This window comes from Adiantum capillus-veneris, chromosome 26 (assembly GCF_014529385.1).
Source record: "Adiantum capillus-veneris isolate H3 chromosome 26, ASM1452938v2, whole genome shotgun sequence".
Lineage (NCBI taxonomy): Eukaryota > Viridiplantae > Streptophyta > Polypodiopsida > Polypodiales > Pteridaceae > Adiantum > Adiantum capillus-veneris.
The window spans coordinates 136,251,727-136,323,815 of NC_140956.1; the positions used below are offsets into that span (position 1 = coordinate 136,251,727).

General features: G+C 43.0%; 1 long non-coding RNA gene across 1 annotated transcript; it reads right to left on the bottom strand.

Annotated features, from left to right (window-relative positions):
* Positions 1-27,165: 27,165 nt before the first annotated feature.
* On the bottom strand, positions 27,166-59,510 carry LOC147424251 (uncharacterized). The gene is made up of 3 exons (XR_015186568.1): positions 59,372-59,510; positions 27,531-27,596; positions 27,166-27,453 (listed from the first exon to the last, which is right to left on the bottom strand). It is a non-coding gene; the product is annotated as an uncharacterized LOC147424251 (long non-coding RNA).
* Between the last annotated feature and the right edge of the window lie 12,579 nt (positions 59,511-72,089).

A 72,089-nucleotide genomic window follows, 5' to 3' on the forward strand; every position in this document is an offset into this window, starting at 1 on the left:
TCAAGGGGATAAAACCAGAAGATATGGACGAAGATGAATGGAGCGAAATGGATGAATTGGCACTTTCTACCATTATGCTGACTTTGGCAGAAAGCGTTTACTTCAATGTAGCAGACGAGATGTCGGCTTATCAACCATGGTTAAAGCTGAGTGATCTTTATGAGAAGCAGAGTGCAACTTCACAGGTATACTGGCTTAAGAAGCTTGTTGACTTGAAGATGAAAGAAGGGACACCTATGTCCAATCATCTGAATGAATTCAACACAATCTATAGTCAGTTGTCAGCTCAAGGTGTCAAGTTTGATGAACTTGTTAGAGCTATGTTCCTGTTGATCACATTGCCGGAAAGTTGGGACACTTTTCGCACAGCTTTGAGTAATTCTGCACCTCCAGATGGTTTGAACAAAGCAGGTGTAGAAGGAAGTCTGCTTACTGAAGAAACCAATAGAAAGACAATGGACAAAGGCAAAGGAACAGCCTTAGTTGTCAGCGGAAGGACCAAAGAAAAGTACAAAGGTGGAAAGAGGAATCAGTCTCGTAGCAAGTCCCGCAGTGCTAAAGGCAAGAGTGACATAGAATGCTACCATTGTGGAAAGAAGGGTCACATGAAAAGAGACTGCAGAGAATGGAAAGCAGAAAAAGGCAAAGAGAAAGCTGAAGACCATGGTGAGAAGAACAAGTCCTCAGTGAAGATTCAAGAAATAAATGTGACAAACACTGTTGCAGAGGTGACAGTCTAGTGTCAGGAGACATCTACTTCTTGAAGAATACAATGGACTCAGCTCTTCTTACAGCATCTGATGGAAATGCACTGAGTACTGGATTATAGACTCAGGGGCATCACTTCATGTGTCTCCAAACAAGGAGTGGTTTACCTCTTATGTGACCACTAAAGATCATGTTCGGCTAGGCAATGGGCGGACATGTGAGATCTTAGGTGTTGGAGATGTTCAATTGAAGTTTCAGAATGGCTCTTCTTTCACGTTGAAGAATGTGAGACATGTTCCCGCAATTACAAAGAGCTTGATCAGCACAGGTTTACTTGATGATGCTGGCTACGTCACCACTTTTGGACAGAACATGTGGAAGATATCCAAGGGTTCTATGACAGTAGCACATGGAGTAAAGTCTGGAGGACTTTACATGATTTATGTATCAAATGTCTCTAAAAATGTAATCAATGTAACCGAGCAGCCGAACGTTTCTTTGTGGCATAGCCGGTTAGGACATATGTCCAAGAAGGGAATGGAAATCTTTTCTCGTTCTGGTTATTTGCCTGGCTTTTCATTTAATGATTTTGAATTCTGTGAACATTGTCTGTATGGTAAGCAAACACAGCAGCCACATAAGCATAGAAGCAGTAGAAGAGATACACAGTTGGCACTTGTTCATAGTGATTTGTGTGGACCTATGCCTAACCTATCTCTAGGGGGAGCTTCTTACTTTATGACATTTATAGATGATTACTCGAGAAAAGTATGGGTTTACTTTCTCAAGCACAAGGATGAAGCGTTTAGTGTTTTCAAAACGTTTGTGACACTTGTGGAGAATCAGAGTGGCAAGAAGCTTAAATGCTTACGCACTGACAATGGTGGAGAGTATGTTTCAAAGGCCTTTCAGGACTTTTGTGAGTCAAAAGGTATAAAACGTGAACTTACTGCTCCTTACAATCCTCCTCAAAATGGTGTTGCTGAGAGGATGAATAAGACCATACAAGAGAAGGTCAGAAGTATGTTGTCTAATGCACAGCTGCCAAATGGGTTTTGGGCTGAAGCTGTATCAACAGCTGTTCATCTTATAAATAGATCTCCTAGTAAGGTTTTGCAGAAGGATTTAGTGGCAGAGATGGTATGGTCAGGCAAGGTGCCCTCATACAAGCATCTCAGAGTCTTTGGTTGTGAGGCATATACTCACGTTGCAAAGGAATTTAGGAACAAACTTGAGCCAAAGAGTAGAAAGTGCATCTTTCTAGGCTATGGTAATTCTGGTGAGATGGGGTACAGACTTTGGGATCCCGAATCCAGAAAGGTTGTCCGCAGCAATGATGTTCACTTTAATGAATCCAAATATCATTCTAAACCAGAGAGGGTTGAGGAGATTATAAGAGTTTTCTTCCAAGAAGATGGACCTGCACGTGCAAGACAAAATGTCAGGGCTCAAGAGGAGCAAGGACAGGATAGATTGGAACCACAGGTTGTAGCTGAGCCTGAGCCACCTATTGTGTGTAGATCTGGACGTGTCACGCGACCTCCTGATAGGTTTGTTCCATCTATGAACTATTTCATGTTGACTGATTGCAATGAGCCTTCATGTTACAAGGAAGCAATGCAAATGAAGGACTCCGAGAATTGGCAATTGGCCATGCAGTTAGAGATGACAGCTCTACATAAAAACCAAACATGGAAGCTAGTTAAATTACCACGGGGCAAAAAGGCTCTACCTTGTAAATGGGTTTACAGGTATAAGATCACCGCTCATGATAGTCAGCCAAAGTACAAAGCAAGGCTTGTTGCCAAGGGCTTTAAGCAAGAACAAGGCATTGACTTTGATGAAGTCTTCTCTCCGGTGGTCAAAATGACTACATTGAGATGCTTTCTTGCATTGGTTGCCATATTAGATTTGGTGTTGCACCAAATGGATGTCAAGACAGCGTTCTTGCATGGTGATTTAGATGTGGAAATTTACATGCAGCAGCCAGAAGGGTTTGTTGAGAAAGGTAAGGAAGATTGGGTATGCCAGTTGTTAAAGAGTCTTTATGGCTTAAAACAATCACCGAGGGCATGGTACCATAAATTCCACAAGTTTATGCTTTCTCAAGGCTACAAACGTAGTGAGTTCGATCATTGTCTATATACAAAGAAGGCTAAGGATGGTAGTTGGCTGATCCTTATTTTGTATGTGGATGACATGTTGATTGCTGGCAAGCACTTGGAAGAAATTTCAGCTTTGAAGTCAAAGATGGCAAAATCGTTTGACATGAAAGACATGGGTGAGGCAAGTCATATACTTGGTATGCGCATTGAGAGAGACAGATCAAAGAAGTTGATTTGGTTATCTCAAACAGAGTATATTGACAAGGTTTTGCAATGTTTCAATATGGAGAAGGGAAAGGCATTGAGTGTTCCATTGCCACCATATGTGAAACTTAGCAAACAAGATTGTCCTGTGTCTGAGGAAGAACAGGCTGAAATGGATAAGATTCCATATGCGTCTGCAGTGGGTAGTTAAATGTATGCAATGATTGCTACTCGCCTAGACATTGCATTTGCAGTGGGAGTAATAAGTCGATACATGTCAAACCCAGGCAAGAAACATTGGGAGGCAGTGAAAGGAATATTGAGATACCTGAAAGCTACAAAGAGTATGCGTATATGCTATGGGAGTCAAGAGCTAAGTGTAAAGGGTTTTACAAACTCAGATTATGCATGTGACTTAGACAACCGAAGGTCTACATCAGGGTATGTCTTTACATTGGCTGGTGGAGCAGTATCATGGCGTTCTAGATTACAAGATTGTGTTACTCAGTCTACTACAGAGGCTGAATATGTTGCAGCATCAGAGGCATGCAAAGAATCAATTTGGCTTAATCGACTAGTAACAGATTTGGGAATCAAAGAAGAGATGCTTGTGTTATATTGTGATAGTCAAAGTGCTATACAATTGGCTCGCAATCCAGTTTATCACTCAAAGACAAAGCATGTGGATGTGAAGTATCATTTCATCAGGAAAATGCTCGAGGATAAGCAACTTCAGCTTGTCAAAGTTCACACCACAGAAAATCCTGCTGATCTACTTACAAAAGGACTTCCCTCAGAGAGCTTTGTGCATTTTCGCAAGCAGTTAGGTGTAGGGTAGTACATCACTTCTCTACATCTCTTGTATATTAGCTTGTATAGTAGCTTCTCTCACACTTAAAGTACCACATTGGACTTTAAGTGGGAGGTTGTTGGGGTATAAAGCCCAATGTGGTCGCCCAGGTAAGTGGGCGGGCCGCCAGGTATGTACACATATTCTTTTGTAAAAACCTAATAAGAACTCACTATGCTCTACACATTACAGTAGAGCGAGTTCACCATATCGTCGTGCTCTTCTTCTCGCACTCTCTCTCGCGTCGCACTTCCGCTCGTACTCCTTCATTGATTCCCTTAATTGCAAGGATATGGTGTTCCCTAACTCATTAGCATCTATGTACATGCTCTCTTCTCTGTAGGTGAAGTAGATTCTCCTTCTAAGGGAACTTAATGTTGGAAGCCATGCGGTTAAACCATGGTGCCCCAACGATAATATTCTCATGTTTGAGAGGGGAGATGAACAAATCCTTTTTGTCCTCATAGCTTTGGACATGAAGCCTCAATTTTCCAATTAAGGGAGTAACTAAGATGTCTTGTCTCTTGATACATCCATCGGCATCTCCCATCTCGTGGGCTTGTATGCCTAGCTTGGTGGTCAACTCCGTGGATATAAAGTTGTGAGTTGAACCAGGGTCAAAACAAAATAAATTCATCATGCTCTTGCATCTTTCCCCAAGCATAGGAAAGGAGAAATCCTTGGCAATGAGCATCCTCTTTTGGAGCTTCAAACATAGAGGCTCTAGGAGTCTCATTGCTGGATATTCTCTTGGGGCAAGGACGATAACCATGGCCTTGCTTCCCACACTTAAAAATTTTGTGGTCCTTACAAAAAGCTTCTAGCTCTTTAGGAGAGAGTTTATATTTACCTTTGTAAACTCCCTTCTCCTTGGACCGATTGTTGTTGTTGTTGGAATAGCCTTGGTAAGAATTTTGGGCATTGGTTTTCCTCTTGGCATCACTTTTGCCTTTATTTTCCATGGGCTTGACATTCCGTCTAGCCCCTTGTTGGAAATTGATGCACGAAGCAACCATGGTTTGGTGGATTACTTCAGTGATAGAACTAGGCCGTTGAGAGTTAACATACTCGGCCATCTCTTTGGATAATCCCGCACAGAATTATCACTTTTGCTCGGCAAAGTCTATCTTTTGAAGACAATAGCCTTGAGATATAAATCCCAAAACGTGTCCACATATTTGTGGATAGACTCATGAGAGAGAAACTTCTAACTCCGCCATTCGGTAAGCACTTTGTCCATTGGAGGTCTTTAATGAAGCTAACCCTAAGGTCTTTTAAGCTACATTATATGCACGTTGCACTTTAATAGACTACCTCCTTTTGGACCCCTATTGAGATGTAACCATATCTTCTCTTGGTCCCCTGCTGGATAAGTCTAGAAGCAATTATTACACATTCGTCTTTGATAGACCATCTCCTTTTGGACCCCTATTGAGATACAACCATCTCTCCTTTTGGTCCGGTGCTGAGATAGGTCTAGAAGCACATGTCTCTATTCTAACTCTTGTTCCCGTTTATTCTCCCACATTAAATGATCAATTTAATATGATAAAATCATTTGGGTTAGCTAGATATTAGATTTTATGACATTACCTCTCTCTTGAAATCATAGTCGTCCTCGACTATTAGGTATAGAAGATAAAGCCTAGTCATTAGTCCATGTTTCTTAGCGGGTAGAGGATCCCTTTTTAAACTACGACATCATTCCAAGATGGATGACTAATGCATTTGGTGCTTGGGAGACGTAGCTACCACAAGCATGTATGCTCTTTAGTCCATATCATATTTCCAAAGTAGAGTGACAAGTTCTACTTGGTGATTGTGAGACGTCGTCACAAGAAACATGATCCTAAGCATGCATACTATTTAAATTTATGCACAATAAAAAGAGAACTAGTCTTACGAGACAAAAACATTGTTCATTTAGAATGCATTTTCATATGCTTACTTTAAGGCATCATTGTAAGCATTGACAAGGTTCATATTATCCTTAAGCTAGGTTCTTTGCATCCATCTAGCATCTTTGAAAGAATAATTCTTAAACTTAATAAGATATCGTCAGATAATCTTACCGGTTTTTAATACTTTGTCTTCATGTCATAGGATGGACTCAGATTGAAGTACTTCTTCTTGATCTTCGATTTTTGGAGGGTTTGAAATTATTGCTTCTTTTGATGGCGCTCCTTTGTAAGGCTTACGTAGGCTCTCATGGAAAACATGGTGCATGAGCCAATGGTTGGGGCAACTTTAATTAATAAGCCATCTCATTGCTTGGCTTAAGAATTTAAAAAGGAACATAGTATCTTTTTGCTAGTTTAGCATAATCCTCTTGGTGGCCCATAGGATTCTTGCCCGTAGTATGCCTTAGACGAGCCTTGAGAAACTTTAGCAAGACCCAATCATTTTACTTAAAGGCTAAGGCTCTTTTGTGCTTATTAACAGCAGCCCTTTTTGCCTTTGCTTTGAGATGGATATAACCTCTTTAATCTTTATAAAAGATTCTTGTGAGTCTCGGCTATATTCATAGCGAAGATCTTCCCATGTACTTTAGGTAGTAAGGGACTTTTGGATCTTTTCTCTTTAACTTCAAAAGGTGCTTTCCCTATAGAAGTATGTACAATGTCATTGTACGCATACTCTATAAGAGGTAGATTTTTCTCTCATTGAGAACGTTGATCTACTTCCATGACATAGGCTTTTAGTAGATCAAGAATCTTTAGATTGGTTATTTCACTTTGGCCATCCGTTTGTGGATAATAGGCCGTGTCATAAAATCTAATATCTAACCAACCCAAATGATTTTCTCATATTAAATTGATCACTTAATGTGGGAGAATAAACGGGAACAAGTGTTAAGATATAGATATGTGTTTATAGATCTATCTCAACACGGGGCCAATAGTAAAGGGGCCCAAATGGGAGATGGTCTATCAAGAGCAAGGCTAACCAATGGAGCATAAGACCTTAGGTTTAGCTTCATTGAAGACCTCCAATAATGTGTGTAAAAGTCCTTTGACCTTAGGTAAGCTAGGGCTGAGCTTGAGGTGGGAACCCGGCCCAAACTCAAGGTGCTTGTCATGCTTGAGGTGCTTGTCCTACTTCAAGTGCTTAGTCATGCTCGATGACTAAGGGGCTTTCTCATCCAAAAACAAAAAGATCCCTACAAGGAGGGGGGCGAGCCTACAAGGGGGGGGGGGGATGAGAGAGAACACACACACACACAAGGGAAGCCCCAGCTTGAAGAGGCAGCAAGGACACTTGTCAAGTTCCTCCTCATGTTGCCCTCATGGTGTGCCTGAAACCTATTGGTTGGCCACCCAAGGGGTCCAATGATAATAAAGGATATTTAATTAATTGATTTTGCATTTATCAAGTCCTCTCTCTCAAAGGGGAAAGGGGGACACTTGTCCCAAGGCTATCCTTGTTGCTTGTAATGGCTCCTGCTTGTGATTGGCTAGGCCTGGAGGGGTCCAATGAGCTTCAAGCATGAGCTACAAGGGGGGTCGACCCAAGCAATCTAGGGGGGTGCTTAGGGGGTATACTCACCCACACACACTCACAAACACTCTCATTGTGTACTATGCAAAGTGCAAGAGCTCCCTCTCTTTCTCCAAGCAAGTAGAGGTTGAGAGCCTACACCAACACTCTTGGCTATGGAGTGCAAATCCATCCAAGAGCCATGCTTCAATGCTTGAGCTTGCATTCTATTTCTTCTTCATTACTATGCTATTATGTATGCTAGCACAAGAGTTATGATAAGTGAGGAACTAGCTCTTTCTCTTATAAAATGTTTCTTCTTCCTCTTCCCTACCCTCATTCCCTGCTAGCTCTCTCCACCTTCGAAGGTGTTTGAGGTCTTGGGACTCAGGCTTGGTATAGTTAAAGCTTTCTTCAAGTTTAGGTTATGCTATGATGGTGATGCATGAAGCTTTCCATCTTCATTGCTTCACCTAGGTCACAAGGAACACAAAGAATGTATTGTAACAATTCTCTCTTTATGGGAGAAATCATAATACAAATGCCTATTGGAGGGGGGACCGGCTCCACATAAATCCGGTCCTCAACTGTTGTCATGTTCTCTAAATTCTCTCTCTTGCAAAAGTATTATCTATGCCAAGTTAACTAATTGCTATGATTATGTTGCTATCTTCAATTATGTCAACCCGCTATGCTCACAAAATCATTTCTAGAAAGTACTCTCATTAAATTCCGCTACTCTCAAATTGAATAGGAAAATTCCATTACATTGGTATCAGAGCATTTGGTTTCTCTTTTCTTGCTTAAGAAGAGAGGTCCTTAAGTAGCCTATAAATGGTTGATGTTGTTAATTATAATAGACTAAGTGGAACTGGGATCTAATATCGGTTTTGTTAAGCCCACTATGTGGGGGATGGTGCACACCTCGGGAGAGTTGGACTTAATAATGGAGTCTTTTTAGACTTTCCTACGGCTTTACCATTATTGAGCCATAAGAAGTCCGAAAGGAGCTAGCCCTTGGCAACTCTGCTATGTTAGACCTACTCCTCTACTCTCTATAATTAACCACTTTGAGCCGTGGGTGTAGATACTTAAGAGCCGATTTTCAAAGGCTAAGAGGAGTGGCAACTAAGGTTTTGTATTGCCAAAGCATACACTAAGTATAAACATAAATTTTGTTAACATGGCTGACAATAATCAAGAGAGTAGAATGAACATTGATAGCTTTGATTTTTCACATGAAGGTGCTAATGATGATGCTCCCATGTTTGTGAATTATCTCGTCACTAGGTTGCAACAAGCTATGGGCACCCCTGCTTTGCAAGGCGAAGTTACTCAACAACTTCGTGCTTATGGGATTTCCCTTCCTTTCCCAGAGGAGAGAGAGCTTAGGAGGCCTCTTGAAGAGACCCCCAAAAGAAGACTCTCTCCCATTCGAGAGGAGGAATCCAAAGAGAAAGAAAGCAATGACAGGCTAAGTTCTTCTGAAGATGTGGCTCCACGAAGACGGCAGTCTAGACGATCGCCTACTCCTCCCAAGAGGAAAAGAGCAACCCATAGTCCTTCTCCTCATCACTCTGAAAGGCAAGAGAGGAAACAAAGGAAGAAAAGGGCTAGGAAGAGGTCACCCTCTTCTCCTTCTTCTACACCTTCCTCCTCTTCCGATGAAAGTTATGGCTATTCTCCTAGATAATACAAGAGTGGAGGACATCGCAAATCATTTCCTGCATGGCGAAGGTCACAAAAGCTAAAGAAGTTCAAGGAGGGAGGAAAGAGTATCTCTTTTCTCACCTATGATGGCACCTTTGGTGCTACCGACAAAGTGTTGGCCTTCATCCAGCAATTTGATGCGGCCTTTGGGGACGAGGGCTTCACAGAGTCCTCCAAGCTACGCCATGTAGCTATGCACTTCCAAAAATCAGCTCGTCAATGGTGGGCTAGCCTTCGTGGCAATGGAGAAGCCCCAAAGACATGGAAAACTCTACGAGTTTCCATCATGAAGCAATTTCTTCCAAGTGATACTAAAGATAAAGTTCTTACCGAATGGCGCGGCTTGAAGCTTCTCTCTCATGAGTCTATCAACAAGTATGTAGACAAGTTTTGGGATTTACATCTCAAAGCTAGTGTCTTTCAAAAGATAGACTTTTCCGAGCAAAGACAGCAATTCTGTGCGGGATTACCTGAAGAGATGGCCGAATACATCAACTCTCAACGGCCCGGTACTATTACCGAAGTAATCCACCACACCATGGTTGCTTCACGCATCAATTTCCATCAAGGGGCTAGACGTAATGTCAAGCCCATGGAAAACAAAGATAAAAATGATGCAAAGGGGAAATCCAATGCTCAAAATAATTCCCAAGGCACTTCCAACAACAACAATAACAACAACAACAATCGGTCCAAGGAGAAGGGAGTTTACAAACGTAAAAACAAACTCTCTCTTGAAGAGCTTGAAGCTTTTTGCAAGGACCATACGTGTTTCAAGTGTGGGGAGCAAGGACATGGCTATCGTTCTTGCCCCAAGAAGAATACTCGCAATGAGACTCCTAGGGCTTCCACCATCGAAGCTCCAAAAGAGGATGCTCATTGCAAAGGATCATCACTTTCCTATGCGTGGGGAAAGGTAAGAGAGCATGATGCCTTCATCTTGTTTGACCCAGGCTCTACTCTCAACTTCATATCAATAGAGTTGGCCACCAAGTTGGGCATTCAAGCTTTTGAGATGGGAGATATAGTAACAGCTGATGCAGCTTTCAAGGGACAACAAGCCTCCGTTACTCCCTTGATTGGGAAGTTGAGGCTTCATATCCAAAGCTATGTCGACAAAGAAGACTTCTTCATCTCTCCTCTCCAACATCAGGATGTTATCCTAGGGGCACCATGGTTTGATCGCATGGCTGCCAACATGAAGTTCCCTGAAAGGAGAATTTACTTCACCTACAGGGGAAAGAACATGTATATAGATGCTAGTGAGCGTGGTCGCACTATTCCACTTGTAAATCCTCTTTCTTTTGATAAATCAATGAAGCGCTCAGTTTCTGCATACATGATTTATGTCAAAGAGTCTCTAAAAGCTAATAATGTTTTATCAAATGAAAATGATAGGAATCAAGAAGAGTTAGACTTGTCTACTTTTCTAAAAGGATTCCAAGATGTGTTCATCGATGATATCCCTATGGACCTATCTCCAAAACGAGGGGATGATGACCATCGTATTAAGCTCCTTCCAGGAAGCTCACCGCCTAACAAACCTCCTCATCGAGTCTCACAAGCTCAACAAGAGGAGATTAAGAGGCAAGTACAGGAATTGGTAGACAAAGGGATGGTGAGGCCTAGTTCCTCTCCCTTTTGTTCTCCAGTCCTTTTAGTACAAAAGAAAGATGGTACATACCGTATGTGTGTGGACTATCGAGCACTAAACCATATCACTATCAAAAACAGATTTCCCGTGCCTTGGGTAGAAGATCTGTTTGATAAGCTACAAGGCTCTACCTACTTCAATAGGATTGACCTTAAGAGTGGCTATCATCAAATAAGGATAGTGGATGAAGATATCCTAAAGACCGCATTTCGCACAACATTTGGTCTTTATGAATATCTAGTCATGCCTTTTGGCTTGACTAATGCACCAGCTACTTTCAATCGTCTCATGGAAAAAAAATTTAGACCATATCGTAAATTCACTGGAGTGTTCTTTGATGATATCATCATCTACTCCAAGTCTTTGGAGGAACATAAGCAACATCTCCAAGTTATTTTTCAAGCCTTGAGGGAGAACAAACTTTTTCTCAACCAAAAGAAAAGTGAATTCTTCCTTCAAGAGATTCAATATCTAGGTCATATTATCTCTCACGATGGTATTCGTATGGATCCATCAAAGCTAGAGGTAATAAAATCATGGCCTAACCCAAGGAATCTACATGAGCTAAGAATATTTATTGGTATGTGTGCATACTATAGACGCTTCATAGCAAAATTCTCTCAAGTAGCAGGACCACTACACGACTTAACAAAGAAGAACGTTAAGTTTGTATGGACTGCTAAGGAGCAAAATGCTTTTGAAAAACTCAAAGAGAAGCTTACTTCCCAACCAGTCCTCATGCTTCCGGATCTCTCAAAGCCATTTAAGATCCAATGTGATGCTTGTGGTGATTGCCTTGGAGCGGTTTTGCTTCAAGAAGGGCATGCCATAGCATATGAGAGCCGAAGGCTCAATAGTGATGAACGAGTCTTGGGCATTTATGACAAAGAGCTTTTAGCTATTCTACATGCCCTAGACACATGGAAGCACTACCTATTGGGGACTCCATTTATCCTACGAACCGACCACCAAAGTCTCAAGTATTTCATGACGCAAACCAAGCTTTCCGACAAACAAATGAGGTGGGCAAATTTTCTTTCGCAATTTAATTTCCATATTGCTCACATAGCTGGTAAGCACAATCAAGTTGCCGATGCACTTTCACGACGACCAAAAGTTAATGCGGTGTCTATAGCTACTCACAATGATCTATCCTCTATGATAGATGAGTATACTATTGACCCTGACTTTAGAGACATAATGTTAGCCCTTGCTTTGGGGAAGAAAGAGGAACCATTCACCTTGCAGGATGGTTATCTTCTCCACGGAAATAGGCTATGTGTTACCCATTCCCTTCGTGAGAAGTTTATGTATGAATCCCATGCTCCTCCATATGCAGGGCATAGAGGTATTCAACCTACTCTCTGAGGAGTAGAGACGTATTTCTATTGGCCTACCATGAAAGTGGACATACAAGAGTATGTTTCAAAATGTGTAGTATACCAAAAGACCAAGTATGATAGAGGGAAGCAACCTGGATTACTCCAGCCATTGCCTATTCCAAATTCACCATGGGAGAGTATATCCATGGATTTCATCTTTGGATTACCCAAGTCTATCCATGGGAATACAAGAATATGAACAATAGTCGACAGGTTTAGCAAGCAAGCACATTTTATTCGTGTCAAAAAGACTATTAAGGCACATCAAATGGCAACTCTCTTCATATCTCAGATTTTCAAGCACCATGGATTACCCACATCCATCGTGTCAGATAGAGATCCTAGAATGACCAGTAATTTTTGGAAAGGTCTCTTTGAAAATCTAGGAACAAGATTGAATTTCTCTTCGGCCTATCACCCACAAACGGATGGCCAAAGTGAGATAGCCAATCTTACGATACTCGATCTACTCAAGACTTATGTTACCGAAGTAGATCAACGCTCACAATGGGAAAAGTATTTACCTCTAGTAGAGTATGCCTACAATAATACTGTCCATACTTCTACGGGGAAAGCACCTTTCGAGATCATAGAGGGAAGACCTAAAAGTCCCTTGCTACTCAAAGTACATGGGAAGATCTTCGCCGCCGATGAGTATAGCCGTGACCTACAAGAATCTTTTCAAAAGATTAGGGAGGCTATAGCCATCTCTCAACAAAGGCAAAAAGCTGCTGCTAATAAGCACAGAAGAGCCTTAATGTTCAAAGAAAATGATTGGGTCTTACTCAAGTTTCCTAAGGTTCGATTAAGGCAAACGACGGGCAAAAATCCTACGGGCCATCAAAAGTATTATGCTAAACTAGCAAAAAGATACTATGGTCCTTTCCAAATCTTGAAGCCCATCAATGAGACGGCTTATCAACTCAAGTTGCCCAACCATTGGCTTATACACAATGCTTTCATGTAAGCCTACTTAAGCCCTACAAAGGAGAGCCACCAACTGAACCAATTATTGAAGACCCTCCCGAAGTTGAAGACCAAGAAGAGGTGCTACAACCCGAAGCTATCCTTCGGCATGAAGACAAGGTACTACGACATGGTAAGATAATCCGACGGTATCTTATTAAGTTCAAAAATTATCCTTTTGAAGATGCTAGAGGGATGCAAGGAGTACAACTTAAGGATAGTATGAACCTTGTCAATGCTTACAATGCTACATTAGAGTAAGAAAATGTACAAATTTCTTTTAAATGGCTCATGTTTTTGTCTTATAAGACTAGTCCTCTTTTTAATTGTGCACAAATTTAACTAGTATGCATGCTTAGAATCATGTTTGTGATGACGACGTCTCTCAAACACCAAGTAGAATTTGTCACTCTACTTTGGGAGAATGAAATGGACTAAAGAGCAGACATGCTTGCGGAAGCTATGTCTACCAAGCACCAAATGGATTAGTCATCCATCTTGGAAAGATGTCGTAAGGTAAAAAAGGGATCCTCTACCCGCTACGTACGATTGACTAATGACTAAGGCTTTATCTCTTCTACCTCATAGTCGAGGACGACTATGATTTCAAGAGAGAGGTAATGTCATAAAATCTAATATCTAACCAACCCAAATGATTTTCTCATATTAAATTGATCACTTAATGTGGGAGAATAAACGGGAACAAGTGTTAAGATATAGATATGTGCTTATAGCTCTATCTCAACACGGGGCCAATAGTAAAGGGGCCCAAATGGGAGATGGTCTATCAAGAGCAAGGCTAACCAATGGAGCATAAGACCTTAGGGTTAGCTTCATTGAAGACCTCCAATAATGTGTGTAAAAGTCCTTTGACCTTAGGTAAGCTAGGGCTAAGCTTGAGGTGGGAACCTGGCCCAAACTCAAGGTGCTTGTCGTGCTTGAGGTGCTTGTCCTACTTCAAGTGCTTAGTCATGCTCGATGACTAAGGGGCTTTCTCATCCAAAAACAAAAAGATCCCTACAAGGAGGGGGGCGAGCCTACAAGGGGGGGGGGGGGGGGGGGGGGGGATGAGAGAGAACACACACACACACAAGGGAAGCCCCAGCTTGAAGAGGCAGCAAGGACACTTGTCAAGTTCCTCCTCATGTTGCCCTCATGGTGTGCCTGAAACCTATTGGTTGGCCACCCAAGGGGTCCAATGATAATAAAGGATATTTAATTAATTGATTTTGCATTTATCAAGTCCTCTCTCTCAAAGGGGAAAGGGGGACACTTGTCCCAAGGCTATCCTTGTTGCTTGTAAGGGCTCCTGCTTGTGATTGGCTAGGCCTGGAGGGGTCCAATGAGCTTCAAGCATGAGCTACAAGGGGGGTCGACCCAAGCAATCTAGGGGGGTGCTTAGGGGGTATACTCACCCACACACACTCACAAACACTCTCATTGTGTACTATGCAAAGTGCAAGAGCTCCCTCTCTTTCTCCAAGCAAGTAGAGGTTGAGAGCCTACACCAACACTCTTGGCTATGGAGTGCAAATCCATCCAAGAGCCATGCTTCAATGCTTGAGCTTGCATTCTATTTCTTCTTCATTACTATGCTATTATGTATGCTAGCACAAGAGTTATGATAAGTGAGGAACTAGCTCTTTCTCTTATAAAATGTTTCTTCTTCCTCTTCCCTACCCTCATTCCCTGCTAGCTCTCTCCACCTTCGAAGGTGTTTGAGGTCTTGGGACTCAGGCTTGGTATAGTTAAAGCTTTCTTCAAGTTTAGGTTATGCTATGATGGTGATGCATGAAGCTTTCCATCTTCATTGCTTCACCTAGGTCACAAGGAACACAAAGAATGTATTGTAACAATTCTCTCTTTATGGGAGAAATCATAATACAAATGCCTATTGGAGGGGGGACCGGCTCCACATAAATCCGGTCCTCAACTGTTGTCATGTTCTCTAAATTCTCTCTCTTGCAAAAGTATTATCTATGCCAAGTTAACTAATTGCTATGATTATGTTGCTATCTTCAATTATGTCAACCCGCTATGCTCACAAAATCATTTCTAGAAAGTACTCTCATTAAATTCCGCTACTCTCAAATTGAATAGGCAAATTCCATTACACGCCGAACGAGAAATGTAATCTACTTCCTAAATTCTCAAAGAGGCCATTCTAGAAATTACTGGTCATTCTAGGATCTTTGTCCGACACTATGGATGTTGGGAAGGCCATGATGCTTGGAAATTTGAGATCTGAAGAGGTTGCCATTTGATGTGCCTTAATAGTCTTTTTGACAGGCATAGAGTGTGTTTTCTTGTTAAGCCTGTCGATTGAAACAATCCAAGTTGCTTCCCTCAATCAAATTTCAACTTTTGGTATACCATAAATTTTGAAACATATTCTTGTATGTTCACTTTTCATGGTAGACCAACAGATATACATTTCTACTCCTTGAAGAGTAGATTATGGATTCCCTCTTTGCCCCGCATAAGGAGAAGTTTGGGATTCATATGACTTTCTTATTGTATGGGTGAGTAACACATAACCTATTGCCGTTTGGAAGATAACCATCCTTCAAGGTGAATGGTTCTTTTTTCTTCCCTAATGGAAAGGCTGTAATTACATTCTTAAAGTCTTGGTCAGTAGCATACGCATCTATCATAAAAAATAGATCATTGTGAGTTGCTATAGACACCACATTTACCCTTGGTCATTATGAAAGTGCATCGACCACTTGATTGTGCTTGCCAACAATGTCAGCAATATGAAATTTAAATTGCAAATAAGTCATGTAATGGGCTTGCTATTAGCGAGAATTTTTTTTATGAAGCATCTATAGTATGCACACATACCTATGAAGCTTCGTACATCCTGTAGATTCCTTGGATTAGTCCATCCTTTTATTATCTTTAACTTTGTTGGATCCATACGGGTGCCATCTTAGAGATAATGTGACCTAAATATTGAGTCTCTAGTAGGAAAAATTCACTTTTCTTTTGATTAATGAAAAGCTTATTTTCTCTCACAACTTGAAAGATTACCTGGAGGTGTCGCTTGTACTCCTCAAGAGTATTTTAATGGCCTGAAGATTTTCGTCCATCATGAGTTTGAATGCGTCTGGAGAATTTGTCATGCCAAAACTTGTAAATTATCAAATAGATCTTCTACCCGCGGCACGGGAAATCTATTTTTGATAGTCATCTTATTTAGTGCTCTATAGTTGACACACATGTGGTATGTGTCGTCTTTCTTTTTCACTAAAAGCAATGGTGAACAAAATGGAGAGGAGCTAGACCTCACCGTCCCTTTTCCACCAATTCATGCACTTGCCTCATGATCTCCTCTTGTTGAACTTGTGAAACTCGATAAGGAGGCTTGTTAGGCAGTGAGCTTCCTGGTAGGAGCTCTATTGCATGGTCATCATCCCTCATTTTAGAGGTAGCTCACTAGGGATGTCATCAATGAAAACATCTTGGGATCCATTAAGGAAATTAGACAAGTATAATTCCTCTTTATTCCCTTTATTGCAAGGATATGGTGTTCCCTAACTCATTAGCATCTATGTACATGCTCTCTTCTCTGTAGGTGAAGTAGATTCTCCTTCTAAGGGAACTTCATGTTGGAAGCCATGCGGTTAAACCATGGTGCCCCAACGATAATATTCTCATGTTTGAGAGGGGAGATGAACAAATCCTTTTTGTCCTCATAGCTTTGGACATGAAGCCTCAATTTTCCAATTAAGGGAGTAACTAAGATGTCTTGTCTCTTGATACATCCATCGGCATCTCCCATCTCGTGGGCTTGTATGCCTAGCTTGGTGGTCAACTCCGTGGATATAAAGTTGTGAGTTGAACCAGGGTCAAAACAAAATAAATTCATCATGCTCTTGCATCTTTCCCCAAGCATAGGAAAGGAGAAATCCTTGGCAATGAGCATCCTCTTTTGGAGCTTCAAACATAGAGGCTCTAGGAGTCTCATTGCTGGATATTCTCTTGGGGCAAGGACGATAACCATGGCCTTGCTCCCCACACTTAAAAATTTTGTGGTCCTTACAAAAAGCTTCTAGCTCTTTAGGAGAGAGTTTATATTTACCTTTGTAAACTCCCTTCTCCTTGGACCGATTGTTGTTGTTGTTGGAATAGCCTTGGTAAGAATTTTGGGCATTGGTTTTCCTCTTGGCATCACTTTTGCCTTTATTTTCCATGGGCTTGACATTCCGTCTAGCCCCTTGTTGGAAATTGATGCACGAAGCAACCATGGTTTGGTGGATTACTTCAGTGATAGAACTAGGCCGTTGAGAGTTAACATACTCGGCCATCTCTTTGGATAATCCCAAACAGAATTGTCGCTTTTGCTTGGCAAAGTCTATCTTTTGAAGACAATAGCCTTGAGATATAAATCCCAAAACTTGTCCACATATTTGTGGATAGACTCATGAGAGAGAAACTTCTAACTCCGCCATTCGGTAAGCACTTTGTCCTTTGCATCGTTTGCAAGGAATTGCTTCATGATGGGAACTCATAAAGTTTTCCATGTCTTTGGGGCTTCGCCATTGCCACAAAGGTTAGCCCACCATTGACAAGCCGATTTTTGGAAGTGTTAGGAATTGGATCTTGCTAGCTATGGTGGATGAAAGAGAAACATGGTGCAAGTGTGTGAGTGTGTGTAAGAAAGGTTATCACTCAAGTGAATTAGGTTCCAAGATAGATTAGCTTGGACTCATAAACACAATCTTGAGTATTGACTTAGCTTAGCACAAGCTCACCATAGACAAGCATGTATTGCAAAATGAGTTGTTGTTTATTGATTCAAGAAATGAGCTTTAAGTAGCTCTACAGCCTTGCTCCACAGTATGTGAGATAAATCCACTCTCCTCTCCTTGACTCGCACCTTAGGACAAAGCTCACACTTTACAATCCTCCCCTTGAGGTTTGGACTAAGACAAGATACTGAAGATGCATGATCCACACAGGATAACAAAATCCACATAGGATGGTGATATCCACACAGGATGGTAAAAATCCACACAAGAACAATCCACAAAGGATGGTGATGTCCACACAAGATGATAAGCTAGTATCCACATTGGAAAAAATTCATCCCCGACAAGTAGAGAGTCTGCATCTTCAAAATGGGTCTTCCCAAACGCTACCTTCGTCTTCATCCTTTTTGTCATCTACTATGTGAGCTGATCCTCTGTCAGGTCTCTTGCCTTGGTTGCTTCTACTGTTGCTTCTACTGTTGCTGCTTTCTCCACTGCTATTGCCTCCACTTGAGTAGCACCGAGAAGGAGGGTGTCCTTTCCTACCACATTTGTTGCAAGGTTTTTTTGTGTAGCAATCTTTCGCTGCATGTCCCATTCTTCCACATTCATAACACTTTCTTCCGTTTGTTGATGTTGATGGTGAATATCTTCCCATTGAATATGTTGCGATTAAAACTCCTCCTGATGGGGTAAGTGAACCTCTTTGCTTTCTTTCTTCTGCTTGTACTGAGTTGATGACATCTTGGAATGGTGGTGCTGGTTCCTTTTCTTCAAGAATTGTGACCTAAGTGGTCATAAGAAGGTGGAAGTGCACTTAAAAGTATGGCCACTTTGTCATCTTCTGGTACTTCAACTTGGATGTAAGTGAGCTGCGTGGCAATGCTCTTAAGCCTATTCACTAGGCTAGCAATGTCCTCCCCTTGAAGCATAGTAACTTTGTAAAGCTATCTTTTAAGACTAACTTTGCTTCTTTTGCCTCTAGCTCCAAAATTACTTTCTAGGACATGCCAGGCTTCATGTGCATGCTTACATTCATCTATGAAATGCACATAGTTATCATGCAAAGAAGTGATGATAATTCCCAATGCTTGTTCGTCTTTGGCCAAATTTTGTGCACTTGCTATGAGTGTAGATGCCCTAGTGTGCACTCCATTGGGTTCGGCTTGTTGCTGGAGGGCAGTGCTAATGACAGACCACAAACATTTTTTCATAAGGTAGCCTCTTAACTTAGTTTGCCAAGTGTGAAACCCCCCCCCCCCCCCCCCCCCATTGAATTTCTCTATTCCCTTGTCCCCCATTTGTGCCAATACAGGGGTCTTAGCTTAGGAGACTCTCCTAGCCAGTGTCTGCCTCTTTACACGAGCACAATCGATGATAGAAAATTTATTTGCAAAAGTTTTGTGCTTGGTTGCAAGATTTGAAATTTTACTATCTTCTTAATGAAATGTGAAGTACCTCTTCACTCAAGGTGAAGTCACCCTTCACATACACCTTTGAGTTGATTTATTGGATGTCAATGCATGGATGCTAGTGCAATGGGTACAATTGGGGGTCTTTCCAGTTGAAGAGACACTCTTCAAGTAAGTGTCTACCCAATCTTTGCAAATGGATACAAGGGTTTTGTGCTTACAATGTAGGCTTCAACAATCAATTGCAATCCTTTGAGTTTGCATATAACAACTCTAACTCAGTGAGAGTCAATAGTGAATCAAGTTGGCATGCAGTGCCTTTAATGAACATAAATCTTGTGAGCCGAAATGTTGACCACGGGAAGGAGCTCTTTGGAGCCTGTGCACAGAGTGGGAGCACCCCCTTGTGGGAAGGTAGGAGCTTTTGAAGCTCGGATGTCGTAAGGCAGGGCTGCCTGCGGGAATGCGCCCCTGTGAGGGGGTGAGCTTATAAAGTTGAAGGCTTTAAGGCTCTTGAAGCCAGCGCCGTGGGAAGGGGGGCCCAACAGGGTCGGGTAAGCTTGGCAAGGCAGAGGCAGGCGGGCATGAACGTCGGGAAATGGGCAGAAGCGTGGGCAGACGGGCAGCGCGCCGGGCAGTCAACAGAAAAAAACAGGCGCATGCGCGTGGGAAAGCCCTCTTGCGGACCCGCCAGGGCTGTAAAAGTCAAATTTGAATTGAACTTTCGGATCCACCCACTCCCCCCCACAATAGGCAGCGCTTTGACCTCAAGACCTCAAGCCGAGAATAGCTTTCCTATTTTGGGCTAGCCAACAAACCCACAAGCTTGGTTGTGGAAAAGCTCTGAAAAAGGAGATGTTAAGCTCAACTCAGCAGGCAGTTTCCCACACAAACTCACACACACACACACCTATTTTTAGGCAAGATTGGGGATAGCTTTAATGGAGTTCTCGGGCTCAGTTTGCAGAGCTTGAAGGCTCTATGGAGAGCTTGCGTCGAGTACTTTGAGGTGAGGTTAATGTTGTTAGGAAATTGCGAAAATGGAGAAATTAATTGGAGGTGAAAATCACTAGAAAATTGACACAAAAGTGACTTAGAAATGCAAAAAATGGATGCTAATCTTCTCCCTAATCAAGCCTATTTAGCCATGGAGGGTAGTGGCCTCTTGGGTGTGCCAAGGACATGTCCACACACAACTAGATTAAGGCCTAATTAGTGAGATGCAACTAGTCATGAAGAATGTTAATTGGCCGTGATAATGAAATGCTAATCCATCTAATGGAGATGCTAATGATTAACACACACTAATACATTAGCTAGCACACCATGGCTCTGATACCAAATGTTAGGATTTGGATCGTGCTAGCTATGGTGGATGAAAAAGAAACATGGTGCAAGTGTGTGAGTGTGTGTAAGAAAGGTTATCACTCAAGTGAATTAGGTTCCAAGATAGATTAGCTTGGACTCATAAACACAATCTTGAGTATTGACTTAGCTTAGCACAAGCTCACCATAGACAAGCATGTAGTGCAAAATGAGTTGTTGTTTATTGATTCAAGAAATGATAAGTATCTCTACAGCCTTACTCCAGAGTATGTGGGATAAATCCACTCTCCTCTCCTTGACTCACACCTTAGGACAAAGCTCACACTTTACAGGAAATGCATAGCTACATGGCGTAGCTTGGAGGACTCCGTGAAGTCCTCGTCTCCAAAGGCCGCATCAAATTGTTGGATGAAGGACAATACTTTGTCGGTAGCACCAAAGGTGCCATCATAGGTAAGGATACTCTTTCCTCCCTCTTTGACCTTCTTGAGCTTTTGGAACCTTCGCCATGTAGGGTAAGATTTGTGATGTCCTCCCCTCTTGTATTCTCTAGGAGAATAGCTATTGCTTTTGTCGAAACAGGATGAAGGTGAAGAAGAGGGACAAGGGTAGCCTCTTTTTACCCTTTTTTTCCTTTCTTTCCTCTCTTCCCTTTCGGAGTGATGAGGAGCAGGACTGTGGGTTGACCGTTTCCTCTTGGGAGGAGTTGGCGATCGTCTAGACTGTCGTCTTTGTGGAGCCACATCTTTAGAGGAACTTAGGGATTCGTTACTTTCTCGTTCTTTGGATTCCTCCTCTTGTATGGGAGAGAGTCTTATTTTGGGGGTCTCATCAAGAGGCATCATAAGCTCTCTTTCTTTCTCTCTCTCTCTCTCTCTCTCTCTCTCTCTCTCTCTCTCTCTCTTGGAGAGGAAAGGAAATCCCATAAGCATGAAGTTGTTAACTTCGGCTTGCAAAGAGGGGTTGCCCACAGCTTGTTGCAACCTAGTCACAAGATAATTAACAAACATGGGGGCATCATTAGCACCTTCATGTGCAAAATCAAAGTTGTCCATGTTCATTCTACTCTCTTGGTTATTGTCATCCATGTTAATGAAACTTGCTCAACAAAACCGATAATAGATCCCAGTTCCACTTACCCTAATATAATTAACAAAATCAACCATTAACAGGCTACTTAAGGACCTCTCTTCTTAAGCAAGAAAAGAGAAACCAATACCAATGTAATGGACATGGCCTATGAACTTTGAGATTAGCGAGGAATTAGGAAATTAGATAAGCACTTTTGTGAGATTACTTTGCGAGCATAGCGGGTGAACTTAATTTATGGTAGCAACATAAACATGCTACTTAGTTAACTTGGCATTAACAATACTTCTGCAAGAGAGAGAGTTTAGAGAACATGACAATAGTTGAGGACCGGATTCATAGGGAGCCAGTCTCCCCTCCAAAAATAGGCATTTGTGTTATAGTTTCTCCCATTAAGAGAGACTTGGTACAATACAATCTTTGTGTTCCTTGTAACCTAAGTGATGCAATGAAGATGGAAAGCTTCATGCATCACAAGCATAACATAAACTTTGTATAAAGCATTAACTATCCCAAGTCTCAGTCCCAAGGCTTCAAACACCTTCAAAGGTGAAGAGAGCTAGCAGGGAATGAGGGTAGGGAAGAGGAAGAAGAAACATTCCATCGGAGAAAGAAATAGTTCCTCACTTATCATCACTCTTCTTACTAGCATACATAATAGCATAGTAATGAAGATGGAGAAGATGGCAAGCTTAAGCATTGAAGTATGGCTCTTGGTTGGATTTGCATTCCATAGCCAAGAGTGTTGGGGTAGGCTCTCACTTCTCACAAGCTTGGAGAAGGAGGTGGAGTTCCTTTACTTTCACCAAGTGAGAATGAATCCACAAAATGAGAGTGAGTGTGTGTGTGTGTGTGTGTGTGTGTGTGTGTGTGTGTGTGTGTGTGTGTGTGTGTGTACCCCCCCCCCCCCCCCCCCCCCCCCAGCACACCCCTTGCTTGCTTGGGGCGAGTTCTACCTTTTTCTCATTCCTCAAGCTCATTGGACCCCTTTCCCCCTAGCCAATCACATGCAACATCCATTTCAAGTACATGGATAGTCTTTGGACAAGTGTCCTCCTTAGCCCTTAGAGAGAGAGAGCTTGAAAATATCTAGATATTTGTTGGATGGAACTAGAAGCTCATTGGACCCTTCTTTAGCCCAATCAATAGCATTCAAGCACACCATGTGGCTAAGCATAGGGAGAGTCCCCGACATGTGTCCCATGTGCCCCTTTAGAAAAGGGGTGCCCTTTGGGTGAGTGGGAGGTTAAGTCAAAGATTCCGCTAACTTTGGGGCTTTCCCCCTCCTTTGTAGGGTCTCTTTTTGACTCAAGTACCTTACCTCCCATGCAAGGGAAGCTTCTCAAGCACCTTCCTCATTAAGCATGACAAGCACCTCAAGAACCTTAGTCATCAAGCACGACAAGCACCTTAGTCATCAATCACCTCAAGCTTAGGTCGGGTTCCCACCTCAAGCTCAGCCCTAGCTTGCCTAAGGTCAAAGGACTCTTAACACTAACCATTGGAGGTCTTTAATGAAGCTAACCCTAAGGTCTTGTAAGCTCCATTAGATGCACGTTGATCTTTGATAGACTACCTCCTTTTGAACCCCCTATTGAGATGTAATCATCTCTCCTCTTAGTCCCCTGCTTGCTGAGGTAAGTCTAGAAGCAATTATTGCACATTTCTCTTTGATAGACCATCTCCTTTTGGACCCCTATTGAGATGCAACCATCTCTCCTTTTGGACCCCTGCTGAGATAGGTCTAGAAGCACATGTCTCTATTCTAACTCTTGTTCTCGTTTATTCTCCACATTAAATGATCACTTTAATATGAGAAAATCATTTGGGTTAGCTAGATATTAGATTTTATGACAGAATATCCATTACATGTATCCCAAGCATCCCAATTTTGATCCTTCTCATTATGTGGAAGGAATTCCTTGCAAAATGCAGACTCGGAAGATGCCTAAATGGTTGGCTTATGAGGCTCCTTGAGACTATGCACCATTTGTATGCCTTCCCTCCTTTAAGAGAGAGACTTATTTCTACTCATTTCTCATCTTTTGTAGTATACATGATCTTCAGGATATCAATCTGCTTATGGAGAAAGGTATTCAGGGAATCCTTATTCCTCTCATGCTCTTCCCCCTTGTAGACTTACGACGTGATGTTGTTGAGCTTATTGCCAGCATCAGTGGAAGATGAGGGAGGTATGTTGTCATGTGACGCATCACTAGCAGGCGGAACTCTTTGAACTGCTTGACCGCCAAAAGAAGCTAGAACTCCTTGAGGTGGTGTTGTTGCATCATAGATGCTATATTATTCATGAAATGATTAAGCAATGTAGCTAAACATAAACATTAGCACTAAGGTGTGTAAAAGTATGCTCTAGCGTGCTTTGCCTAAAGAAGATAGAATTCGTGTTGATCAACCAAATCTTGATCACTTGCCAATGGCCGCTCTTCTTTTAAGTTTTTCATAGAAACATCCTTAGGTTGTTGAGCTAGTTGGTGAGCGGGTACATCATGCTCAAAATCAAATGCATGGCCTTTAAGAAGATTTGTGTTGCACCATATATGTTAAAATCGCTAAAGAAAAATATTTTGCACAATCTGACAAATGATGTCCTTGACAGAGTGTCATATGTCTTTTTGAGACCGTAGTAAAACCCCTTCTTTGTGAGACCGTAGTAAAACGCCTTCTTGCATGAAATTTTTGAATCCATCGTACGTGAATGCCTTGCATGCCCCTTCATAGGCTATAGCTGCAACCAATTGCACACTTGGATGTAAAATGCAATAATTAGCAACACCTAATTAGTTTGCATAGGCCGCATGCACCTCCTTAGTGTCGTTAAAATTCAAAAATTCCTTTGGATGTTTATAAGATGTAGACCTTATATTGATGGGATTCTCTTAATGGAGAAAGAGAATATCTTCAGACTTGGGATTTAACTTTGTTTCAATCCTCAATTTTCCCACTACAAATGCGGTATAGCAAAGATCTCGAAAATGAAAGAAAGAGAGAAATCGAGCCAAAAAATACACCATTTTATAAAACTTCAAATGAATGAAAACTTTGGTAAATCATTTGCATCCATGGAAATGCAAGATCAACGTAGAATGGAAAACCTTGTTATCCCCTTCAAACCAAATAGACCAAACAAAGTTTTGTCTATGCCTTTCCCCCGAGTTCACTAACTTGGTTAACCCTTTCAAAGCAAATAGACCAAACAAAGTTATTCTCTACGCCTTTCTCGAGCAAAAAACTTGTACAAAGTTGAAGCTCGAGTTCAATACACGAATTTTTGTCTTCTCTCCAATCCATCCAAAATAAGTATAAACTTTGTGTAAACTTTGTCTTGCCTATTGTGTGGATGTGAAGTGGCCGTAGCGCACTTTCAACCCGCACGGTCTCTGTGTATTGACCCTTGTTCTGACACCAAAAGAAGCAGCTGAAAACTTGAAATTTCACTAGAATTGGATGCATTGGCCAATTAGATAGCAATTAGCAAAATCAGTACTATATTGTCATTGATGAGAAGACCACATAATTGCTTCACAAATTGACGAAGGGCGATATTGGATATCAGAGCTCAACACAAGAGACACCTGTAAGAGATAGGGCAGCAGCATAACACTTTACTACGTCCCCTCATTGCCACATGAGGAAGTCAACTAAGACAGCATTTTCGAGATGTACTCTGAGACATAAGAGGCTTGCAGTGAGGACCATAACACCCCATTGAATAGAGCTCCATCCAATCCTCATGTACTTCCCTACAACACTTCATACCATTGTGTCCGCCGTATATTACGTGTCTATATATCACACACGTCCATCCACATTCTCTATTATAGGCACAACACAATGAACATTCTTTTCTTGCTTGTGTTGACATTTGGATGACGCCACATTTACACGACTTTTGTCAGCATCTCTCTCTCTCTCTCTCTCTCTCTCTCTCTCTCTCTCTCTCTCTCTCATAAAATAAGAGCAAAATTATGAAGTGCAAGCACCTGTGCAAGTAGATGCTAGGGTGCATTTTGGGGTAGTGAAAATCAGAAAAAGACCTTTTACAGACCTTTCCCCGTAAAAAGTGCGACCCCATGGTGACCGGCGGGGAGCCGGGAGTCATGGCGGGGGCAGTTTTTACGGAGGGAAGGGTCAGTAAAAGACCTTTCCCGGCCGTCAAGGTCTAGGGGAGGGGAGCCAAGCACTGGACTCTGCCGACAAGCACGCACAGTCCTGCAGCACAAGTACAGGCAGCGATTTTCCGCATGTTGAGGTGTCGCACAATGATTGCCAATCACTGTCATGCATAGTACATGCTCTGACTTGACAGCGCTGGGCATTTATCACTATCTGTAATTGTTACTAGATGAGCGGCCGAGATCCCTTGTCCCGCGACCCTTGACCTTGACGGGGTAGGAAATGGTCATTTACTGACCATTCCCTATAATATTGATGACCACATGGCGACCCGCAGAGGCCTGGAGCCATGGTGTAGTTCCGACTCTCAAGGTTCAGGGGAGCTGGGCAAAACACTCGTCTCTGACCAAGTACAGCCCTGCAGCGCCAGTTACAGTCATGCAGCCCTGCAGCACAACTACAGTCAGTTGAGGTGTCGTACAATCCTGCAGCTGACTAGTGGTAAAAATTATCTCTTGCTTCCGCTGACTCTAAAACGCATGCTTTCAGATGCACCATTCCTGGCAACATGTCTAAAGTGCCTCGCTTAAAAACAGAAAAGCCAAACCCACAACAGCCCCTCATAAAACAAAGTGAACTTGGAAACTGCACTGCAAGCCATCATGCCATGACTGTGGCCTATACAAAATAAATGTACAAACCACTCGCCAAATTCTACAACAAATGAGGAGAAACGGATAAGTTATTTCATAGACTTTGTTGCGTAAAGGGAGTAAGGGATACAAGCGGGATATGTACTGCTTACTAGGAGCCGAGCAAGCACCAGTATCCACATTAAAATGCATATCCAACCGCAACAGAAACAACGGTTCAATCTCAACGATCATTGCCCAAGTGAAGACCAGAAAATTATTTTTGAGAATACATTGCTTGGATAATATTCAACCCAAATCATCATTCCGCATGGGCTGTAACAAACAGTACATTTACCAATTTACCTTTCTTTCATGACCGAGACAACCAAAAAGAAAAGTCACAATGCAAATGAAGCAAACCTTACTCGTGCTTGTTTTGCTTTATGAAGGAGGTGAAAGTGGAATGTGACATAATAACTGTTCTCAATTGCTCATGCCAATGGCCACTGGCATGACTAGTTCTCTGAGATTGATGCAACTTTGGTATACACTTATTTGGCCAAGACAATTTCAACCCAAAAGCAAGCATGCCTATACATACTCCTAAACAATCTGGTAAAAAAATCAGAAAATGAAAAACAAACCAGAAAACTCAATGTGCATTGAGTTAACCCATTTAACCATCCTGCAAATTAATAGCAGACGCACGTTCAAAATTCCCTGTGTGATCTTTTAACACAACATAATCTACGCAGTATCTTATCGCACAGAAAAGGCATTTATTTGAATGGCCGCCGACTCACATGGAATAACTCTTTCAAGAATGACATGCTGACAGGCAGCATAAATATTTGCAGGATTCAAGCAAAATCCGCCTGCACATGTGTAGTCCTCAGTTACATGCATCAGAAAATTGTTAAGGCCCTTTTTATGAGAAGACAATTTTCCGAGCCTTTGCAGAAGCAAAATCCCTAAAGTCGTCCTATGCTGTCCCCATTTTTAATGATGTGCCTTGGCAGCTGCCTTCTGCTCAGCCTTTGCTGCGACCTGAAAATCACACAAAGGTGTTGAATTCTCCTAGAAACGTGAGAGAGGAAAAACTTTCAGAACTAAAGGCACCTCACCTTCAAATATTTCAATTTGAAGGTGCCATACGTAAAACCTAGCAAGAGTGCTGATACCCTGCACACCTGTTTTTTCCAATTCAAAAGATTGTTAAAGCCTCGCCACAATGCAGGTATATAACAGTATGTGTATCTTCCCAGCACATCAAGGTAGGTAGGCATATTAGAAACTAAATGTTAAATGAGTATGATGCATCATCGCCCTTGGATAGGATAAGGTACGCAGTGAATTAAAAAATACAAAACTTATTTTATCCCTGGCATCGTTGATCAAAGGTAAAAATGTTTGCATAAACTACACACACACACAGAAGATATTTTGCGTTAGCCTACAATTTAAGGAAGAACTTGAAAACATAAAATGATGACTCTGCTGCCACACCATTTTTAGTTTTAAAAAATGTGATGTGAGAAGCGAACCAATCAATAGAATCTGTACGGTACATACCGTCCTAGAAGATACTTTTAAAGACAGAGATAACAATGTACTATTCTCCATCCCACTCAATTCAAGATTTTAAACAATGGGGAAGCTCAACTGCCTCTCTCTGCCCTTTGTGGCAAGAAATGTAACTACTATATCCTGAGCAAGCTAAGCAAAAAGTCAAAATTATGTCATTTGAATCTATTTGGTGAACAAGACTTGGGAAAATTTGAAGATAAAATCAAAATCAAATAAGGACTAGATCAGCTGTACAAGCTAATACAAGCTCAAAAACAGTAAATAAATAGCCATCATAAGCTGAAAACTAGAACAGGGTGTCACCTTTAGGCTTTCCACCTTAGCCTAAATTTCTCAACAGAGTTTATCGCCTTTACACTCACAAAAATATCAAGCAGAGCCACTCCTACAACCTAGCAGCCTTGTTCTCCTCTGACATACACAAAGCCCAAGCTTCTCTGGAAAAACACGGTATGTCACATGCACAAGGCTAAGCGTCCCACGTGGAAATGCTACATCAACTTCCACAGCCTCTCTCCCTCACTAATATTTTCTGGCCACCATTTGTAAGGAGCTCTCCCTAGCATTGTTGTAATTCATCGCCCTCCATCCTCATACCTGGGAATTTAGGCTGACTGCCCCTCTCTCCCAGATCTGTGTTTTATGCCTTCAAGCATTCCCAGCGCATCATTGGCAACCCATTATGTCACATGCACATCTAACCCTATGTGTATGTGGACATCCGACAAGCTAACTCCTAATTCTAGGGTTTAGGACAGCCTAGGAAGACTTTTGGCCCCCTTGTGAGTCTGTACGCAAGACCTACAAGTCGACGCATTCTAGCGTAGTTGCATACCCTCTCATTGCAGATGAGCACAACAAGTGTCAGCCAGGCACTGGGAAGTGTTCCTGTCACAAACCATTGACGTGCCAAGTCACTGAAGACCCGACTGGGTTAGGGCTCCCCGAGCCTAACTCTGGCCATCCTGCAGATCCCAACCGAGGGGCATAAACCCTAGAAGCAACAGAAGAAGAAGTTATCACCTGTAACAGACTTGGACACTCCCAAGTCGTGAATCTACCGCGACACCACAAAAGATCCCTTCAAAAAAGTTCACAGTTCACAATTGATTTGACACTGGCCCGGCGGTGTTCCGTGCCTCGAGATATTGGCCCCAAAGACTGGCGCCCCTTTCGGTATTTCTTTTTCTATTAATCTGCAACTCAAGGTACAAGTAAGCCACTCTCAGGCTCTGCGTCCAGATGCTCTCAGAAGTGAGAGCCCAGAGACTAATTTAAAGGGGTTACAAGGGATGCTAAAAGCATAGCCCAAAAGCTTTTAAAAATTGTTCATAAAAACTACCTCTAACAATAGGCTTATGAAAATAAAGAAAAAAGCTCTCTCTTCTCTCTTGCAACTTGCGTTCAATAAAGCAACTCAATAGCGTAAGATTTTCATCAGCCTTTGCGTAGCCAAAAGAAAACTCTCTCGCAGCGTAGACAAAAATCGGCCACGCTATGCTTTTCAGTACGCTACTGCCCGGTCAGCTTTCCGTGATCAGCGCCAGATGTTGCGGGCCTATTCATACGCAGCAGCCACGCCATCATTCAACAAGCCAGGGCGGGTGTGTGTATACCGGGCAGCCACGTCATAGAATTGTGACATACCCCCCTCTTGAAAGCATTGTAATCGCCCTCGATTACGCCTGCAAAACAAAAAGAGGCCATAAACTGTCTTAGTAGACACTAACTGTTAGTACCGACGCACTAGGAACACACATCTAGCACATGTACCAATTGACAGTCACATCACATGACAATTCACATTGAACATTCATTCGGATCTTAGACCATGACTTATCGGCAATGCAATTAGCAATCGCATCTAGATCCACTCAGGATCTCATAGATGCCCAATTGACTAACCCCTATTGCAACCATGTCTATTCGAGATCATTCACACCAAAATGCTGCAGTCATTTCGTCTATCACTTCCTGCAGTTAAACAAGTCAAGAACAAATTAGTTTCATATTATCCGGAATTCCATTTCATAAAGTCATACAGCAGAATACTGTCAGCTCTCAGTATCCCTAAAGCTCAAAGAGACATCAGTGACTCTAGTTTTCAAAAATCAAGGCATCTCTTGACAAAGGAGGAGCCCCTCTTGTGCAACCCACTGCACCAGATCCCCGGCCAAGCTGAATTCGGGGTTCCATTTGGAGTAGACTATGCTAAACCAAAAGCTTCAAGGTAAAGGTTCACAATCTGAGGAGTATCTGCTAGGTCCTCCTCCTCTATCCAATTCGCATCCAATGCAAGATAGTTCTTAAATTTAACCAAGAACCGCCTTCTTACTTTACCCTTATTCTTTCTGTCCTTATGTGCCAAAATCTGTTCAGGAACAAGGATCTCCTCGTTTTCTTCCACTTCGGGTTGCTCATCGGGCTCCTCATCTTCGGGCACATCACCTTTAAAAGGTTTCTGTAACAGACTTGGACACTCCAAGCCAAGAACCAATCACGACAGCACCAAATAACCACTTCAAAACAATTCACATATCACAATAGATTTGCACTAGCCCGGTAGAGTTCCGTGCCTAGAGATATTGGCCCCAAAGACTGGTGCCCCTTTCGGCATTTCTTTATGTATTAATCAATGTCAAAGTACAAGAGAGCCGGTAGGGTTTCACTCTCAAACTCTGCGTCCAGATGCTCTGCAGAGTGAGCCCAAATCGCTAATTTAAAGTTTACAAGGGATGCCAAAAGCAAAGCCCCAAAAGCTTGAGAATCAAAAGCAAAATCTCCCTCTCTCAAGCTCTCTTGAGCACTTTTCAAAAATAAAGCAAAATCTCTCTCTTTCTCCCTCTCACATAATTTGCGTGGAGGAAATAAAGCAAACTGCCATCGCTCAGCAGCTAAAAATCCGCCGTAAAATCTGGAATTTCCGTACTGCTGCCACGTGGCATTTCTACCGCCCGAATTAGGGTTTCAATCAGTAGTTAGGGTTAGGGTTTCCAAAATTAAGGTTTCTGCATATTAGGGTTTTTGGCAGAAATTAGGGTTTACAAGTTTTAGGGTTTTTGCTCTCAGTAGCCACGTCATCACTTTGTGACATACCCCTCTCTTGAAAGCATTATAATCGCCCTCGATACACCTGCAAAACAGACAGAGGCCATAAACCGTCTTAGTAGATACTAACTGTTAGTACCTACGTACTAGGAACACACATCTAGCACATGTACCCATCGACAATCACATCACAGGACATCACTAGACATCACAAGACATCACATGATATTCAACAGTCATTCGGATCTTAAACCATGATTTATCGGCAATGTAGCTAGCAATCGCATCTAGATCCAATCGCGACCTCATCGATGTCTGATTGACTAACCCCTATTGCAACCATGTCTATTCGAGATCAATCAGACCAAAATGCTGCAATCATTTCGTCTATCAGTTCCTGCACTTAAAAGAAGTCAAGAACAAATCGGTATCATAATCAAGAATTCCATTTCATAAAATCATATAGCAGAATATTGTCAGCTTTCAGTCCCTGAAGCTCAAAGAGACTTCAGTGATTCTAGTATCTAAATCAAGGCATATGTTGACAAAGGAGCGGAGTGACTCCCCTCTTGTGCATCCCACTGCACCAGATCTCCGGCCAAGCTGAATTATGGGTTCCATTTGGAGTAGACTATGCTAAACCAAAAGCATCGAGGTAAAGTTTCACAATCTAGGGAGTATCTGCTAGGTCCTCCTCCTCCATCCACTTCGCATCCAATGCAGGATAGTTCTTGAACTTAACCAAGAACCGCCTTAGGACTTTACCTTTATTCTTCGTATCCTTATGTGCCAAAATCTGTTCAGGAACAAGGATCTCCTCGTTTTCTTCCACTTCGGGTTGCTCATCAGGCTCCCTATCATCAGGCACATCACCTTTAAAAGGTTTCAAGAGACTCACATGAAATGCATTGTGAATCCTCCAAGTATCATGCAGTTTCAGTCGGAAGGAGACATCATTTATCTTTTCAGTGATCTAGAAAGGTCCGTAGTATCGCATACTAAGCTTTGGAAAAAGCCTTTCCTTTCCCTTTTTTTTCTCAGGCGTGCCTTCTTAAAACGTAAGAGCACCCAATCATCCTCCTTCAATTTCAAGTCACGACGATGGCGATCCGCTGTCTTTTTCTGTCGTTCTTGAGACTTCTACAAAGTCTCGCGAACCTTGGCAAAAGCAGTATCTAAGTCTCGCGTATATTCATCCGCTTCAAAAATCTTATCTTTCGTGCTTAGGAAGGGTGGAACCTTCGCAGCACCTTCAACAATCTCAAATGGCGCCTTCCCTGTCGAAGAGTGTATCGTGTTATTGTAGGCAAATTCCACCAAAGGTAGGTACTTTTCCCATTGAGTCTTCTGATCTGAGATATAAGACTTCAATAAATCTAGAACCGCTGAATTTGCAATCTCAAATTGCCCATCAGTCTGCGGGTGGAACGATGACGAGAACTGCAATCACGTGCCAATGTTCTCCCAAATTGTCTTCCAAAACAAACTCGTAAATTGGGGGTCTCTGTCAGAGACAATCGTCTCAGGCATGCCATGTAATCTGAAAATCTGGGCCACAAACAATCTCGCTAAGTGATCCGGCTTGACTATTTTCTTCACTGGAATGAAATGAGTCTGTTTGCTAAATCTGTCAATAACAGTCAAGATACTATCGTGACCACTCTGTGTTCTCGGGAGATCAAAAATGCAATCCATTGCAATACTTTCCCAGGGGCGGGTGGGTATGGGTAAAGGCTGTAATAATCCATGTGCTTTATGCCTGTCAAACTTGACCTTCTGACATACTAAGCAACTACAAACTCTTCCACATCCTTTTTGAGTCTCGGCCAAAAGAAGTATCTCTCTACCCCTTTCATGGTGGTAGCAATGCCGCGGTGACCCATAAAAGGAGGACAGTGGCATTCAATCATAACCTTTTCCCTGTGTAACGCACAACATGGTTTTTCTCATCAAGTAGCCTTCCCGAATGGAGTATCCTGCTACTGTCTCCCCATCCCGTATCCGTGTGTAAATATCTGCACAATCTGTATCTGTGGCATACTGGTCGACCATATCCTTGAAGCTCCTATGATGTATCGCAGAAATAGCCAGAACCAACGGCTTCCGAGACAAAGCATCTCCCACCACATTCTTCTATCCCTGCACATGGACAATCTGCAAGTGAAACTGTGACAAGATGTTCGCCCACCGCATCTGCTTTTCCGAAAGCTGCTTCTGTGACAAGAAGTAGCGTAAACTCTGATGGTCTGTAAAGACAGTAAAATCTGCTCCGAGTAGGTAATGCCGCCACGGAGTAAGAGCTGGATAACCGCCAAAAGCTCTTTCTCATAAATCTGTGCTGTCATCTCTGGCCTTGAGAACAATCGGCTCTCGTAAGCAATGACATGGCCTTCTTGCATTACGACCGCACCCAGACTACGACCACAAGCATCACAATATACTTCAAATGACTTCTGCAAGTCCGGCAAAGTCAAAACTGGTCCTGTAGTCAATTTCTCTTTCAATGTCTGAAAGGCAGTCACCTCTGTGGATCCCCACGAGAAAGGGACTCCTTTCTGTGTCAAGATATGCAAAGGGGAAGCAACCTCTGCAAACTTTCGAATGAACCACCTATAGTACGAACACAATCCCAAGAAGCTTCTAACTTCATGGACATTCTTCAAATCGGGCCAATCACGGATAGTCTCTATCTTGGCCGGATCCATTTGCACTTTTGTTGCTGAGACTGTGTCCCAAAAAGTGTATCTCTGGTAGGAAAAATTCACTTTTCTTTGCATTAATCACTAACTTGTGATCTTGTAATGCCTGAAATATCTGAAGCAGATGATCTCTGTGTTTTGTCTCATTCTTGGAGAGAACAATGATGTCGTCAAAGAAAGTGCCAACAAATAGCCTGTACTTCCATGGTGTTGGGATCAGTACCCATGCAATCTGGAACCAGTCCTGTTTTCATCTTACCTTTTCTACCACGTTCCTCAGGTGCTATCGAACTCTCAGGCCTTTCGTCATCCTTGTCGTTCTGTTCTTTCTGTGCCTTTTTAGGGAACTTCGCGGAGATATGCCCAGTTTCCCCGCATCTAAAGCACTTCCCCTCCTTGATGTAGCGAGCTCTCTCCTGAGGAGTGAGTTCGGGTCGTGCATCCTTCTCTTTCTTTTCTGGATTGCTCTTCCTCTTTCTACTTTCATTTGTCGAAATCTGTTCGGCTCTTTGCGTCATGATCTCATCTGTGGGGTAGGTCAAACTGCCTGAGTGAATGGCAAAACCCCGTTTCGCATGACTCATCAACTCCTGAATGGAAGCTGACTTTTATTCTAAGCATTGATCTCGGATCTCTGTAGGAAGACCCAAGGTAAACCGCTCAATCTGTTCCTTGAACGAGATCTTCTTAAATGAAGAGGCGGGTAGAAAAGAGCTTCAGAGTCTCTCGCAATAAGCGTCCGCTATATCCTTCTTGGTCATCCGTAGATAGTTTCAAGCAGTTCGTATGTCGCGTTCATACTCTCGAGTCAGCCAAGAAGAAATAAAAAGCCTCTTGAATTTCAACCATTTAATTGGCACTGTCTTGTTTAATAGAAGCGTGGACCACCAAGTTCGAGCATTCCCCTTACAGAAAGAGGCAACTCTCCGAATCTTAGAGTGCTCTGAGTAACGCCCTCCAGCGAAAGCAATGTCAAACTGTTGTACAAAAGACAAAGCCTTCGAAGCATCTCTATAACCAGAATACGTGTCAAATTTAATTGACTGTCCACCTTCCTTAAACTCTCGGACTTTCTTGCTTTTGTCTTCCAGAAAGTCATACTCGTTGGCTTTATGAAAATTCTTCTTCTTCGCGTAAAAGTTGTCATCATCAAAGTTCGAACTAGACGAGTCCTTTTTAGAATTGTCAACCATGGTGCGAGATTCAGACTTCTTTGCCTTTTTCTTGCCCTTTCCGAAGCTTTGCTTTTTGCTTCGCTTTTTGCCTTTTCTATCTTCTTTGCTCGAGTCAGATGAGCTAGAAGAACTGTCAGAAGAAGAAGAAGAAGAAGAACTGGGTACTCCTTCAAATCGAACACGCTTCTTCTGCTTTCTTGCCTTTTCAAAAGTAGACTGACGACCCAAATAACTCGGGAAGTCAGCGCCTTTCTTCTGCATTTTGTAGTGCTTTTTAGCTTTGTTATGCACGTCAAAAAGCTGAGCAATTCGTACATCAACCACCTCTTCTAATTCTTGCTCTGTATACTTCCTGGGAGTAGGAGGTTTCTTGAGAGCGGGTTTGCGGGGTGGTTTTGTGGTCTGCCGCCACTGCGTATGCACCTCATCAAAAGAAGTCTGGTTCATATATTTTGCAAATTTCGGGTCCTTCGCAAAATTAAGTATCATCTTTGTTGCATCGCCGATCGATTGTCGACGCTCCATTTCTTGACGCTCCGCCGGAGTAGGCCGAGGCAGGCCGTACTTGTCACCAGCGTGTGACTACTATCTATCCTTTTTGTTGATTTCTTTCTTATTATCTATTTACTTTCACTTTTTGGAAACACCCCTCGGGAAATCTAACTGCTCTGCATTGCATAGCTAGTGTGGAACTGTCCAGAGGGAGTCCAAGCCTGAGGGCAAGAGAGCACTAAGGTTGGACAAAGACTATGGTTAGCCAAAGTGGGGTCATTGACTAGCCAAAGTGGAATCCTTTGCTACAGAGGCTACATTTCAGTTCTGGATGTGGCAGTTCTGGATGTGGCCACAGTGTACAAAGAGGGTCGGATGACCTAGAAAGATACAATGGCAGCATCTCCTAAAATTTAGGGAACTGCTATTTTGGGACCTGAAAATGTGTTGGCGTCATTACCTCCGGAATGACAAAGGGAACATTTTCTTACTCTGCCGTGAAGTCAACTGGGCAACCGGTTGGGATATTTTTAGGCGGCAACCCCGAAACGGGAAAATGCTTATAAATGTGCCAAGTGGCACCTTCTGGTGCACTTGCCTCATGCAACAAGAAGTGGCGCTGAATTTAGGAGGGGGAGAGCCTCATTTTCAGTTTTGTCACAGATTAAGAGCTATGGAGTGCTTGCTTTCCCTCTTATGCACAGTGCGGTGCCAGGAGTGATGCCCTACACGCTACGCACTGCCCTCTCTCTCCCTTTGGCAGTATGTTATGCCCCTCTAGTGGGCTTTTCATTTGACCAATGTACAGTTATGTGGGTTCATGCGCGATTGCCGAGGCAAGAGCCTCTTGCACAGGTACTGGATTAGCTAGCGGCTAATCCCCCCGCAGGTACAGGTGAATTCGGAGAGCTTTCACGCTAGAAATCTCGTCCAATTCAAAGGGCAAGTAGCCCTACAGGTGCGGGAGCTCGAGGACTTGCTACGGATGCGACCGGCACGCGAAACGGAGCCCGAAACAGTGAATTACAGCCTGCTGTGTATTTTTGCAGGTTTAGGGTTTTGGCCCTAAACGGACCCTAATACCCCCAGGAGGTTCGGGGACGTAAGGGGACCGCTGTACAGGTGATCTGGCGCATTTTCAGGGCTGAAAACAGAGAATTCAGCGTGCTGCAGATTCTCGCCAGGTTTTGCAAAGTGCCCGTATGCGTCGGGAAAGTCAGTCAATGCGTGGGAATACTGACTGTGAAGGGTTCTAGTACAGTTATGCTGCCGAAATCAGGCTGGAACAGTGGAAATTCAGCCGAGTTTGTGCGGGGCAGCTTGTAGGGAACCACAGCGTTTATTCCCTCTTTTGAACAATAAAGAAATACCGAAAGGGGCGCCTAAGTTAGGGGCCAATTTGGTGTCCGTCTACTCATACAGGTGCAATCTAGCAGCCTGTATCCCTCTCCCCTTTGTTGTGTCTTGAAAGTACAGGTAAAATAGACGACTAATAATGGGTGAAAGCTAAATCAAGGTTTGAAGTAAAGTCTACCGCCCTTTTTGGATTGAATAGGCCGGTTTCATGGTTCCATCGACGAGACTAAATATCTTTTTCCCATAGAAGTGAGCCTTGGTCAGTTTTGGGCTTGAAGACACAGGGGATCATAGACCAGACACAGGGAATTGCAATTATGGCTGACAGACCAGATGATGTGACTGAAGAGGTTTCCTCTTCACAGGGTCAACAGACACATGAAGTGGGTGAGTCCTCAAGACCACCACAGACAGATGATGATATATTCAGGACCCAATTGGCTACTGCTGTGGCTATGTTCACACAAGTAATGCAGAACCCAAGTTTTTTAGCCTTTCTGCAACCTCCTGTTCCGTCTCAGCAAGTTGGGTCACTGGATCATATTGAAAAGCCTGTTAAGACTCGAGCACAGGTGATTCATACCGCACAGTCAATGGAAACACCTGTACACTTTATGGAGAACATGCAGTCTCCACAACCTATGCCTAAGGTGCAAGAACAGGTGGCTGAGATGCCCGTCTTTCAAGCTGTACCAGTTCAGCCCGCCACCTTTCAGCAGCCTATAGCTGGTTCTAATGGACAGGGAAGCAACCTACAGGCTATGCAACAGGTCTTCCCACCACCTTCAGTACACCCTGGCTATTTTGGAGGTGGATCCGTATTCCAGAGCATGTCTGGTCATGCACCTGGAAATCAGTTTTACACGCCAGGAACAGTGTTTGGGGGTGCTCAAACGATGATGCCTAACCCCATGTACAGTGTCATGGGTATGCAACCAGGGTTTCAGAGCACTCAGGGCCAATTTGGGATGCCACAGGCAAATTTTGGTATGGCTGGAATTACAAATCAGCAGCCAAATATGGCATTTCCAGGTCAAGTTAATAGCGGCCAAGGAACACAGATGAACCCTAATAGTGTTCCCATGTTTCAGTCACTTCCATATGACAATTTAACGCCGCTGGAGAGGCCAACTCCGTACAAAGAAGGTGGCAAAGGTGTGTCATTCATGACCTTTAGAGGGTTTGATGACAGGAAGAAGGCTCTTTCATTCCTCCAGCAGTTTGACAAGGCCTATGCAGGGGGAAACTTTACAGAGGCTTCAAAGGTCCGCAAGGCAGCCACTTTCTTGACAGGGAATGCGGGACAATGGTGGACAACTTTATTGCTTCAAGGGCAAGCTCCGTCCACATGGATTTATTTCAAGCAGATTTTTGCAGCAGCATGGTTATCTGATGACTTTGAAGCAGATGTCATGACAGAATGGCACCAACTAAATGCTGCCACTTGCAGAAATCTGGATGATTACAATCGGAAGTTTTGGAAAGCTCTACTTCCAGTAACTTCCTATAGGTTTGTGCCATTGACAGAACAGATTGAAAAATATTGTTGTGGCCTACCCAAAGGATTGAGAAAATACTGCACAAAGACAAAAGTCACTACTTTGACGCAGCTCATCGAGGTAGCAAACACTGGCAATGGTTTGCTCAAGGGAGAAGATTGTGAATTTAACACTGGCGTCAAGGCAGGATCAGGCAAGAAAAATTCAGCAAAGAAGCACGTGCCCAATGAGGCTCCTAAAGGGACTCAGGAGTCAGCTAACGCAGGGAAAGATAAAGCTACGGCTGAATCAGAAAAAGGACCAGCAAAGAAATGGAAAAGACGTTTTCCTCGCAAGTCAGAAGAGCAAAAGAAGGTCCTGAGGACAGAGAACAAATGCTTTATATGTGAGCAGCCTGGCCACATTGCTTACAACTGTCCTACAAAGAAAAGGCCAGCTCATTCTGATGACAAGGAAGACAAGAAAGGAAAGAAGCCCATGGCTGGTCTAGTGCCAGATATGGTGGGCGATAAGCCAAATTCGGATGCAAGTGAGCTTTGCAGAGCATGGGGAAAGGTCAGGGATCAAACAGTGCTTATCTTCTTTGATCCAGGTGCAAAAGCCAACTTTATTTCCCCAGAATTGGCTTCAAAGTTGGGAATCAGACCTGAAGAGATGGGGTATACAGCAGAGGCAGGTTTGGCATGTCCTGGCCATACAGAGGCTGTGACGCCCATCATTGGAAAGTTGCGTCTACATATCCAGTCCTATGTAGATGCTGAAGAATTTTACATCATGCCACTGGACGGATGTGATGTGTTGTTAGGTATTCCTTGGTTGTTTCGTGTACAGGGAGTCATGGATGCCTACAACAAAAAGATCACTGTACAGAGCCGGGGAAAGACTCACATTCTGGATGTAAAGCTTAAAGGAGAGTCTATTCCTACTGTATCAGCTTCTGCTATTACTTCTGTAATGAAAAAGCATCTTTCTGCGTACTTGGTTTTTGCACGTGAAGTGTCAGATTGTGATGAATCAAATTTATCTGTGCTAGATAAAGAAAGGTCAATGTTTTTACAACAGTATAGTGACTGTTTTTCCGATTCATTATCGTCTCAATTACCACCAGAGAGACCTGAGGACCATGCGATAGATTTGGTGCCAGGCAGTAGCCCACCAAATAAGCCTCCGTACAGGGTTAGTGCGGCTCAGCAGAAAGAGATAATGGGCCAAGTATAGGAGTTGTTAGAAAAGGGGCTGATTCAGCCCAGTTCATCTCCATTCTGTTCTCCAGTGTTGTTGGTGCAGAAAAAGGATGGCTCATGGCGTATGTGCATCGACTACCGTACACTGAACAAGAATACCATCAAGAATAGGTTTCCTATACCTAGAATTGATGATATTATGGACAAATTAGAAGGAGCAGCTATGTTTAGCAGGATAGATCTAAAGAGTGGGTACCATCAGATCCGCATTAGATCAGAGGATGTACACAAGACTGCTTTTAGAACGACGTTTGGCCTTTACGAATTTTTAGTGATGCCCTTTGGTCTCACAAATGCTCCTGCTACGTTCAATAGGATGATGGACAGAATTTTCCGTCCACACCAGCAGTTTGTTGGTACATTCTTTGATGACATGATAGTCTACTCAAAGAATGAAGAGGAGCATAGGCATCACTTGGCCATTGTGTTCAAAGAGCTACGCAGTCATAGGTTGCTCATCAATGCAAAGAAAAGTGAGTTCTTTTTGGAAGAGATTCACTTTCTGGGACACATTGTCTCAAAGGATGGTGTCAGAATGGATCCTGCAAAAGTTGAAGCGATCAAGTCATGGCCAAATTTGAAGATGGTGCATGATGTCCGAAGCTTTTTGGGACTATGCTCCTATTACAGAAGGTTTATCCGAAATTTCGTTGAGATTGCTTCACCTTTACATGCTCTTCAAAAGAAAGCAGTCACCTTTAGATGGACATAGAAAGAGATTTCAGCTTTTAATCTCTTAAAGGAAAAGATGACTTCGGATCCAGTCATTGTGTTGCCAAATCTTAGGAAGTCATTTGTGGTCCAGTGTGACGCCTACGGTAGTAGCATTGGTGCAGTGCTAATGCAAGATGGCAGGGTAGTAGCCTATGAGAGCAGAATTTTGCAAGGGCGAGAGATGACCATGCAGGTCTATGAGAAAGAGTTACTGGCTGTGATTGATGCGCTCTTAAGTTGGAAACACTACCTGCTAGGTGCAGATTTCGTTGTCCAAACGGATCATCAGACCTTGCGATACTTCTTAACACAGACAAAGTTATCTGAGAAGCATATGCGATGGGCAAATATTTTGTCCATGTTTCATTTTCAGATTGTGCATGTGGAAGGCAAGAAGAACGTTGTGGCTGATGCCTTGTCAAGGAAGCCACAAATTTCAGCTGTGTCGATTCCTTATCATCATGAACTTGATGATATGAGAGAACAGTATGCAAATGATGAAGATTTTGCAAGGGTCTTCGAGCAGCTAATGGATGGACAACGTCATGAACACTATCTTCTCAGAGATGGGTTCATGATGATGCATGGTAGATTGTGTGTCACAAAGCCATTGCGACGCAAAGTTATGGAAGAGAGTCATGTCCCACCGTATGCAGGGCATCGTGGTATCGATGCTACAGTTAAAGCGGTTGAGACATTCTTCTATTGGCCTACATTGAGAAGGGATGTGGATGCCTTTGTGCGAGAATGCCTAATATGCCAAAAGGTCAAGTTTGACAGGCAAAAGGCACCAGGGTTATTGCAACCACTACCTATTCCAGATAAACCATGGGAAAGTATTGCTATGGATTTTATCTTTGATCTTCCGAGAACGCAGACAGGAAACGATGGTATTTGGACCATTATTTGCAGATTCAGCAAACAGGCTCATTTTATTCCTGTCAGGAAGAAGATAAAGCCAGATCAGATGGCACGCTTGTTTATGAGCAATATTTTCAAGTATCATGTCATGCCACAGTCGATTGTTAGCGACCGTGATCCACGCATGACAAGTTTGTTCTGGAGAGGCTTGTTTGAGAATATGGGCACCACGCTCAAATTCTCTTCGTCATTTCATCCTCAAACAGATGGACAGTCAGAAGAGGCAAATTCTAATGTCCTAGATCTGCTGAAGTGCTATGTGTCAGAGCATAAAGGAAAGTGGGAGCAGTATTTGCCATTGGTGGAGTATGCATACAATAATACAGTGCATTCATCAACTGGCAAGGCACCCTTTGAGATAGTTGAAGGTGGCAAGAAAGTTCCTCCCATACTGCATACAAAGGACAAGATATTTGAAGCAGATAAGTATGTTCAGGACATGGATGAAATGTACAAGAAGGTCAAAGTGGCCTTAGAAAGGACTCAGGCAAAGCAAAAGAAAGCAGCTGATCGTCACCGTCGTGAAGTGGTATATTCACTTGGTGATTGGGTGCTTTTACGCTTTGAAAAGGCAAGGTTAAAGAAGATGAAGGGCAAGGAAAGACTGTTTCCAAAGCTCAGCATGCGTTACTATGGGCCTTTTCAAGTGTGCGACATAATCAATGATGTTGCGTATAGGCTGAAATTGTCTGACAGTTGGAAGATTCACAATGCGTTTCATGTGAGTCTTCTCAGACCCTATGTGGGTGATGTGCCAGAAGATATGCCAGCTGAAGATCAACCGGAAGTCGAGGAACTTGACGAGATCTTGGTCCCGGAACAGATTTTGGCACACAAAGAAAGGAAAGTGAAAGGCAAGGTTGCTAGGCGTTACTTGGTAAAGTTCAGAAACTATCCACCAATGGATGCTAAGTGGATGGAAGAAGGTGAACTTGCAGAGTCACCAACTGTGTTATCACTTTACCTGGAAGCCTTCGATTTGCAACCTACCTTGACCCCTTGAGTTTCAAACCTAAATGGATTGTCAGTGTGACAATGGCTTCTGAAACAAATGATGTACATGGTATTTAAAGTGAGCTCAAATCAAATACCTGTTACATGAATGTTAGAGCTGTACAGATTGTCAGTTTGGCAATTGCTCTTATGGAATGTCCAAAAGTTTGGTTAGTGCTATAGAAGTGAGTATTTCTTGTCAGTTTGTCAAGGATACAGTGATTGCTTCTATTCAAGAGTACATGTGTAACTGCATTCTTAAACTGTCGGTTTGGGTATGCTCGAAAGTGTTACGGGATCCAACGTGTACTATAAGACAGTGGCAAAATGTGCAGCTACCATTTTGTCATTGGAAAGTTAGTGACTCAAAGCAATGGCAGAGTGCGCAGCTACCACTATGTCATTGGGACAGGGTTCACACGCAGGCAATACATGAGTCGACGAGGTGTTGAATACACCAGGGTTGACCATGAGCATGTATGTGTCGTACATGTGTCGACAGGTGTTGAATACATCAGTGTTGACTAGGAGCATGAACGACATAGATGCAAACGAGGATGTTTGATATTTCAAGAGGGGGGTATGTCACCAGCGTGTGACTACTATCTATCCTTTTTGTTGATTTCTTTCTTATTATCTATTTACTTTCACTTTTTGGAAACACCCCTCGGGAAATCTAACTGCTCTGCATTGCATAGCTAGTGTGGAACTGTCCAGAGGGAGTCCAGGCCTGAGGGCAAGAGAGCACTAAGGTTGGACAAAGACTATGGTTAGCCAAAGTGGGGTCATTGACTAGCCAAAGTGGAATCCTTTGCTACAGAGGCTACATTTCAGTTCTGGATGTGGCAGTTCTGGATGTGGCCACAGTGTACAAAGAGGGTCGGATGACCTAGAAAGATACAATGGCAGCATCTCCTAAAATTTAGGGAACTGCTATTTTGGGACCTGAAAATGTGTTGGCGTCATTACCTCCGGAATGACAAAGGGAACATTTTCTTACTCTGCCGTGAAGTCAACTGGGCAACCGGTTGGGATATTTTTAGGCGGCAACACCGAAACGGGAAAATGCTTATAAATGTGCCAAGTGGCACCTTCTGGTGCACTTGCCTCATGCAACAAGAAGTGGCGCTGAATTTAGGAGGGGGAGAGCCTCATTTTCAGTTTTGTCACAGATTAAGAGCTATGGAGTGCTTGCTTTCCCTCTTATGCACAGTGCGGTGCCAGGAGTGATGCCCTACACGCTACGCACTGCCCTCTCTCTCCCTTTGGCAGTATGTTATGCCCCTCTAGTGGGCTTTTCATTTGACCAATGTACAGTTGTGTGGGTTCATGCGCGATTGCCGAGGCAAGAGCCTCTTGCACAGGTACTGGATTAGCTAGCGGCTAATCCCCCCGCAGGTACAGGTGAATTCGGAGAGCTTTCACGCCAGAAATCTCGTCCGATTCAAAGGGCAAGTAGCCCTACAGGTGCGGGAGCTCGAGGACTTGCTACGGATGCGACCGGCACGCGAAACGGAGCCCGAAACAGTGAATTACAGCCTGCTGTGTATTTTTGCAGGTTTAAGGTTTTGGCCCTAAACGGACCCTAATACCCCCAGGAGGTTCGGGGACGTAAGGGGACCGCTGTACAGGTGATCTGGCGCATTTTCAGGGCTGAAAACAGAGAATTCAGCGTGCTGCAGATTCTCGCCAGGTTTTGCAAAGTGCCCGTATGCGTCGGGAAAGTCAATCAATGCGTGGGAATACTGACTGTGAAGGGTTCTAGTACAGTTATGCTGCCGAAATCAGGCTGGAACAGTGGAAATTCAGCCGAGTTTGTGCGGGGCAGCTTGTAGGGAACCACAGCGTTTATTCCCTCTTTTGAACAATAAAGAAATACCGAAAGGGGCGCCTAAGTTAGGGGCCAATTTGGTGTCCGTCTACTCATACAAGTGCAATCTAGCAGCCTGTATCCCTCTCCCCTTTGTTGTGTCTTGAAAGTACAGGTAAAATAGACGACTAATAATGGGTGAAAGCTAAATCAAGGTTTGAAGTAAAGTCTACCGCCCTTTTTGGATTGAATAGGCCGGTTACAGTACTCCTTGCGTGAATCTTCGTTGTGATCCCTTCCCGCATCTCCGGATGCAAAGGGAGTCGACTGATCTTTGCCTGAAGACATAGGTGCTGCGTAAAAAGGATCAGATTTCCTGTAGGAGAGAAATCGGTCGCGCTCTGATACCATTGTAATAGACTTGGACACTCTAAGTCGTGAATCTACCGCGACACCACAAAAGATCACTTCAAAACAGTTCATAGTTCACAACTGATTCGACACTGGCCGGGCGAAGTTCCGTGCCCAGAGATATTGGCCCCAAAGACTGGCGCCCCTTTCGGTATTTCTTTTTCTATTAATCTGCAACTCAAAGTACAAGGCAACCACTGGGACTCACTCTCAGACTCTGCGTCCAGATGCTCTCAAAAGTGAGAGCCCAGAGACTAATTGTCACGTGACATATCCAACCCTATGTGTCTATGGACAAGCTACGGCACGACAAGGGTTCAGTCAATTCAGTAAGTCTAGATTAGAAGTCATCTGGCACTTTTGTGAGTCTATTCGTAGACCGTGCATGCCCAGTCACTTAGTGTAGATGCATATCCTCTGGTTGCACACAGCATGATCATAAGCATTCCCATCAGAATCCTTCAGGGGAATTTTCCATTGCATTTAGCCTATTTTACCTATTTTTGATATTTTTCACTTATTATTTTTTAATGACTTTTGTTGGAAAGTAGGTAGGGCAAATTGGGTAAGTTTGTATATAAGCAAACCTAGACTAGTACAAAATGGCAGAAGAGGCAATAGGAGCCTTGCCATACACCCCCAGCACTTCGCGTTTCCAGATCTCCCTCATCAGCCTCAACCTAGCGTTTTCCTTCAAACAAGAAGTACTCGCCAGCAGACCCCAGCATCTAGCATTTTCCCAAATCTGCAGCCCTAGCGTTTTTGGAGATTCCTAGCGTTTGCAGATTTTCAGCCTTTACAGATTTCAGCCTTGGCGATTTTCAGCCATGAAAACCTGCAATTTCAGTAATGAAGACCTGCAATTTCAGCCCTAAAAGACCATCAGTTTCAGCCCTAAAGAACATCAGTTTTCAGCCGCAGCAGATTTCAGCCCATAGCGTTTTTGGACAGCAGATAAAAGGTTGCAATTTTCAGCCCTAGTGTCGGCCTCATCATCTCCGTCGTCATCGCCGACATAGCCTAGACTTGCATCAGTCACATGCATTCCCATTGTACCAGTTTGTGCAATCAATAGTAGACCACTCTCGCCGTCGAGAGTGGGGCCTTCGGAGGAGGGTTTTACGTCTCTGGTGTCGTATTCTCTTCTCTCTCTATCTCTCAGTCTCATACACTTGCACGCACAATGTCCATTCACTTTGTTTATGATCATAGTACTCTCTCTTTAAGCACGGAAGGCTCTCCCTTCCATAAGAACAAAAGGAACCTTGAGCACATTTGGGAGCACTCATCTTGAGCAAAGTTCAGACATTCATTCCACTACACCTAACATTGGTTGCAGAGCTTTGGCAGTGTTCTGTATCACTCAAGGAAAGAACCACAAGAATCACAAGAATTTTTTTGCTTGTTGCGGTCGCACGAACCCAAGTTCTCTTGGGCGTGTCGATTCCTAATCGTGTTTTTGAAGAGTGGCATGTCATGTGACACATCCAACCCTATGTGTCCGTGGACAAGCTACAACACGACAAGGGTTCAGTTCAGTCAAGTCAGTCTAGAATAGGAAGTGTTCTGGCACTTTTGTGAGTCTATTCGCAGACCGTGCATGTCCAGACACTTAGATTAGATGCATATCCTCTGGTTGCACACAGCATGATCATCAGCATTCCCATCAGAATCCATCAGAATCCTTCAAGGGAATTTTCCAATGCATTAAACCTATTTTCCCTATTTTTGACATTTTTCACTTATTATTTTTAAGTGACTTTTGTTGGAAAGTAGGTAGGGCAAATTGAGTAAGTTTGTATACAAGCAAGCCTAGACTAGCACTATTGGGCAAAAGAGGCAACAGGAGCCAAGCTCAACAGGCAACTTCTCAAGCAAGACACCTGGTGTCACGATTGTGACTTGTTACGCTCTTCTTAATTCATTACAGATGCAAATGCGAAGTGTGACTAACCCAGGAGGACTCCTGTTCTTGAATGGTCACACCCCTTCGCCCAAAAGACATACCTCTTCGCCAAAAGCCACACTCCTTCGACGATTGGTCACACCCCTTCACCGTACGGATGCGACTCTTCACCCAATGGTTGCAGCTCTTCGCCAAAAGGATGTGTCTTTTCGCCTAAAGTCATGTCTCTTCACAAAGAGACATGCCTCTTCACTGATGACTATTCAATTCCTATCAAAGGAACCCTTGTATCACACTTTCAATCAATCAAACACAGAGTCTTCTAAGTCTTGTTCAGTTTCACTTTCTTAAGTCTTAATCATGAGTTTAAGTACTTAATTAAGGATTAGCGACTAGAATCCTTACAGTGGTATCAGAGCAAATTTTTCCCGAGACCCGAAGGTTGTGAGCCTCTCACCCTCGCCGCTACTCTCCCCCTTCATGGAGTTGTATGGAAGCAGAAGAAAGATGGCCAGGACCCATGTCAGCATGAGGTAATCTTTTCTCAAACACATACATAAAGATAAGCAGAAGATGGCAGACATAGTCGGTGTTGCAACGTACCGGTTACAATTCTAGACTCTTCGCGAGGACAGGATGAGTTGCACTCTTTCCTTCTTGCGCAAGTGACGCGACCCAGTGCATCCAGGCCGCCCCTTCACCCGGCACCTCACTCACGGCAGCCCCATGTTGGCAGCGCTGGCTGTTTTTCCAAGAGGCAGCAGTGTTCGAATTAAAAGGCAGCTACGCTACATTTGGGATTAAAAAAAAAGGCAAGCGTTGTATTTTTAAAAAAAGGCCACCCTTTTTATTTAAAAGGGTTTTTGGCCGACCGCCCAACCTAATTTTAAGTGGGCACCCTTGGGCACCCCTTTGAGGAATAATTAAACAAAAAAAAAAAGACAAGAAGTCAACGGCAGCCAGCGCAATGACAAATCAACGCCTGCGTGAGAGAAATTCAGCGCCCCCTCTTCTACTAATTCCCAGCGCCACCAATTCTGGCCATCGCCAGACGCGCACGCGGGCTTGTTCAGAATCATGGAAGACGATGCCCTCGACGTTCCCGTCAATTTTCTCTCGTACATAGACGAGGTGCCCGAAGAAATATTGCCAGAAAATCCTCCTCCGGTTCCCTAAGTGATAATTATACCAGATACCCCCGAAGCAGAACCCGTACCCGAACCAGAACCCACATTCGAACCGGAAGTCATTCTCATTTCGGATTCCCTGTCTCCAGTTCCAGTTCCAGTTCCAGAGGAAAGACAGGTTCCCGACTTCTTTCCGGCACCCGAGCCTGCTCCTGTACCTGCATTACAGCCAGCAGTGTTGCCCCAAAATTACCTGGTTTATGTCACTCATCGGAATGCCTCGCGCTCATAGGGCTGGGTGGTGTGGCATATCATCGTTACGTGCGAGCCTCTTCATTTGCCACACTACAAGCACATACTGAGCCGGTACCCCCACTTGGCCTATTCTCTGATGGAGTGTCGCGTGGATTCAGTAAACGACATCATTTCCCAGCAGCCTTTAGTTCGGGTTCACAGCGAGTTACAACTTCCGGACTACACGCCTTTGACGCCAGACGACACACCTCCTATCGACGAGGTGGAAGATATCGAGGATTCAGATTTTGGACCAGATTTCTTAGAGGAGTGGGACGCAGCATCAGCAGCAGCTTCACCTTTTTACGACAACCACACCTCTCCAGCTTCTCCGAGATATTCCCTCTGAGCCGTCAGAATGTAAGAGACAGGAAGTGCTGCACCAGACGATCCGATAGCCATCCTCAGAGAGCAGATGTCCGTCCTCCAAGAGGCCCTCTCCACCGGTCTTGCATCGATGACCGCACGTTTGGATGTCCTGCAGGCCTTTTCTTCTTCGAGGACGCAGCCAGCTATCCATTCAGTTTCTTCGGTAGCAGAGTCAGTTCCTGAGCAAGTCAACGCTCCGGAACCAAAGGTAGACAATCCTGAATTAAAATATCTTTTTAAGATAATAGACACAGCACAAAAAAAGAAGATAGATGCAAAGTTGCCCGAGCCATACAACGGTCGCCGCGATAAGCGCGTGCTGGACCATTGGCTTTTCAAAATGGAGGTTTACTTTTCAAATACTGATCTCATTGAAAGCAAGAAACTTGCTTTGGCTAGCTCTCTACTAAAGGATACTGCATTCCTTTGGTGGCGTCGCCGCATCAAAGATGGAAAAATCACTGCTACTTGGGACAAATTCCGGCGCGTTCTTTGCAAGGCTTTTGAGCCTGCAAATGCCGATTTCCACGCCCGGTCTTCTCTCCGCCGCCTGAGCCAAACTGGTTCCTTGGCCGCGTACATCTCAGAGTTTCAGAAATTAACTCTTGAGATAGAGACTCTCAGTCCTTCCGACAAACTCCACAGTTTTGTTGACGGACTTGAGCCTTCCCTGCGAGAAGATGTCCATAAATTTAACCCTACCACACTGGATGTTGCAATCGCTTATGTTGAGCTTTTTGGTGACAATCGGCGCCCACTCAGAAGTTTCCTTCCTGGTGATCGAGTTTCCAATTCTGCAAGCTCTTCACAACGTAATTACCAAGGACAAGGTGGTCAGAATCAGCGTTCTTTCTCAGGAGCTCACTCTTCGAGACAATACTCTGTTGGACAAACTTCTTTCCGACCCCAATCTTCTGGACAAGTAGCCACTTCTAGAGCCTCCTCTTCGGCAAATAATCAGAATCGACGAAACAATCGTCCCAATCATAGAAGGAATGGTCGTCGTGATTTTCGGCCGAATGCGTCCTCTGGACAGCAATCCTCTTCATCAGCTCCTTCAACCTCCAACTCCAACCGTACAGGATTATGTACAATTTTTCATGGAGATCACAAATGGTATGAATGCCCCAAGAAGCCAAATCCTTCAAATCCTCGCCAGAATTCTCACATGGAGACCACAATTGCAAAACCTATCCACAGCCAACCTCCTGTCCCAGACAAGGGCAAACAGGCAGCACGTTGTGTTCGAGTTTTCAAGGTTGTAAGTGCCTTAATGATGAATGCTCGGAATCACGTTACTGCTCCAGTGGATCTTTCGAATCAGGTTCTCAGCCTCCTTGGCTTTGTTGGCAAGTAGCCAATCAACGTTCTTGTAGACAGTGGGTGTTCTACTAATTTCGTCAGCACATCTTTGATTACTAAACTGCGCCTTCAAACTCAACCTAGTGAGGCAGCTTACCAAGTAGAACTTGCTAATGGTTCCTTCCTCGAGTGCAACAAAAGGATTGAAAAGCTGGATCTTCAGATACAGGATTACCAAGATCAGCTTGGTTTTTCAGTTATGCCCTTGTCACATTACGACTTATCCTTGGCCAATCTTGGTTATTTCAGTATGATCCAATAATCAATTTCAGAGATCACTCAATTCGGCTCTTTCACAAGCAACAGGAAATAGAGCTTCGTGGTCTTTTCAGTGCCAAACCCATTATATTGGTTTCTGCTTTACACGTCAAACGGCTTGTTCGAAAACGTGATTGTGCTACTGCCTTAATCATGTTAAGAGATGTTACACCCGGTGCAGAAGAAGCAGAAGTTAAATCCTCCTCAAATATTGCCTATTTGCAGCAACCCTTCTTTCAACCACATTTGGACTTGTTTCCCGACGAGCTACCAACAACTTTGCCTCCTCGGCGTCCCGTGGATCATCCCATTGATTTGATCCCCGGCCAACCTCCACCAATTCGAGCCCCTTATCGAGTTTCATACTCAAAGTCTCAAGAGATACAGCGGCAGCTAGAAGATTTGTTGGATAAAGGTCATATTCGCCCAAGCAAAAGTCCCTTTGGAGCTCCTGTTCTGTTGGTCAAAAAGAAAGATGAATCTATGCGTCTTTGCATCGACTATCGTGCTTTGAATAAGTTGACGATCAAAAACAAGTTTCCCCTACCTCGCATTGACGAGTTATTTGATCAGTTATTGGGAGCAAAGATCTACTCCAAAATTGATCTAAAATCAGGGTATCACCAAATTCGCATTCGCATTGGTGATGAGTACAAGACAGCTTTTCGCACAAAGTATGGTCACTATGAATTTCTGGTATTACCATTCGGGTTAACCAATGCCCCGGCCTCTTTCATGACGCTGATGAACGAAATATTGGGACCATACTTGGACAAGTTCATGATCGTGTATTTGGATGACATTTTAGTTTTGAGTCGAACGATGGCTGATCACAAGGAACATTTGAAGCTTGTCTTCCAAGTTTTGCGAACCAATGTGCTATACATCAATAAGAAGAAAAGTGATTTCTTCAAGAATCAGGTGGAATACCTTGGTCACGTTATTTCTGCCAGTGGCTTTGCAGTCGATCCCAAGAAAATACAGGTCATAGTGGATTAGCCTTTACCGCTCACCATCTCAGATGTGCGCTCCTTTTTGGGACTTGCAAACTTTTATCATACCAAGGAATTCTCCAACATTGCAGCTCCTTTGACTGAGCTTACCAAGCAGGATAAACTTCAATGGACTGAAGAAGCAGAACAGTCGTTCAAAGCCCTTAAACATGCCTTGACGACAACTCCAGTTTTGGCTATTGCAGATCCTACTCAACCTTTTCAGGTCATGACCGATGCGTCAGATCGTGCTTCTGTCAGATCGTGCTTCTGGAGGTGTTCTTATGCAGAATGAGCGTATCATTGCTTTTGACAGCCGCAAATTTTCAGCCATACAAATGAGATACCCAGTTTATGACAAGGAATTTTTAGCCATTGTTCATGCTTACCGCACTTGGAAACACTATCTTCTTGGCGCAGATTCCGTGGTGCAGACAGATCATCAGTCATTGACATACATTTTTACTCAACCGGTGATGAATCCTTGTCAAGGACGATGGGTTGAGTTCTTGGCAAATTTTCATATGATTATTCAATACGTGTCAGGCCTTGCAAATGCAGTTGCAGATGCCTTAAGCCGTCTTCCTCGAGCCATCAACTTTGCCATTTCCGGTGTGCAGATAGAAATACCTGCTTGTTTCAAACATGAGTATTTGACAGATCGAGATTTTGGGAATGCATTTCAAGCTCTTAAATCCTCTACTCCGACTCCTGCAGAGATGAATATGTTTGCAGCCTACACCATTGTCAATGACTTGCTACATTACATTGATCGCATTTGTGTTCCACACAATACACCATTGCGGAAAATTTTGATCCAAGAACATCATGAAGTCCCTTTTGCTGCTCATCCAGGCATCAACAAGACATACAGATTGTTATCTGCAACATATTTTTGGCCACAAATGCAGCAAGATGTTATCAAGTTTGTCAAAGCTTGTCATTCCTGTCAAACAATGAAGGCCTCTCGACAACTTCCTCAAGGGTTACTTCATCCTTAGCCCGTACCTCAAGAAAGATGGGAAAGTGTCAGCATGGATTTTATCACTACATTGCCTCGTTCTCAAAAAGGCAATGCACAGATTCTCGTAGTGTTTTCAAAGATGGCACACTTTATTCCTTGCAAGAAAGCTGCCTCGGCACCAGACGTTGCGCAATTATTTGTGCAACACATTTTCAGATTACATGGATTACCAAAGTCTATTGTTTCAGACAGAGATCCAAAATTCACAGGGCATTTTTGGACATCCCTTTTCAAATCCCTTGGTACAAATTTGTTATTCAGCTCAACACACCATCCTCAAACTGATGGGCAGACAAAAAGAGTGAATCAAATTTTGGAAGAAATGCTTCGACATTACATACAAATTCGATTGGGATCATGGGAAGAGTATTTGCCACTTGTAGAGTTCGCATACAATAACTCTATCCATTCAGTAACTGGCATGACTCCATTCCAAGCAGCTTATGGGCATACTCCTCTTATACCGACAAACTTTGTTCTTCAACACAAAGTAGCTCTAGCAGATCAGTTGGTTCAAGAAATGTAAGATGTACTTATTCAAGTACGTGACAAGTTGGTTCATGTCCAACAAAAGTACCAAAAACAAGCCAATAAGCATCGACGACATGCAGATTTCCAAGACGGAGATTTGGTTTTATTATATGTAGCACCTCATCGCTACAAAACTGTGAAATCGGTCTTTCCAAAGTTGCACCCTCGCTTCTATGGACCTTTCAAAATAATCAAGAAGTACTCAGTTGTCAGTTACAAGTTGGAACTTCCACTCTCATGGGGAAAACTTCATCCAACTTTCCACATTTCTTGGCTCAAACAATACATACAAGGAGATTCGCCAATTCCAGACTTATCTTCTTATGTGCTAGAAATTGAAGATGAACGCATAATTCTTGTTCCAGAAAAGATTCTTGATGTAAGACAAAAAGAAACAAGACGAAAGATCACAACAGAATTTCTTGTCAAGTGGATGGATCTTGATGAGTCAGACTCAACTTGGCAGACGGATGAAGATATGCAGCAGTACCCAAACCTCCTTCAAGAATTCTTTGAAAAGCGGAAGACTTTCATCTGAACACGGGGTTTTAATGTAAATAGGAGGGAATGTCACGATTGTGACTTGTTACACTCTTCTTGATTCATTACAGATGCAAATGCGAAGTGTGACTAACCCAGGAGGACTCCTGTTCTCGAATGGTCACACCCCTTCGCCCAAAAGACATACCTCTTCGCCAAAAGCCACACTCCTTCGACGACTGGTCACACCCCTTCACCGTACGGATGCAACTCTTCACCCAATGGTTGTAGCTCTTCGCCGAAAGGATGTGACTTTTCGCCTAAAGTCATGTCTCTTCCCAAAGAGACATGCCTCTTCACTGATGACTATTCAATTCCTATAAAAGGAACCCTTGTATCACACTTTCAATCAATCAAACACAGAGTCTTCTAAGTCTTGTTCTAAGTTCAGTTTCAGTTTCTTAAGTCTTAATCATGAGTTTAAGTACTTAATTAAGGATTAGCGACTAGAATCCTTACACCTGGTGGATTTTCCTCCAAGCAAGGACCATCTATCCTGTAGCGTTTTCACATCCAGCATCATCACCAGGAGTTCCCACAGCCTAGTGCTTTTGCAACAGGTAGTCACCGCAAACAGATCCTCATGCATAGCGTTTTCAACATTAACTTCATCGCCGGCAAAGCTGCAACACATCAGCGTTTTCAGCCCTTGCCATCGCCACAAAACCCCCATGCCTAGCGTTTTTGTCCCTGGCAAGAGCAGCTTCAGTTTTTAGCCTTTGGACAGTGTCAGCAGGTGATTTTAAACCATCAAAGACCATCAGTTTTCAGCCCTAAGACCTGCAGATTTTCAGCAACAAAGATCGGCAAAAAGCAGCCCCAAACCCAGCGTTTTGGATTTGAAGCCGATTTCAGCCCATAGCGTTTTTGGACAGCAGATAAAAGATTGCAGATTTCAGCCCTTAGGTCGGTGTCGTCAGCCCCGTCGTCGTCGTCGACATAGCCTAGACTTGCATCAGTCTCATGCATACAGTTTGTACCAGTTTGTCCAATCATAGGTAGACCACTCTCGTCGGCGAGAGTGGGGCCTTCGGAGGAGGGTTTTCTCTCTATCTCTTAGTCTCATATACTTGCACGCACAGTGTCCATTCACTTTGTTTGTGATCATTGCACTCTCTCACTAAGAACAGAAGGCTCTTCCTTCCATAAGAACAAAAGGAACCTTGAGCACAGTTCGGAGCACTCATCTTGAGCAAAGTTCAAACATTCATTCCGCTGCACCTTACATTGGTAACAGAGCTTTGGCAGTGTTCTGTATCACTCAAGGAAAGAACCACAGAATTGCTTGTTGAGGTCGCACGTGACCCAAGTCCACTTGGGCGTGTTGATTCCTAATCGTGTTTTTGAAGAGTGACAGGAATCCCAGGAAAGAAGGGCTTGTCCAGCCTCCCTTTGTGCCTCTTTTCACTCATTGAGAGCGGCCCGTGCACCTAGCGGTCGGCCAATCGACGTGAGGTGGGAAAAAGCAACCTTGGTGTGAGCGCAAGGCCGCCAAGGGGTGCGTCCGCGGAAAAGAGCAGAACTCGCGTGAAGAGAAGATCCTTCTCTAACACAGATTGCAAGTGAAAGAAGAACCACAAGACCCTCAAGACCCCCAAGAAACTCAAGAACTCAAGAACCCCAAGAACCAAGACCCCCAAGAACCAAGACCCCCAAGAACCCAAGTTCCTCGTGAACTTAAGAACCCATGACTTCAGGATGGTCATCACTCGAAGCGGAATGGATACTTCGCTTGGAAGTGGTGAGTATGAGAGAGGCGAAGAAGAATTTTTCCCACCAGGAGGTTTTTCCGACCCTCCCCCTTCCCCATCTACGTCAAGGATTGCACTAACTTCTATGGAGGAGTTGGACCAGATGTTTATGGAAAGGAAGTTAGAACACGAAGCAAGAAATGCAGAAAGAATGGAAGAAATGGAACGCAGAAAGAAGAGCAGAAAGAAAAGCAGAAATGGAGCGCAAACACCAAGAAAGAATGGCAATTGCCATCAAAGACAAGAGCGACCAACACATGAAAGAGTTCTTGCGACTCTTTTCTCAAGTGCAGGCACAAATGCAAGAGATTCGAGAAAAGGAGACTCTCTCGGTCTCTTCTTCTCCAAAGCATGATACACATGATTTGCATGATAATTTGAATGACAATGATTTGCATGATGATTTGAATGATAATGATGAGCATGATGATTTGGATGACAATGACAATCATGATGATTTGCATGATCAAGATGTGATTTCTCACAAGCATGATGAGTTGCATGAAGATGATGTGATTGTTCACAAGGATGATGAGTTAGTTGAAGCTTTTTCTAGCGAAGCTAACCTCGTTGCAGATTTGATCAATCACGAAGGATCGATCTTGGCTCTCGAGCCTAGGTCCAAAGAACCCCTTCCGGCATAACCGATCTTGGCTCTTGAGCCTAGGTCCAAGGAACCCTCACAGGAAGTATTATATGTTCGCATGTAAATACGCACACATTGTACGAGTGTTTCATTCGTGATCGTTTCCTGTATTTTCGTCAACGTCTTTATGTGATCCCTTTTCCTAGGCATGACATATTGTACGTTGAGCACGTTTCACTCATGAATAAGCACGAATATATGCGGATTATTCATGAAAAGCTGAAAAGTAAATATGTAAGGAAGTCACATTCCATGTCTCTTCCTTGGCATGACACAGTTGTAGAAAGAGCATATGACAGTATGAGCACCAAGCATGGGCATTTCCGTTGTGGATTGCCACAGTTGATTGATCTAGATCATAAGAGAAAGATTCGCTCTCATTGTTTGCATTTGTTTGATGAACAGATTGTCACTCCGTCTCTATGTTCATCTACATTGCATACAAGTCTTTAGAGAAGACAAGATTTTTTCCATTCACTTTACATGGAATGGGTATGTTCATGGTTTTGTGTTGGAAATGGTTTCAGGAATTTTCAGCCATGGAGATTCTTGAAGAAGAAAGAAGCACGACTCTAGACGAAGTTAAAGCATTGAAGGAGCTACAGAAGATTGTCGCTTTCGGCGCAGCCCAAAGAAGAAGGCATTGCAGACCTTTATGAAGTTCAAGTACCGCACGACCCACACATCAGAGTGGGCCGGCGAAGAGTCCCTCCCAGGATTCCACATGCTATTGGCGATCTCCCTCGACGCAATTCAGTTCGGTACCAGTACCTCACTTTGAAAAGGAGAGGACGTCACGTGACACATCCAACCCTATGTGTCTGTGGACAAGCTACAGCACGACAAGGGTTCAGTTCAATCAAGTCAGTCTAGAATAGGAAGTGTTCTGGCACTTTTGTGAGTCTGTTCGCAAACCGTGCATGTTCAAACACTTAGATTAGATGCATATCCTCTAGTTGCACACAGCATGATTATCAGCATTCCCATCAAAATCCATCCCAATCCTTCAAGGGAATTTTCCAATGCATTGAAACTATTTTCCCTATTTTGACATTTTTCACTTATTATTTTTAAGTGACTTTTGTTGGAAAGTAGGTAGGGCAAATTGAGTAAGTTTGTAGATAAGCAAATCTAGACTAGCACTATTTGGCAGAAGAGGCAACAGGCGCCAAGCTCAACAAGCAACTTCTCAAGCACGACACTTGGTGGATTTTCCTCTAAGCAAGGACCATCTATCCCCTAGCGTTTTCACATCCAACATCATCGCCAAAAGTTCCCACAGCCTAGCGTTTTTTGCAACAGGTAGTCACCGCAAACAGATCCTCATGCATAGCGTTTTCAGCATTAGCTTCATCGCCAGCAAAGCTGCAACACATTGGCGTTTTCAGCCCTTGCCATCGCCACAAAACCCCGATGCCTAGCGTTTGTCCCTGGCAAGAGCAGCTTCAGATTTCAGCCTTTGGACAGTGTCAGCAGGTGATTTTCAGCCATCAAAGACCATCAGTTTTTAGCCCTAAGACCTCAAATTTTCAGCGACAAAGATCGGTAGAAAGCAGCCCCAAAACCAACGTTTTGGATTTACAGCAGATTTCAGCCCATAGCGTTTTTGGACAGCAGACAAAAGATTGCAAATTTCAGCCCTTAGGTCGGTGTCGTCATCCCCGTCGTCGTCGTCGACATAGCCTAGACTTGCATCAGTCTCATACATACAGTTTGTACCAGTTTGTGCAATCATAAGTAGACCACTCTCGCCGACGAGAGTGGGGCCTTCGGAGGAGGGTTTTACGTCGTCTTTGGTGTCGTATCTCTCTTCTCTCTATCTCTCAGTCTCATACACTTGCACGCACAGTGTCCATTCACTTTGTTTGTGATCATTGCACTCTCTCACTAAGAATGGAAGGCTCTCCCTTCCATAAGAACAAAGGAACCTTGAGCTCCATAAACCTTGGGTTCTGCACCAGTCTAGAAAACCAATTGAGTCCTGAATGCATCAACTTTAAGTTGCCCAGTCATAAAGCCCTGCACTGGTGGAGCATTCACATCAACAACAGGTACAGACAGGCGTGGCTATGAATTCTCGCCAACCTCAAACACTGTAGAAATTGCATGCATGTCCTATGAAGAGGAATCCTCTTCCATAATGCCTTTCCCTTTGTTGGCCATAGTGTAATCCCGCGTTCCAGTACTCTGTGTCTTTACCAAAAACCAACCGAGGCTCACTTCTTGAGGAAAAAGTGATTCTATCCCAGCAATGGAACCATGAAACCGGCCCGTAGGTCGGTAGACTTTGGCTTTCACTCGAAACTTTATTTAGACTTTAGGACACACAGAAATCTTGCAAATAAAAACCTGTAACGGTAATTGGCACTTCAAACACACACGGCTTGGAAGCTAGAGCGCTACCAAGCAGACGCCGACACCTATTGGCCCCAAAGACAAGTGCCCCTTCCGGTATTCTTTATTGTTATTGCAAATATACGACCCGAACACTTTCCTTTCACCTATCTCTCACCAAGCTGTCCAAACATGTCTATGGCTAAAATTGCAGGTTTTTTACCCAATTTTGCCGGCATAACGACACAAAACCCTCTATAAGTCAAAAGTACACGTCAAGAACACTTTCCCTTGCGGTTAGGAAGCTTTGCAGTGAGCTGTAGGTCAATTTCAGTGTGCTGTAATTCCCCGTTTTAACACTATCAAGTGCCCAAAGCCCTGTTAAAGCATCACAAGGCTTTCTCGAGGCTTTCTCGAGGCCCCATCGACGTTGTCTTGCAGTTTAGGTGCGAAACCCTAAACCTGCAGAAAAACATGACAGGCTGTAATCCTCTATTTTGGATCGTTCTGGGCGGAGCGAGCACGCCTACGCGGGTCTCAGGTGCTCTCGAACGCAATGGACCAGTTCCCTTTTGAAACGGACAAGTTTCTACGCAAGAAAACTCTCTGTTTTCGCAATTGTTCGCGATGGAACTATGAGTACCTATGGGGGGTTAGCAATTAGCTAATCCGGTTCCTGTTTAGAAGGCTCTTGCCTTGGCAAGTGCGCATAAACCCTCAGAACTGTACATGGTCAACTAAGTAGTCTATCTAGTGGGGCATTACCATATGTGCAAAAGGGGAGAGAGATGCGCAAGAGCAAATCGTCGCGCTACATAGAGCAAGGGAGAAGGCAAGCTTTCCATTAAAGCTGTGATCACCTGCACCCACTACTCACACACATACACTGTAGTCACACTGAAGCGCAAAATCAGACCCCCTGTCAAAAATGGACGCCCCCTCCAGCTGATGGATCTGGCAATTTGCTGCAGAGCTGCCATGTGTCCAGATTGCCTCTTTAGAGTTAATTCCTAGTACCCACCGAGGGGGCCTAAATGACTTTGAGCTGAACCTAGACACCCTTTTACTGCTCAGATTCTTAGAAAGTTTGATAGCCATTGCTTTGAAGCCTTGCACACGCTAATAGGCTAAAATAAATTAATAAGCCTTGCATATGATGTGTTTGTAAGTATGTTTGCTCATATCATATGCAAATCATACTCAACATATCGTGCGAGTACGAACGTATGGTAAATTTATAATACAAGAAATAAAAAAATTGCATGGCATTTCCCATAATGCATGTGTATGAGGAATAGTGTGGCCTGCCGCAGAAACTTCATGAGGCCTTTGTTGCAATTCAATCCAGATAACCACAGTAAGCTGCTTATCAATAATGAGAGCTAAATCTTATTGCACAGAATGACAAGCTGTCTTCATTGTTTACTCTCAAAATTTGGGCCAATCTATCAACATACATGAGGACGTGGGGAACTTCTATGATCTCCTTTAACTCAAACAACAATATCCAACTGAGCCCACACTCTTCTCTCTACTCATTCAGTTAGAAGTACTCCTTGTAGATGCAAGTGTCCTCTTAAAGCAGAAGTTCTCTGAGCAATTTGCTCTGATCAAGAGTCAATTGAACATCTACATTATGGTTGAGAAACCTCCAAACTTGAGAGATGCTACAGACTTACAGTGTCCACAAATGCAGGATCTAGAGAACTAACTCGTAGTGAAATCCACCTTGGATGTTTCATATAAACTATGTCCACAAAATCCACACATATCTGTATGTTCAGACAGAGAGCCACCGGGGAAGTTTGGGGTGGGGGGTTTTTTATGGTGGTGGTGGTGGTGGGGGCGGGCGGCGGGGGGATCCCATGAGAAAAAGACTTGCCTGTGCAAAAGTACTCTTGCCCGAGTAAGGACCCGGATACGCCATGGACGAGCTTCTGCGCAGCGCAATCAACGCAAAGCGAAACCTAAGCAAACTTCTTTCTCGCCTCTGATAGTTCAGAGTTATACCTTCCGGACTTTTACCTTGGAACCATGTAAACCATCATTAAATCTACTATCTACTGACATAATATCTACTAAAATAATATGGCGGAAGGGGGAGCTCTTTACACGTGTTGCAATCTGCGACTTGAAAGCTAAAGTCCAAAACTAAAAAAAGCCCTTTTGCACGCAGTCGCCGACCGTACTATAAAATGTAATAGTATCTAAAATTTGTAGCTCATGTTTATCCAAGTGTTTGATCAAAGTTCATTCGATGTCCAAACCTTGCAAGATTAGAGAAAAATGAGAATTATCATATTTCAAAGGTAATTTTTAGACATGGATTTGAACAGATTGTGATCAATGCATTACGTGTTTGTATGACGTGCTCATAAAAAAAAAGAAAAAACCAGCTGCATGAATGGTGGGGAGGTGGCACCATCCTCGCCCAAGTGTTATAACATATAGAAAACATGCCCTTCCCTCTAATATTTGTTATCTCCTCTAGTGTTGGAGGGTCATAACATGCTTCTCCTCTGGTGTTGGGGGTCACTTTTCTTTTTATATTTACAATACATGAGAAGGAATCTATTACCTATCTCATCTTGAATTTGTATTCCCTTGTCCATGGCTCCAAGCCCAATAGAGCCTTTAAGGATGCACTCATAGGTCACTTCATCGGGAAGGAATTCCTCAAGCCACATTTATTCAAAATAGTAAATCTTCATCTCCGTTTTCTCCCTTGCTTGCTGTTTTTTTTGTTAGACAAATCATCCAACCAACGTGCTCCAAGAGACGAATTCTGGATGATAACTTTTCTTGCTTACAAAAAAACACTGCATATATATGTGTCAACCAAAGGCGTGCCAACCATCACATATTTCTAGAAAATCCCAAGACTAGTAATTGTAATTTTCCTCTGTAGGAAACAATCCGGTGCTTCTTTGGCATGATCAAGTTGGGCATATCATCCGGCCAACGGCCTCTATTGAAAACAATCCAGAGCTTCTTTGTCATGGCAATCAATGCATTCAAAGGCCAACATTCCATATAAGAATCACATGAAAAAACTTTTGTGCTCTTATTACGCTACCTCGTGAGGATGACGCTCCCACAACAATCCATGACTAGCAATCAATCATGAATTATATCAGTCATGTCAAGATCGTCAGCCAGTGAACTCTCTTAGCCATGTCAAGATCCTAAGTTCTCTTTGCCATTGAATTCTCTTAGTCATGTCAAATGATATTTTGTTGGATTCCCATTCCAACCATCTAGTTTACAAAGAGCCAATTTTGACATATCGACTCTATTGATTTTATGGTGTGATGATATGGGTGTGGCAAAGCATGGCATGCAGAAGCATATTACAATGGCATGGAAAAGAAGAGGTGAATCCAACTTGGAAGAAACTACTCTAGCCTTGTTAATTGCATAAACACTTATAGGCTTGTTGTAGATACGATGATTGTGTCTTTGAGAACCAAATAGATTTAAAATTGAGACCAAACTGTACCTTTACGAATTCTTCTTTCTTTCTCTTCCTAGGTTGTCAAAGAGAGAGAGAGAGAGAGAGAGAGAGAGAGAGAGAGAGAGAGAGAAGTTTGTGGAAAGTTCAGTGTACTTTGTTAAATCCATGAATTGTAGTACAAAGAACATCACACATCAATTAGTTTCACAAGTGTTATGCAAAGGGGAACTGGCATGAGAAAATGTGTCCTTCCTTACTCCATCCTCATCAACGCTTAGATGCATAGCGATCTTCTACATTTTCTAATGATTGGAATGATTCCTTCATTTGAAATTTACCAAGTTTTTCATGTCAAGGAGGTGTACATAAAGCACTAAAATCCCATGACATTAAGCCATACCATCTCTATTTTTCTGTCTTGTGTAAAGCTCGATGAAAACTTTGTTGCATCATATGTATGTGTGAGTAGTATATATGTTGTTGTTGGCATGTAAGACGTCATAAAATCTAATATCTAACTATCCCAAATGATTTTCTCATATTGAACTAATCATTTAATGTGGAAGAGTAAACGGGACAAGAGCTAGAATATAGACATGTGCTTTTAGATTTATCTCAGGACGAGACCAAAGGCAATAGGTCCAAATGGGAGATGGTCTAGCAAAGAGCAATACCAACTAATGGAGCTTAAAAGACCTTAGGGTTGGCTTTATTAAAGACCTCCAAAGGTTAGTGTTAAAAGTCCTTAGACCCAAGAACTTAGAGTATGTTAGACCTTAGACAAGCTAAGCATGTGCTTGAGGTGCTTGTCATGCTTGAGATGACTAAGGTGCTTGAGGTGCTTGTTGTGCTTGAGTTTACTAAGGTGCTTGTCGTACTTGATGACTGAGGTGGTTGAGGTGCTTGTCATGCTTTATGACTAAGGTGCTTGAGGGGCTTCATCACTAAGGTGCTTAAGGGGTGAGGTGTTCCAAAGTCAACAACATCTCTACACAAGGGGGGCGAGCCCTACAAATAGGGGCATGAGAGAGAACACACACACACACACACACACACACACTCAAGGCAAGCACAAGACCTAAGAGGCAACAAAGACACATGTCAAGCACCTACACGTGCTGCCCTCATGTAGTGCCTAAAGCCTATTTGTTGACCTCTAAAGGGGTCCGATGAGAATTTAGCTTATTTAATTAATTGTTTAAGCATTTTTTAAGCCCTCTCTCTCTCTCAAAGGGAAAAGGAGGACACTTGTCCAAATGCTACCATGGTTGCTTGATACGTCTAATGCATGTAATTGGCTAGTCTAGAGAAGGTCCAATCAACTTCAAGCTTGAGCTAGGAAGAGGGGTTGATCCAAGCAAGGAGGGGGGTAGCTTGACCATATACTCTCTCTCAGACACTCTCACACACATACTCATTCTCATAGTGTGTTGAGCAAGAACTCCATCTCCTTCTTCAAGCTTGAGAAGTTGAGAGCCTACACCACACTCTTGGCTATGGAATGCAAATCCAGCCAAGAGCCATGCTTCAATGCTATGTTTTCCATCTTCTTCATCTCCATTACTATGCTACTATGCTATGCTAAGCTCTATGAGTAATGGTATGAGAGGACACTAGTTCTTTCTCATAAGAATACTTCTTCTTCCTCTTCCCTACCCTCATTCCCTACTAGCTCTCTCCACCTTTGAAGGTGTTTGAGGTCGGGGACAAGTTAATGCTTTCATTTAGCTAAGTTACGGGCAAAATTGTGGTGCATGAAGCTCTCTATCTCCATTGAACCATCAAGGTCAAGGAACAGAAAGCTTGTATTGTACCAAGTCTCTCTTTATGGGAGAAGCTATAATACAAAAGCCTTTTGGAGGGGGGACGGCTCCACATAAATCCGGTCCTCAACTGTTGTCAAGTTCTCTAATTCTCTCTCTTGTAAAGTATTGCTCATGCCAAGTTGATTAAGTATAATGGTTATGTTGCTACCTCTAATCAAGTTCTCTCTCTATTTTCTCAAAGTATTCTCATCAAAATGCTCACTACAACTCTTTAAATTTTGATATTCTCAATGTTCATAGTCCAATTCTGTTACATTGGTATCAGAGCTATTGGTTTCTCTTTTCTTGCTTAAGAAGAGAGGTCCTTAAGTTGTCCATGAAAGGTTGGACATGTTCATTGCAAGAGGGTAAGTGGGATAGGGATCTATTAACTTGGTTGAAAAGGACTTAGTTTGAGGTAACTCTGTTGGGAGCTATAGACTTAATAATGGAGTCTTTCGGGGCTTGCCTTCGGTTTAACCATTATTGAGCTAGTAGCAAGCTCAACACAAACTATAATCAACCGAGCAATGTTATACCCTCTCCAATATTCTTTGCAATCAACAGTCCCTAAACCACGGGTGTGGTTGCTTGAGAGCTAATTTTCAAAGGTAAAGAAGAGTAGCAACTAAGGTGGGTGCCAAAGCACAAAGTAGCATATACATAAGTTTAGTTAGCATGGCTGACAATAATAAAGAGAGTAGAATGAATATTGACAACTTTGATTTTGCACATGAAGGTGCTACTGATGATGCTCCAGTGTCTGTGAACAATTTTTGTTACTAGGTTGCAACAACCTATGGGCAACCCTGCCTTGCAAGCCAAAGTTACTCGACAACTTTGTGCTTAGGATATTTTCCTACTTCTACAAGAAGAGAGAGAGCTGAGAAAGCCTCTTGTTGAGACTTCCAAAAGAAGACTCTCTCTGATAAGAGAAGAGAAGGAATCCAATGAATGAGAAAGAAGTGAATCTCCGAATTCCTCTAAAGATGTGGCTCCATGGACATGACGGTCTCGACGATGCCCAACTCATCCCAAGAGGAAAAAATCATCCTATAGTCCTTCTCCTCGTCGCTCTAAAAGGGAAGAGAGGAAACAAAAGAAGGAAAAGGCGAGAAAGAGGTCACCCTCTTCTCCTTCTTCATCACCTTTCTCCTCTTTCAATGAAAGTAGCGGCTATTCTCCTAGAGAATACAAGAGGAGAGGGCATCACAAATCTTATCCTGCTTGGAAAAGGCCCCACAAGCTTAAGAAGTTCAAAGAGGGAGGAAATAATATCTCAATTGTCACCTATGATGGCACCTTTGGTGCTACTGACAAAGTATTGGCCTTCATCCAGCAATTCGATGCGGTCTTTGGAGATGAGGGCTTCATTGAATCCTCCAAGCTACGTCATGTAGCTATGCACTTTCAAAAATATTATCATCAACGGTGGGTTAGCCTTCATGGCAATGGCGAAGCTCCAAAAACATGGAAAACTCTACAAGTTTCCATCATGAAGCAATTCCTTGCAAAAGATGCCAAAGATAAAGTGCTCACCAAATGGCGGAGTTTGAAGCTACTCTTCAACAAGTTTATCCACAAATATGTGGACAAGTTTTGGATTACATCTCAAAGCTACAGTCTTTCAAAAGATAGACTTCACCGAGAAAAAGAAACAATTTTGTGCTGGATTACCTGAAGAGACGGCTGAGTATGTCAACTCCCAACGGCCTGGTTCTATCACCAAAGTCATCCACCACACTATGGTTGCATCTCGTATCAATTTCCAACAAGGGGCTAAAAGGAACGCCAAGCCCGTGGAAAACAAAGATCAAAATGATGCAAAGGGGAAGAACGATGCTCAAAGTTCTTCCCAAGGCAATTCCAACAACAACAACAACAAGACCAAGGAGAAAAGAGTTTACAAAGGTAAAAACAAACTCTCTACTGAAGAGCTAGAGGCTTTAAGTGTGGGGAGCAAGGACATGGCTATCGTTCTTGCCCCAAAAGAAATGCCCGCAATGAGACTCCTAAAGTTTCCACGGTCGCAACTCCAAAAGAGGATTCTCATTGCAAAGGATCATCCCTTTCATATGCTTGGGGGAAGGTGAGGGAGCATGATGCCTTCATCCTATTTATCCTGGCTCTACTCACAACTTCATATCAACGGAGTTGGCCACAAAGTTGGACATTCAATCTTTTGAGATGGGAGATACTGTAATTGTTGATGGAGCTTTCAAGGGACAACAAGCCTCTGTTACTCCCTTGATTGGGAAGTAGAGGCTTCATGTCCAAAGATACATCGACAAAGAAGACTTTTTCATCTCTCCTCTCCAACATGAGGATGTTATCCTAGGGGCACCATGGCTCAACCGCATGGCTGCCAGCATAAGGTTCCCGGAAAGGAGAATCTACTTCAATAAGCCAATGAAAAGCTCGATTTCCTCGTGTATGATTTTTGTCAAAGAGTCTCTAAATATGCTATTGTTTTAATAAAACAAAGTGATAGGAATCAAGAAGAATTATACTTGTCTAGTTTTCTAAATATATTCCAAGATGTATTTATCAATGACATCCCTATGGAGTTACCTCCAAAACGAGGGGATGATGACCATAAGTTAGAGCTTCTACCTCGGAGCTCACCATCTGATAAAGCTCCTCATAGTGTTTCTTAAGCTCAACAAGAAGAGATTATGAGGCAAGTGCATGAGCTGGTAGACAAGGGGATGATGAGGACTAGCTCCTCTCCCTTTTGTTCACCAATCCTTTTAGTGCAAAAGAAAGATGGCACATACTGCATGTGTGGACTATCAAGCACTAAATTGTATCACTATTAAAAACAGTTTTCCCGTACCGTGGGTAAAAGATCTGTTTGATAAGTTACAAGGTTTGACCTACTTCGATAGGATTGACCTTAAAAGTCGATATCATCAAATAAGGATAGTGAATGAAGATATTCTAAAGAACGCATTCCGTACAACATTTGGTCTTTATGAATATCTTGTCATGCCTTTTGGTTTGACAAATGCTCCAGCCATGTTCAATTGCCTAATGGAAAAAATCTTTAGGCTTTATCGCAAGTTCATTGGAGTATTCTTCCATGACATTATCATCTACTCCAAATCTTTGGAGGAGCATAAGCAACACCTCTAGGTAGTTTTTCAAGCTATGAGGGAGAATAAACTTGTCATTAACCAAAAGAAGAGTAAATTTTTCCTCCAAGAGATTCAATACTTAGGTCATATTATCTCTCAAGATGATATCCATATGGATCCAGCCAAGCCTGAGATAATAAAAGGATGGCCTAATCCAAGGAATCTAGATGAGCTACGAAGCTTTATAGGTATGTGTGCATATTATAGACGCTTCATAGCTAACTTCTCCCAAATAGTAGGACCATTACATGACATGATAAAGAAAAATGTTAAGTACATATGGACTACTAAGGAGAAAAATGCTTTTGACAAGCTTAAAGAAAAGCTTACCTCTCAACCCGTGCTTACACTACCAGATCTCTCAAAACCTTTTGATGTCCAATGTGATGCTTGTGGAGATTTCCTTTGGAGCAGTTTTGCTTTAAGAAGGGCATGCCATAGCATATGAGAGTCGAAGACTCAATTCCGACGAGAAAGTATTGGGTATCTATAAAAAGAGCTACTAGCTATTCTACATGCCCTAGACATATGGAAGCACTATCTATTGGGGACTTCATTCATCTTACGAACGGACCACCAAAGTCTCAAGTACTTCATGACACAACCCAAGCTCTCCGACAAACAAATGAGGTAGGCAAATTTTCTTTCACAATTCAATTTTCATACTACTCACGTTGTTGGCAAGCACAATCAAGTAGCTGATGCACTATCATGACGGCCAAGAGCCAATGTGGTGTCTATAGCAACTCACGGTGATCTATCTTCTATGATAGATGAGTATGCTACTGACCTCGATTTTAAAGATGTAATTTCAGCCCTTGCCTTGGGGAAGAGAAAGGAACCATTCACCTTTCGGGATGGTTATCTTCTCCATGGCAATAGGCTATGTGTTACTCACTCTCTTTGTGAGAAAGTGATGTATGAATCCCATGCTCCTTCCTATGCGGGGCATCGAGGGATTCAAACTACCCTTTGCGGAGTAGAGACGTATTTCTATTGGCCTACCATGAAGACGGACATACGAGACTATGTGTCAAAATGTGTGCTATGCCAAAAGATAAAATATGATAGGGGAAAGCAACCTGGATTGCTCTAGCCTTTGCCAATTTATAATTCACCATGGGAGAGAATATCCATGGATTTTATCTTTGGATTGCCCAAGTCCATCCATGGGAATACGGGAATATGGACAATAGTAGACACTAACGTGCGCAAAGCACAAAACGGACCCCGACGGCCTCAACGCCAGGATCGTGCACGCCGAGCTTGTCACAGTAAGTGAACAGGGGGCACCACCTAGCTTGCAGAAGAGGCTAGGACGCGCACAATAGTGATTTAGTATAAAACTAATATTACACGCCGTAGAGAGAGAGAGAGAGAGAGAGAGAGAGAGAGAGAGAGAGAGAGAGAGAGAGAGAGAGAGAGAGAGAGAGAGAGAGAGAGAGAGAGAGAGACGTAGGTGATGAAAATCCCTCGGGATGTGAAGGAAACTTGATTCAAAGCGATATTTACAAAAACCTTAGCTTCGGCGAGATGGCGACTGTGGTGATAGAGAGAGATAGTGAGCCTATAGTGCGTTCTCTAGAGAAAATTCCATATTCTACTCTTGTGTGTGGCAACAGTTCTCAAGTGCCCCCTTAATAGTGACCTCTCAGTGCCCTTTTATAGGTGCAGGCTGTATTAGTTTAGGATAATCTCTGATCACGTTATGGCCCTAATCAGGAGAGACAAAGCAAGGAGTGTTAGGAATTGGATCGTGCTAGCTATGGTGGATGAAAGAGAAACATGGTGCAAGTGTGTGAGTGTGTGTAAGCAAGGTTATCACTCAAGTGAATTAGGTTCCAAGATAGAATTAGCTTGGACTCATAAACACAATCTTGAGTATTGACTTAGCTTAGCACAAGCTCACCATAGACAAGCATGTAGTGCAAAATGAAGTTGTTGTTTATTCATTCAAGAAATGAGCTTTAAGTAGCTCTACAGCCTTGCTCCACAGTATGTGGGATAAATCCACTCTCCTCTCCTTGACTCACACCTTAGGACAAAGCTCACACTTTACAATCCTCCCCTTGAGGTTTGGACTAAGACAAGATACTGAAGATGCATGATCCACACAAGCTAACAAAATCCACATCGGATGGTGATATCCACACAAGAAAATAAAGTCCACAAAGGATGGTGATGTCCACACAGGATGATAAGATCCACACAGGAAAAATCCACAAAGGATGGTGATGTCCACACAGGATGATAAGCTGGTATCCACACAGAAAAAAGTCCTCCCCTACAAGTAGAGAGTCTGCATCTTCAAAATGGGTCTTCATAAAAGGCAACGCTGCTCTCGTCTTCGTCCTTTTTGTCTTCTACTATGTGGTTGATCCTCTGTCAGGTCTCTTGCCTTCGTTGCTTCTGTTGTTGCTTTCAACTGCTTCATGGTCTGACTTCGTATCCTCCCCTCGAACGAGTGCTTCTGTCCCCCTTTTTGTTGTGCAATCAGGCTTTATTCCATTCGTCATAATGACATGCAACAATATGCTAAAATATCCTATGAAAAGGTTTATGCAAAAATTAATGCTCTCTTCCATCTTGGTCATACTCTGAAAGCCCAAGCATGGGGTGTTTCTCATACACTTTGTCACAAAGTCTTCATACATGGAGAGATTTTAGCAATTTGGAGACTCTCCAATACCAATGTCTATCCCATTACAAAAGCACATCTAATATCATCCATGTAGACAAATATAATTACATACATTGCAAGAAATTGTTGTGCTTGGCTGCAAGATTAATGTGTACTTTGGATTTTCCCTTCAATGTGAAGCTCCTCTTCACTGTCGGTGAGCCCCTCTTCACAATGAAGTAATGCTCCTTTGGATGCTTGGTGATGCTTTGAATTATTTCTTTGAGTGCTTGGAGAATCTTGATGAATGCTAGAGAGAGGTGGCAATATACAATTGGTTTTTATACAAGATTTTTGGCTTGAAAACAGAAAAATAGATTACCCTATGGATATTTACTACAAAGAAGTGTTGTGGGCGAGATGCCGGTGAATGGCGGGCTTTGCTGGTGTGTTGATGTAGCGTGTTCCCCAATTTCAGGGCTGGCCGGGGCATGCCTTTGGCGTCATTTCTTGATTTGGTGTCGCCATCGCGTGATTTTGTTGTCCTTTCGTTGTTGTGTTGGTTGTCAATTGTCGAGTTTCTTTGTTGGTTTCTCCTTCTTATGCGTGTGTATGGCGTGCTATGTTTGTTTGATTGTGTGCGTGCGAGTGTAATGCACTCATGTATGTATGTGCATGTGCTCGTAAGTGTGTATGTGTGTGTGTGGGTGTATGTAACTGTGTGAAGGTCTAGGTGCTTGTGAGTGTGTGTGCGTATGTATATGGGGTTGTGTGTGGGTGTGTAAGTGTGTGTGTCGGCAAGAGTTTATGTGGGAAAGAGAGATATATTTATTATTATTTTTTTTACATTTTTACGTGCTGGCGTTGGCCGACTACAGAGAACAAGGGAGAGAGGGCGTGAGTGAGAAGAGCGAGAGGCTCAGGGGGTGAGAAGGGCTGGGGAGTGTGTGTGTGTGTGTGTGTAGGTAACGAGAGAGAGAGAGAGAGAGAGAGGGATTATTTTGCACCCTATATTGGGCTTGGTTACAAGGAATGAGAGAGAGGGAGTGAGAGAATGAGAGGGAGTGTGAGTAAGAGAGAGAGTAGCTTGAATAATGGATGAGAGGGAGAGAAAAAATTGTCCCATGCATGGCGGCCCCCCGTGGGTTGACGAACGAGAAGGAGAGAGAGGGATTCCGGCTGCATGTGTTAATGAAGGAGGGAGAGGGGAAATAATGGAGGAGAGGGGGAGCGTGGTGTCAAGGGAGGGACGGCCGCCCGTTTGGGCGTATGCATGGGAGGGAAGAGAGTGGCAGGGCGGCAGGCTTAAAAAAAACGTTTTTTTTCTTCGTTGCTTATTATTAAGCTCCCCCCATATGTGGGGTTGGTTCTCATGACCGTAGTTTCAAAAACCGGCCGTCAATAGGTTTAGTAAACAAATACCTGTCAAAAAGACTATGAAGGCACACCAAATGCCAACCATCTTCATATCCCAAAATTTTAAACACCATGGCTTGCCAACACCAATAGTGTCGGATAGAGATCCTGGAATGATCAATAATTTCTATAAGGGTCTCTTTGAGAATCTAGGTACTACGCTTAATTTCTTCGGCCTATCACTCACAAATGGATGGCCAAAGTGAAATAGCCAACCTTACGATTCTAGATCTACTTAGGACCTATGTTATCAAAGTAGATCAACATTCACAATGGGAAAACTACCTACCTCTTGTAGAGTATGCATACAATAACATTGTACATACTACCACGGGGAAGGCACCTTTTGAAATCATTGAAGGAAGACCAAAAAGTTCCTTGCTACTTAAGGTACATGGGAAGATCTTCGTTGCTGTTGCCGATGAGTATAGCCAAGACCTACAAGAATCTTTCCAAAAGATTAAGGAGGCTATATCCATCTCACAACAAAGGAAAAAGGTTGCTGCTAACAAGCATAGAAGGGCCTTAGCTTTCAAGGAAAATGATTGGGTCCTACTCAAATTTCCCAAGGCTCGATTAAGGCAAACTACGGGCAAAGATCCTACGTGCCACCAAAAGTATTATGCTAAAATAGCAAAAAGATACTATGGTCCTTTTCAAATCCTAAAGCCAATCAATGAGATGGCCTATCAACTCAAGTTGCCCAACCATTAGCTCATTCACAATGCTTTTCATGTGAGCCTACTTAAGCCTTACAAAGGAGAACCACCACAAGAACCAATCATTGAGACTCGCCCAAGTTCGAAGATCAAGAAGAGTTGCTTCAGTCCATATCGATTCTTCTACATGTAGACAAGGTACTAAGACATGGTAAGATTATCCGACGGTATCTTACTATGTTTAAAAATTATCCTTTTGAAGATGCTAGATGGATGCAAGGAACACAACTTAAGGATAGTATGAACCTTGTCAATTCTTACAATGGTACATTAGAGTAAGAGAATGTAAATACTTTTAAAATGAAAAACGTTTTTGTCTTATAAGACCAGTTCTCTTATGGTGCACATATTTAAGTAATATGCATGCCTAGAATCATGTTTGTGATGGCGACGTCTCTCAAACACCGAGTAGAATTTGTCACTCTACTTTGGGAGTATGAAATGGACTCAAGAGCAGACATGCTTGCGGCAACTAAGTCTCCCAAGCTCCAAATGGATTAGTCATCCATTCTGGAATGATGTCGTAGGGTAACAAAAAACTCTACCCACTAAGAAACATAGACTAATGACTAAGGCTTTATCTTCTCTACCTCATAGTTGAGGACGACTATGATTTCAAGAGAGAGGTAATGTCATAAAATCTAATATCTAACTAATTCAAATGATTTTCTCATATTGAAATGATCATTTAATGTGGGAGAATAAACGGGAACAAGAGTTAGAATATAGACATGTGCTATTAGATTTATCTCAGCACGTGACCAAAGGCAATATGTCCAAATGGGAGATGGTCTAACAAAGAGCAATGCTAGCTAATGGAGCTTAAAAGACCTTAGGGTTAGCTTCATTAAAGACCTCCAAAGGTTAGTGTTAAAAGTCTTGAGACCCAAGACCTTAGAGTATGTTAGACCTTAGACAAGCTAAGCCTAAGCTTGAGGTGCTTATCGTGCTTGAGCTGACTAAGGTGCCTATCCTGCTTGATGACTAAGGTGCTTGAGGTGCTTGTCATGCTTTATGACTAAGGTGCTTGAGGGGCTTCATGACTAAGGTGCTTGAGGGGCTTCATGACTAAGGTGCTTAAGGGGTGAAGTGTTCCAAAGTCAACACCTTCTCTACACAAGGTGGGGGTGAGCCCTACAAGTAGGGGCAATAAGAGAGAACTCTCTCTCTCTCTCTCTCTCTCTCTCTCTCTCTCTCTCTCTCTCTCTCTCTCTCTCTCTCTCTCTCTCTCTCTCTCTCTCTGGAAGCCCAAGACCTAAGAGGCAAAAAAGACACATGCCTATTGGTTGACCTCTAAAGGGGTCCAATGAGAATTTAGTCTATTTTAATTAATTGTTTAAGCATTTTTCAAGCCCTTTCTCTCAAAGGGAAAAGGAGGACACTTGCCCAAATGCTACCATGGTTGCTTGATATGTCTAATGCATGTGATTGGCTAGTCTAGAGAAGTTC